At 40.8% G+C, this 72089-nt stretch overlaps 1 protein-coding gene across 1 annotated transcript; it reads left to right on the top strand.

Annotated features, from left to right (window-relative positions):
- Positions 1 to 16961: 16961 nt before the first annotated feature.
- On the top strand, positions 16962 to 61720 carry HAPLN1 (hyaluronan and proteoglycan link protein 1). Its single transcript, XM_075543068.1, has 4 exons — positions 16962 to 17061; positions 44737 to 45108; positions 58612 to 58914; positions 61431 to 61720. The coding sequence occupies exons 1-4, from the start codon at positions 16962 to 16964 to the stop codon at positions 61718 to 61720; spliced, it is 1065 nt and encodes a 354-aa protein (XP_075399183.1).
- The last annotated feature ends 10369 nt before the right edge of the window (positions 61721 to 72089 follow it).

The following is a 72089-nucleotide window of genomic DNA, read 5'->3' as shown; positions in this document are numbered from 1 at the left end:
TGATAGATTAGTTGTCATTTGTGCCGTTATTTTGACTAGACCAGGCGGTTGAATGTAAGGATTCACATGGGATTATTTCCTTCTCCTCTTTTCTAGACATTTACTTTCATGATACCTTGATATCAGCTCCTTGTTTTTACCCCCATACTCCCTCAACAGATCATAAATTATTATTATTTTCATATCTTATTCTGACTGCTCTCTCCCTTCCCCCATGCTTTCTGTTGTTCTTTCCCCTGGAGAGGGATACATGGTTATGTGTTGATCATTGCAATCTGTTCCTTCTTTCTCCCTTCCTCTCCCCCTGCTTCTCCCTACCCTTCAGGTAATGCTATTCCCACTCCCGTTCCTGGATTCCATGTGTTGGGAGCCCCCATCTCTTATCTATACCTGTGTACAAGCTCCAGTCTAGCCTGAATTGAGGAGCAGCACTGGGGTCAGGATAGTGGGGGGTGAGGGAGCCTCAAGGAGCCAGAGGGATATTGTGTGTTTCACTGGTGTTTTACTGCACCCTGGTTGACTCATCCCTTCCGTGTGGCCCCTCTGTGAAGGGATTATTACATTGTTGACGGGCTTTATGGGCTTTGGGTCTCTGCTCTGCAGCACCCCACCGTTCTCAACAATATGCTTTTGTTTGTTGGGTTGTTACGTGTCTTCTAATACCTATTACCCGGTCCTGAGCACACCAGCGGTGTGCTTCTTTCTCTGCTGAATGGCCACTTGTTTAAGTTCAAGCCTTTAAGACCCTAGAAGCTATATTTTGTATATCTGGGCACCATCCACCTTCTTCACAACATTTGCTTATGTGCCCATTTTGTCGTCAGCGATTGTGTTGGGAGGGTGAGCATCACAGAATGCCAATTTGTTAGAACAAAGTGTTCTCATATGGAGGGAGGGTATGCGCAGAGGCAACCCTTTTCAGTATGAATTTTGTTATACATGCTCCGTTGTTTTCAAATACTTTCCTTCTTTTGATTTGTACTCACAAACATTTATCATCTTAATTTTTAAACCAACAAACTTCACCTGTTAGCTTTTCTTTGTCTTGTTTTTTAGCAGTGGCATCTTTTTGTCCAGAACGAAACTCCTCTTTTCAAACTCAGGAAGGAAACCAAACCACACCCCCTTCCACATGTCGAGAAAACCAAGCTTCATCCTTCTCTTGAACTCCTCGAGATCGAAATCACCTTCTTTTGTTTTCTGCTACTTCGTACCCTATCTGTTTTTTACTCTGCTCCCACACCTTGGTCCAATCGTACGGATGGGAGAGTTTTCCTAAATTCACTTTCTGACTGCTTCCAAAATGGTTGAAAGCGCTCCTACTATAGGGGCGGGGATTAAAGACTTGTGTTTACTTGGATTGGATGCATTGCGTTTTCAATCAGCAAGAGCTGAATAAAGGGGTGACTGGTTACCTTTGAATTTGTTTTTTTGCTAGAAATCCCCATCCCAAACCCAACAGTGTTGGGCCTTCCTACTTTGCTGTTGTTATTACTATTTCAAACTCAGATAAGATGTAAAGTATAAATAAAAGAAGTAAAGTAGGTGAGTTTAATTATCTCTACCCCTCCACCCAGCTAAGGAAGGTTGCCACAAGGACAAGCCGACTTCAGTAAGCCTCATTAGAGGGGATTAGATTTGGCAGGTCGGTCTTGCTCCCTCTCCTACCTTTACACTATTAACAGCAGTGGCTTCTTTTTCAGATCTGTCATCCCTTCTCCTGTGTAAGACAGAAGCCAGGTCATAACACAAGAAGTGGGTCAGGGGGCATAATCATGAATCAAATGTTGCATTAGCAAGTGGAGGGGTAAAACACATGATTGACCCTCATGTCTTATCATATCTTCCTCCTTATTTGTTTCTTTATGACTATATGCTTCGCTTTCACTCTCTGATGGGTAGCTATTCCATTTCAAATAATTTTCAGCATGCCAGGGCAGAGAGACAAATAGCAAATGCTGAAGAAAAGTAATCCTCTGCACACCGAGTCCCCAATGGTTTATATGTTTTCTTTTCCCATCAGTGTAAAAATATTCCATCAGCCAAACAGACTGGGGATGGGCGGTGGAGCTAAAGGAGTAGATGGACGTTTGTTAGTGATCAGAGACTGTGGAACTATAAGATTTCTTTTGCTTTATTTTCTCCTAAGAATGAACTTCAAGGACTTATGTTTTGCTGAGAGGGTTATTTTGTAAAGATCTTTTTAAATTAGAAAATGCAAACTGTGGTCAAGAATTTGCTATTTGAGAGCAATATTGTTCTTTTCTATAAGCTTTAGACCATTCACTAACCTTGTAAGATTCGCTCATAGCAGGTTGAAGTCAAGGGCCTGACAGGCCAGATATACTTATCCCAAACCGAAATGCTCATCCCAGACGACAAAATAACAGCCTGAGTTACTCCGGTAACTACTCTATTTAAATCTCCCTAATGCTGCGACCCTTTCAGACAGTTCCTCAGGTTGTAGTGACCCCCCCCCAAACATAAAATTATTTTTGTTGCTACTTCATAACTGTAATTTTGCTAGTGTTATGAATCGGGCAACCCCTATGTAAGGGTTGTTCGACCCCTAAAGGGTCGCAACCCACAGGTTGAGAACCGCTGAAATACTCTCGTTAACTCCAGTTCACAGTCACATACTATTATGCTCAGAACTGCAGAAACACCAGTCTCTGTTCCCAAATGCTCACTGAAAACTCACTAGCCGCTGAACATAAAAAGACGAATAAAATACGTCCATGTCCTCAAGGGGGTTCCCCTTTTGTATTGTAAGTATAGAATCAAACCATTTTAGGCAGTTCATTAAACATTGAACCATTATCTGATGATGCTCCACATTCGCTTGCAAGGAGAACATTGATTAATAAGCTGTCGCGGGGGCGGGCAGGGCCGGGTGTATATCCAACACTGAGAAGGCCGCAGCAAACATACTGCGCCATAGTCAAGCGGGCGATGCTCCATGCTGGGCTCTGGGCTCTCCCGTAGTATGCAGTGTCCAATCAGCCCAGACACCGATGGCACGCTGAGCTGCTACTGTGTGCTGGAAGATATTGTGGGGCTCATGGTTTTTAAGCATATGTGTAAAGTAGAATTGCTCCATCAAAGTGTCAAGTCTGAACACCAGGCCTTCTGCCCAGAAGTGCTCTGCTGGAACTTAATGCAGCAACGCTAGGCTAACGCGCAAACCTTTGTGACCCCTGGTCTCTGTCCTCTGTCGATAGCAGCTCCTTCTGAAAGTGGTGTGCAATGCTAACATTGTCTTTTGTTAGGCCCCTTGCTTCCTGGGGCTGTTGTTAGCTGCCTACGTTGTGACTCCCAGTGACCCCACAGACCGTAGAATGCCTTGTCCGGCACCACCCTCACAATGCCTGTTAGTGGCTTTGAGTTCAATATTGGAGCCATGTGTCCTTCCATCTCATTAAGGGTCTCTCTCCCTTTCACTGACTCTCCACTTAACCCAGCATGATTCCACCTAATAACGTGTCCAAAGTACGGGGGATGAGGTCTCGCTGTCTCACCTTCTGGCTAATATAGTCTCCGGATTGTATTTCACCACCAAGAATTCTAGATTCAAATATATCCACATCATAATGTTAACAAGGCGTAAAGATTATTTAATGGACATTCTTCCCAATTCTCTTCAACTGCCATGTGCACAGCATTGATGAAAATGGAGGTGTTGTCTGTTCATAGAACAACCTTTTTTTTGCTATGACATTTTTTGGGATTATTCCTTCCTGCTTAACTTTATTAGTACACACCCGAAAACTCTGTCTTCTCAACACTGATCTCATTAGCATGGATTAGAAGTCTCCATCATATTTTGCAATAAACATCGTGGACAATTTTGAAATGCAAAAGGCAATGGGAAACTTTTGATGGGTGACTGTAATGGTAGGAATTTGGAACCAGGTGAAGAGGGCTTTGGGGAAGATTTCCTTGTTTTATTTAGGACACAGGAGCGTATTTAGGTATGCCTACCTTCTTTACTTCTTGGTATAATATTGTCTCTATTTTGTAAATCGCCCTTATCTATGATTACTTAGCTTTATATTGATATAAAGAATAATGCTTATCTAATATAAAAGTTTTAAATGTCATGGGACTAGCTTGTAAATAATTTGCATAGAATTTAAAGTAGTCAGATCTAAATGACTAAATTTCTTTCTATAAAGGATGTTGGTTAAATGAATCTACATAATTCTATTTTCAAAATGAAAAAATATCACAGCATATATGAGAATTATTTCATTTTAAAGATTTATCACACCTTTTACTTAGGAATTTTACTTAGTCTATTAAAATGACTTTTGAGGTTGTACCGTGCATCACAAGCCTATTTAGAAACTGATTTTAAAGAGCTTCGGTGTGCACATTTGCCAAATTCAGTGGGAGAGATTGTATTTTCCTGGTTGGTGTTCCGTGGGTATATCACAGGAAAGCCTGTTCCTGTGACTGGCACAGGCTTAGTTACTCAGAAACCAATGAACTGTATTCTGATGAGATCATATTTTGATGTAGAATGTGCACCAATAAAAAGTCTGCTTCAGAGTCTGGGAAGCTACCTTAAAAGGGACAGCCAAAATCAAGAGGAGAAGAAAAAGGAGAAATGTTTGCAGCTAAAATCATTATTTGGAGAGATGTGTTTTTATCATGACAGGACAATCGGATAACTCAGTGGATCATTAGTCAAAGCACTCTTAGTTGTAGTAGTCAAAACCCAGCGTTGACAGACATCTTCAATCTTTCTACACCTTCTCAGAATCCGATCGCCGTTTCAAATCCATGTGAGTTGCCTGGTTTGTGTTGTTTTTCAGCTAATTTAGAGTTGTATGTGGGAGACATTGGTGAGCGTAGACTTGTGGTGTGCATTAAGCTGGGAACTTGTTACTGGCGGATCTGTTATGTCACCAAAGCTGTCTTGTAGATGATTTGCAGTTATATTTTTAGATCCAACGTTAATGTGGTGTTCACCTGACAGTTGCTGAAATTTTGAACTTTTCCAGAGATGTCATTTCAAATGAAAGTCTTAAGATATTGTTAGGTTAGCTCAATTATAAATACTTTTAGAAAGCAATTTTGTTAAGAGTGGTATACGTCGAGTTAATGTTCTAACTATACAGATCCAACTTCTAATTCATTTTTGAAATTGTGTTTAGATTACTGAGCTTTTAACCCAAAGCCTTATATTCATTTAGTTGTGAGCACAGGGGGCAGATGCTGTGTTTGTTTGATATTACCTACATCTGAAAGCCGTCCTGGAACTCTCCAAGTACACTCATGCTTGCCATCAGAAATATGAAGAAGAGAGTTATTTTCCCTAGTTTTAAAATAATGCAAAAATTAATAAAGATGGAAGGGGTTTTATTTTATTTGCTTTTGTCTGCTTCTAATTTGGGATTTGACAAGCAGCAATGAGATAGCAATATAAGTTCTTAATTCTAGCACATCCATTTATACTGTTTCAGACAAATCTATTTATTAGGTAGCTAAATGAGACGTTCAGTGCAGTTAAGATGCCTCTCTTTAAGTTTTATTGAGATTGCAGGTGGCTAGGGAGACAGTCCCGTTCCCTATCATGGCATTTCTATTGGATTGCTAAATTCCTTGGCATTCAAAGTTTAGGAATCAGTTGTTATTACTGATAGTGCCAGCAAAGCATTTCATTTTGCACAATCAAGAAAATTCTTTTTAAAGTGTGATTTTGATTATTCAGCGTGGTTCTTCGCTTTTGGTGCTACTAATTTTTTTCTCAAATCAAAATTACCTCTAACGTATGGATTTAATATTTTCATTATTTGATCATTATTATAGTCTTCATATTCTATTGTATCATTTATAACATTAAAACTACCAAGAAAAGGAGTTTACCTTGAGAAATGTCAGCATTGCTCAGTTATATCCTGACATATTTAATTATACTCTAAAGAGCAATTAAATTGTAGATGATGTGATGATATTCTTTATGTATAATGTTGAAAATATGAATCTTCTTTCCTATGTTCTATGCAAGGTGCATTTTAATAACCTAGTAGTGTTGGTATTCAAATGGCTGATTAACTAGTGTTCAACATTCCGAGGTAAAATTAGGGTTTTTATTCGGGCAGGGTTCGTAAGGGAGTCTCCCCAAAGACAGAGAAGGAGGAGAGGGGTATTCTCTTTCAATGTCATCAACAAGAGCAGGCAATTCTTAAGTGTACTTATTTTAACATGTATTTATGACTTTCTTTACTAACAAATACCTGGTTGAGAAGTAGACTGTTTATTATAAAGACTGTTCCCCATGAAAATCTGGAAACTTCATATAATTGAAAGACTTGCCTGGGGAGAACCCCTCCCTGTGGCCAGAGCTCCTGGGAACACACTGACGCTCTTGTAGCCGTGTTCACTGCGCATGAAGGCTTTCAGACCCGAAGTCTCTTTGTGCGTGTCTGGGGCCATTTCAGGTTTTCCAAGGAGCTCTGTTGGCACAGTGGGCTACAAGATGGGCTGCTTCCGTAAGGATGACAGCCTCAAAACCCAAAGGGACAGTTCTGCTCTGTCCTGTCTGGTCGCTGTGTGTCAGGATTGCTTTATGGTAGTGAATTTTGTTTTGTTTTCCTGTTTTGTTTGTTTTTTTCCCCTCTAGAGTCAGAACTAGAATGTTGGAAGTGTCAAGAGCAGGTCTGGAATGCCCTATATGACCTGGGAAGAGTCTTGCTTACTGCCCTGTAAATGCACAGGGAAAAACTCAATGCCAACAAGTTCATTCCAACCCCTAGGGCCCCTTTCATACATAATGTCAGAAAGAAATGATGTTTCATTGTATACACACCACCCCATCCCTGTGATTCAAAGATACTTAGAAGGTAACAGTGACAGGAAATCCATCTTTTACTTATGGAACATGCTATCTTCTTTTCTGCCATATGATTGGGTGTTAACCATTGCATAGACACTGGTATTAGTGAGTCTGAAGGAATTCCTGGTGGAAGAGGACACTTTACACACTTAGCAAGTCATAGATGAGCTCTTCTACTCCCGTAAAGAGTTACAGTCTCGGAAACTCACAGGGGCAGTTCTACCCTGTCCTACAGGGTCACTGTGAGTCTGAAGACTTGATGGCAGTGAGTTTGTTTGGGGGTTTCTTTTCTCTGCCAGCGGTACATGTAACTGACCTTTGTCCTGGTCCTCTGTGCTTTTTACAGTGGAGAAATGAGTCAGAGAACACATGGGAAAATATACCCTATGACCATATATTTATGTCTGTAAATTCTATTCTCCCAATCTCAAGGTGAAGTGGGACAGAGAATAACATTTCAACTAAAGGTACTGCACACCCATATACTTTGAATAGCACGTTCCCAACTCTCAAGTGTCACTTTAGAGAAGGGCTAGGTCTCTATGTCAAATCCATGTTTCTGTGCCTTAGTCATTTATCCTTTCCTCGATGCCCCACTGCTACCTACTGAGAAGCAAGCACATGTTGCCCTTGCACTTACAAGTGTGTGTATGCATTGGATATACCCTGTGAAGGCATTCTAATTTTTCCATAGAAGTTTGTAGTGTTGAGCACTTTAAATACCAAATACAACTTGTGCTCTTACTCTGATAAGCATGGTTATAACTGTTTCAGACTATCAGCAAGCAACTTATTGCCAACCCTTTTCATAAAGCTGATTTTGGAGAAGTCTCACTCCTGTCACAAAGATTTAACTAAAGCAGGTTCAAATGCATCCTTATGCATTGTATACAAAAGCACTTTCAGTAAAAACAACAACAACATTTTTTAAAAATCATTTTAGGTAAGTGAAGGTTTGCTGAGTTTGTCCCAAATCCTGTCAATATTCTTTATGAGAGAGTTGCCTAAGAATGGCTAGCCAAAAACAGTAAGAAAATTGAACTGCTACTTCAACACGCATTATCATCCCTTAAAAAACCCTCTATGAATTTGATTGCTGAGGACAGTCTTAAAATGTGATGTAAGTAGACGGGGCCTGGTCCCTCCAGAATAGCAACTACCACAGAAGAGCTGCAGTCCTGGACAGGGAGTTGAGAGCATGTAGACTCAGTGCCATCAGATCTGCCATCAGATCCACTCTGACACTTAGCACCTCTCCTCGGGTTTCTGGGACTGCCAATCTTTATATGAGAAGTCTCTCCTCTTTCCCCACAGAATGCCTGGTGCGTTCGAACCACCAATCCTGGGGTTAGTCCTCCAACGCCTTAACCACAGAGCCACCAGGGCTCCTTTGACATTTAATTGTGATAATCACCAGGCGAAGTAGATACAAACTCTCCCAATTGATGGTTTCGAAAAGCCGAGTTCAATAAAATGGAATGGCTCTTCCCTGAGCCAAGCAGCTACATTGATTGTGCTAGAGCAGGAAACAGCACTCTCGCCGCTGCCTTCCTGCGGTTGTTCTCATACTTCGTCTCTGCTACAGGACAAACCCAGATTGCCTAGTAGTGTTGCGACTCATTGTTCCATTGACTTTCTGCTGGGGCTTGAATGACAAACCATGTGTCAAATATCAAATGATGCTGTTGATACAATAAAATATAGGGAAAAGAGAAATGAAAAAAGGTAAGGAAAGTGGATAGATAAGATTTGAATGTTGTGAATAAAGAATTAGAATCATAAAAGAAGAAATAAAAGAAAAGATAGCTACACAAGGGAAGATTTTTGAGTAGTTTGGCTGATATCCGAAAGGACAGCGGTTCGAGCCCACCAGCCATCCATGTGAGGAGGTGTGGCCACCAGCTTCCGAGAACATGACAGCCCTGAAACCCTGACGCAGATAGTTCGACTCTGCCCCATAGAGCTGCGTGGAGTCAGACAGGAGGGGCCTACATTCAGCTTCTTGTGTTTTGTTTAAATGGTATAAATCCACGACTCCTTGTGATTGCTGAGATCTTTAATTAGGGAACAAACCACAAGCAAATGATGGAAACATTCCCAATTAAGTGGTATTCAGTAAAGTGGTGACCATTTTAAAGTGATTTCTAAATCTAAGCCGTTTCTATGGAAGTGGGTAAGGTGTACTTACGTCTTCCGTTAGCAATAACAGTGGGGATAGACAAGCCTAGTAAACATGAACTTGTAATGTATGACTTTATAGAGCTTAAGTGCATCGCTCGAGTAAGAAACTGGGAAGGCAAGACCCTTCGCTCCCTTCTGTTTCCAGCAATGGCTTCCTTGCCTCCAAACCTTGCCTCACCTCACCAAGAAAGCCATGTTGTTAAGAAATGGACCAAGCCCTCCTCGTAGAGACGTTCTCGGACCTGGGAATGGTAGTGCAGTGTGCATCTGAGTCGTGACCATTCTCTCAAATTTAGAGGCAGTATACCAAATAGTCACACTGTATTATGGCCTGGCTATTTCTTTCTTGCTATTTCTTCCTCTTATTTGAGTGACCTTTGGTCTCTCTCTCTTTTTGTCCTTGTTAATAGCCAGCCACAGCACCTTCCTATCAGTAGTGGATTCCTCCCTGCTCTCCGCTCTTTCACAGGAACTGTGCCCAGGCAACAGGCCTCGCTTCAGAGGAGCCAGGAGCCCAGAGGGCTGGCTTTGAGGGAATTCATCCCTAAGTGATTGGAAGTACCTAGGACAGTCCCTTCTCGGAAATCACCAGAGACTTTTTCTGTAAAAGGCTATAAGACCCAAACTCACAGAAAATACATCATGGCAAAGCATCTTTTTTTCATTTCAAATCTTTTATGAAGATGTTAACATTTTGGAATAAGGCTTCCAAACTGATCACACATTAATCTGCTTTTAACTTTTTTAAAAAACAGAGCATGCTGAACCTGTAGAGACAGCAAGTCAAAATCTAAAGTTTCCTAGAGGGAGCCAGGGGGAAGGGGGGCAGGGGGAGCTGATATCCAGGGGTTCCAGAAGAAAGAGACTGTTTGGAAACTGAATGTGGGAGAAATTGCACACTGCTCTTTGAGGGGCTTGAACTATGGGATTTTCCATCCATATTACCTCCCAAGAAAATTGTTTTGGAGAGAAAAAAAACAGCAATATGACAGTAGGCCACCCATCTGCCTGGTATTTTAAGAAAATAATTAACATGTTTACATACATTCTTTTCTAGGGTTTTAAAGTAGTATTTTTATTTTCAAAAGCGCACGCACACACACACACAAATATATGTAGACCCTGGAGAAAATGCAAACAAGTAAAAGGGGAAAAGATGAGCATATCCTAGCACATTCCCCAGGGTGGGTGGACTTGAGCTCCAGTCTCTCCAGCACAGGCAGGCATCAGGAACACTTGATAGTCCTGAAAATGGAAGACTTGGGGTTCACAAGGTAGATTGCATCAGAATCAAGGGGTGCATAAGACATTGTTAATAATGTTAACCATTCCCAGCACCAGCCTTTTGAATTTAGTAGATTTATGATGGGGTCTGACGGCAGAGTGGGTTAGTCCTTGGGCTGCGAGTTCAGCCATTAAAATCCACCAGCCACTCCTTGAGAGAAAGATGAGGCTTTCAGCTTCCATAAAAATGGAGCCCCAAAGGGGGCAGTTCTCTTCCATCCTGTCAGGTCAATCTGAGTTGGAATACATTCTAGCACAGGGAGTTTGGGCTTTTTAGTTGTTTGTTTAATTTGGGGGGATGGTGGAACCTAAGAATTTTCATTTCTTACAAGTTCTCAGTAATGCCCATTCTGTTGTTCCCAAGATGACACTTAATACGGACTCCCAAAGTCATTTAGCTCGCGGACTGATCAGAGGGCTCACCTTCCCTGCAGATGGAGATATACTGGGTTTCCTGTCTTTTGTTTTGCTTTATTTCCCCATTTATTCATAAAATTGAACAGCGCCTTAGTTTGTGTCCTTCATGCGTTTCCATGAATACGCCCCACGCTGGGACCAGCTATCATGACTCTGATTGAGAAGGTGAAGTGCTTGAGACTTGCCATACTAGTTGTAAGGCCAGGGTTAAAATCGTCAGTTGATCAAGGTGCCAAAAGACATGCCAAGGGCAATGACGCTACAACTGAGTGACCAGAGCCAGATTGGAGAGTGGCTGTAAGATGTATGCCCATCCCAATTTAGTGCCTCCATAAAGCTCATTAGCTGCTTCAGTAGCTTCCAGGTTCTCAGAGCAATGCCAGAAGACAAGGAAAAGGCTAGGTTCACCTTGAAGTGTCTACAGACTCACCCCTGAGGGCAGCTATCTTCGCAGAATTGAGCAGGTTTTATCTGCTGGTTGTGGTTGTGTTGTTTCCTCCCCCCCATTGCCTCTCTTCTAATCATAGATTTCCTCAGAGCTTTGGATGTGCTCCAGGTGTTTGCCATTCTCTCCAGGTGTGCACAATGAATCCTGTGCCCTTACGTGATTAGCTTCATACTCACCCACTGCCACTGAGGCCATGCCGCAAGGTGTAGCGTTCCTGAACATGTAAAGTTTAGACCAGTGGTTCTCCACCTACCCAATGCCACGACCCTTTCGTACAGTTCCTCATGTGGTGGTGACCCCCCCAACCATAAAATTATCTTCATTGCTACTTCTTAATTATAATTTTGCTACTGTTATGAATCGGGTGACCCTGTGAAAGGTTCATTTGACCTCCAAAGGGGTCACAACTCCAAGGTTGAGAACCGCTGTTTTATAGAGTGCCTCATCTTTCTCCTGCAGAGGGACTGGGGGTTTTCAACCAGAGACCATGTGGCAGATAGTCCAGCGCTTACTTGGCAGCACTACCAGGCAGGAGTGAACAATTTAAGTACATCATTAATCTGACTCGTTTAGTCATCATCGATTTTAGCAGTCTGACTTCTGGGTTTCACATACCTGTAAAAGCAAAACAGACAATGCAGCCAATCAACAACAAAGACAAACCAGTTCAGGAGCCAGCATAACGGTGTGTTCTTTCTTTTCTTTTTTCTAAATTAACCTCAATAATTATAAAAGTCTGTAATTTATAATTCTACGAAGTAATGGCCATTTAACATTAAACAGGGTAAGATAATTTATTTTAGGAAGGAAAAAGAAGTTCTTTAATGAATTAAAGATAAAACATATGTTTATGGTCTCTGTGTATATTATTATTATTATCCATGCATCACCATAATTGACTCTCTCCTGCCTTTTATAGGATTACACTGATATGATCTCAGGGAGTAGAAGATCCCATCTATTTTTAAATGATTCTGTTAAACAAGGGTGTAGTTTCTTTGCTCATTTGATTTCTAATAACTTTTGTATCAATTCTCATCATTTTTAGACCAAATTACAAGTTCAATATTAAGCTTGATCCATGTAATTATGTCCTCAGTGGAAGAAAAAAGTAACTTTTCATCATCCTTCATATAATTACACATTTACACTTTAAAATCATGCTAACCCTCCCCCAGCCTGGGTTGCTACAGTGTGTTTACCTGTTTCTGCAAGGTGCAATTGTCCACCTGTTCATTCTTTCTGTCAGCACTCAAGTTCAGTGCTGGAAGATGGGCCTGCAGAGGGGAAGTCATCCGGGCTTGGGACTCATAGATCACATGTGTCAATGGCTGTGGGATAATGTCATGCCCATAACCCAGCATGGCGTGGGTCAGCGGAGACATTCCAGTTGGCAGAAACCTTAAAGAGTTGTGAGAGCTGGCAAGGAGAGAATGGTTGGCACGTCTCTGCGTACATAGGACCTAGATAATGGTGTTGAGAAATCAGACTCGGGCCATCCTGCCCAGACCCCTTCCTGGCTTTTCAAACTGTGTGCCCTTGGGAGACTAGTTCACCACGGGAAGATTTTGTTTTCCAAACCATAAAATTTCTAACTCAGAACAATTGAGTTGTTCTGAGAACTGGAAGACAGAAGCTGGCATCTGAGTCATTCGTGAAATGTGTATTCATTTTCAAGGTATTGAAAATAGCATATATGTCTTCCAATGAGTTTTATGCCTCATAGCCCAAACAATAATAAATGTTGAGGGAATAGTGATTAGCTAGCTTGGTATTAAAAATAGAAAAAGCAGTGACTGTGGAGTGGATTCCATCTCACGGCAATCTCATGTGCATCCAAGTGGAATTGTGTGCCTTCGGGTGTTCGGGGGAAGGTTTTAAAGAAGTAGATTTCCAGGCCTTTCCTCCAAAGTCTCTTTGAGTGAATTTGAACTACAACATTTAGCTGAGCTAATTTTTCCTACCACCCCAGACTCTTGCCGGGTACCAGACTGCTGGTATTGACACGTTTGTATTTTTATTACATGCTTGCATTAGCAAGTATGTTGCTTCCAAAGCGTGGTCCAAGGGAAAGTTGTAAATTGCATTCCTCCATATTTATTGGTGGCACAATGATGATGCATTCAGCTGCTAATTCAAGGTCTGTACTTTGAAAGCACCAGCCAACCCTCAGAAAAAATGGTTATACTCTTGTAAAGAGTTCGTCTGGAAAACCCACTGGGGCAGTTCTACCCTAACCTGCAGAGTCACGGTCAGGTGGAATCAGCTCAATGGAAATACATTGAGATAATAAGTACAAACTGACATTTCAATGTGGGCTTGTGTTGAAGATGGCTGAAGCGGTAGATTGTAGGGGGGCAGGCGGGACAACACCAATGTGTGAGATGTAAATGAGCTAAGAATACTCTTTTAGGACTGGCAAGAGCCTACTGAATAATACCGCCCACCCTCGCCCCCCCCCCACAAACCCAACAACAAACAAAGCACTGCTGTCCACTTGATTCAGTTCTCTGCAACTCTACAGAACAGGGTAGAACTGCCCCCTCTGGGTTCAACGGCTCTACATCTGTGTGGAAGCAGATTGCTAAATCTTTCTCTCTCAGAGTGACTGGGGGTCCAAACCACTGATTTCTGGGTTTGCAGATGGACACTTCACCAATGGGACTTTTGTATTAATTTTTTCCTGAAATAATATTCATATAAAAATTTACAAGTGTTTACTAACATACCTAGTTTTACACATAAAACTAACTAGGACTCAGATTTCCCATTCAGCACACATTGCTGAACCACTTACTACTTATCAGAGGCGTTCTCTGGTGATGACACTGCCTGGCGACCGCCCCCCTCCTGCCCCCAATGGTCCGGTCAGTCTGGTGTGCAGAATCTTACATGGTCCTCGAGGTTCACTCAAATGCCTGCAGATTGTGTTTTGAAAACATCACTTTTCTACCCTCTATCTGTTGGTGAGAAAGCTGTATGCCGCGAGGGCCGCCACTGTAACGCCCACTCACTCCTGCCTGAAGTGCAGCATGGGTGTGCTGTGCTCAGGTCTCCCTCCTAATCACAAATCCCTGAAGCTGTGGCTACCCCTGGCCTTTCTAACGTAAAGTTGACTTGTGTGTGTACACGCATACATGTTCCTTCACATGAGCATGGCCTGGGCAGTTCATGGCACTGCTTGCCTCAGCTTGCCACACACTACGGTGGCTTGTGTGTTATTGTGATGCTAAAAGCCATGCGAGGGGTGTTTCTCATGCCAGCAGGGTCAGCCACAGTGCGTTGGATTCCGCAGAGCTGCCAGACTAAGAACAGAATAAGGGATAGATGAAGAAGGAGTAGGCTGTCCACCTCAGAGGAATTAGACCCTAAAAACCCTAGGTGTAGCCTCAAAACTTTGAGCTACTAACCACAAGGTCAGCAGTTCGAAACTATCAGTCACTCGGATGCTCTCTACTCCCATGGAGATGTATATCTGGGAAACTCAAATTGGCAGTTCCTCCCTGCCCTGTAGTGTCTCTATGAGCCATCAGGGACTCCATGTCAATGAGTTTGATTTGGTTTTTGGTAGGCACAGTGGGAACCCTGGTGGAACTGTGGGTAGTCAGCACAAGGGTCAGCAGTCCGAAAGCATGGGCCTCTCTGGGAGAAAGATGAAGCTTTCTACTCCTCTAAAGATTTAATTTCGGAAACAATCAGGGGCATTTCAACTCTGTTCTATAGGGTCGCTGAGTCAGAATCAACTGGATGTCAGAGTTCCGAGTTAAGAGGTACATACGATCACGCTAAAGAGGAGAATGCAAACTGACCAATTTCTCCTAGGTAATCGTTGTATTCCTAAAACAAACAAAAACTGTGTGTTTATCTGTAGCATGAGAAAAGGCTTCACTTCAATGGAAGTTTAAATTAAAGATTGTCAGATGTGAAGTATGTAACAACGAATAGGCTAACTTTTTCATTCAGAAACATGAGTGCAACTGAAATGAGGTATTGTTTTTGCTTGGCTATCGAATCCTACGTTTATCGCCTACCAGCTGTGCGCCCTTCACCATGGAAAGAGCTTATTCAGTAAAACATAGACACGTGTGTTCTACTGGCCGTGGCTTGTGGAGTTTGCATGAGACTATAACTGAAAGGCCAATCGTTGGGCCTCCTCACCCCCAGAGAGATGTAGCGCCTCGCTGTGCCGCAGATGGTCCTGATGGCAGTGAGAACCAACGGAGACAAATCAGTTGCTAGTAAGAAATTAAAACCCCTCCTTTCTTTCCCACGCACCCCCAAATTCTCAGAGGAATATACAAGTGAGCTTCTGAAAAATAAGACTAAGTAAAGCAGTCAGAATTTTGCAGGTGGTTCCCTTGGTTTCTTGGGAAGGTAAAGCCCTCAATTTGCTAAGCAGCCCGTCATCTCTCTATGGCATCACTGGAAGCAAGCCTGAGAGGCCGGAGCATGGCAGCAATGCAGGGTTTTCCAGAGGAAAATGCAGAGCACGATTCTGCTCCCAGGAGACTTGCGGGACTTCTGGGAGGACCTGCATTAGGTTCTGGAGTGAGCAGAGGTTCCCTGGAAGGCCCTTCAAGAACAAATGGAGAGCTTTTTAATAAGTATTCCTGGGATTTAGGCGTTCCTGGAAAAAACCAATTAGTGCAAAGAGCCAGTACTGTGCAATTTCAGTTTTAAAAATAGCCACGTATTGTGTAGGCTGCTGTGTGCATGGGAGGAAGAGAAAGTCCTTGTTGTGCCTCCCTTCCACATCGAAACAGATGAGCCACATTGAAGCTATTGCCTGGCAAATACTGCAAAGGTCGTAAGGTTTGTACCACTTGCAATCATATGTTTTGATCCATACCTGGATCTTCCAGTGACAAACTTTGGGGGGATATGTTCCCAGATGCAGTGATGGCTTGGCTTCTTTCTATTATAACCAAGACTGCCTGTCTGCCTATCTCAGCTTTTTATTTCCTTAATTGACCTGCCAAGCTGTGGGGACATTCCCTGCAGCCTCGACTCTGCTGACTGCAGACCCTACCTGCCAGATTTTGGTGCATCAGCACTTCTAGTAGAAATGAATGAGAAATCAATCAGGACAACCGCAGTGGTAGCTAGCACGCACAACACTAATCTACTCTGTGCATCATTTTCACTTATCCATGCTTACCCAAGCAGTGTTTAAGATGGTAAGTGAGTTTACAACCAAGGTGAGACTTCTGCTTAATCAGGTTTGTTTGTTTTTTAATTTGCCCTCTTTCCTATTTAGAACAAGCAAATCTAAACTGCTTAGGAACTCACACATGAAATAAAAATTGATGTCAAGTTTCAGGCAATTAGTCTCCATTTGCTTTGGTTTGAGATTCAGTTTCTAATTAGACTGGGTGATGAATGTTCATCTATTGACATATCAAATGGTTGTTGCAGCCAGAAGATTGAACTTTATTTCTTTATTTCTTTAATGTCCACTTTATTTCATCCCACATCTCTTTGTAATATGCTCTAACTCTCTCCAAACCAGAGTGTTTCAAATTTCTACATTTACAATTCTGCAAAGAGAGAGTTAAACACTATTTGTCCTCTGGCTACTTCTACTACATCAAGGGAGCTGGAGTTATTCAAAGCTGCAGTCCGGCTCTGAAAGACAGCTTCAGTAACTTTCTGGGCAGATGGGGGTTAAACAGTTCCTTGAGGACAAGGCGACAATGAGCTGTGCGGTGCCACACTCCAAGGGTCCCAAGCCTCATCAGTCTCTCTTTCTGTGATGCCCTGGCAGTGAGGAAGAGTCTCTGGGTGAGAAAGATGAAGAGCCTCCTTCTTCTGGTGCTGGTCTCGCTGTGCTGGGCTGACCATCATTTGGACAACTACACTCAGCATCATGACAGAGTGATTCACATCCAAGGTAAGAAAACACACACTCTGATGAAAGCCACATTAATTTCAAGTTGAGATGCAGGGGGTGGGCTTCTTAATTTGAGTTTTGCTGCATTGACTTTTCCTGTCGCCCTCTAATAATCCACGAACTTGCTCTCTCCTTCTGGGCTTTCGAAGGCTATTACATTACAGTAAAGTCGAGGGTTGGGGACAATGAAAGTTGACTGACTTAAGAATGTCCCACTGCACTCAGTTGGTGCGATTGTTCCAGGCTTTTTAGAGCAGTTGCTACCTTCCAAGTGGAACGGAGTGCAGAAAGTTTATTTGAATGCATTTGGAAAAGAGGAGAAAAATGAAGCAAAACTTATGATGTGAGGTCATTCCATCAGAGGGAAGGTTTAATTATTTAAGAGAAACAATATAAATAAAATGAAAGTCAAACAAGGCATCATTCAGGAAAAAGTTGCTTACCCCCTGTACAGCCTCCTTCGGTCCAGCTGCTTTCCCCATAGTTCAGGATGCTGCCCCTGCATACTTCTGTCCTGCTCAGCCGAATCCAAGCCTGCAAACTGTAGCGAACCTGAAGGCTGCAGTACAATGCAGCTGTTCCTTCAGCCCCAGCTTCAGTTGGGGGACATTTTGCACTAAAACAGCAGAGAGACTTATGCAATAAGAAGCTGGCATTCTAAAGGGGCTGCGGTTTCCCTCCCAACCCTAGCATGCTGAATACTTAAAAGAGAAGAATTATATAATTTAATCATTTAAATGTGTGCTGCTGTTCAATTTGCATGAATTCTGTTGCGTATGGGGTGTGGGGTGGAGAGGTGATCAACGGCATTATGAGTTTTCTAAGAGACATAAAACACCAAGTTATATCCCCAAGGTCAAAAGCGCAGTCTGCGAAACCTGCATTCACTGTTGGAAAGTCGGACTTGTGAAGGTCAAGTGATTGTGGGTATTTGGCAGGAAATATTTGGCTGCATGGATTCTATCAAAACGGAGCTCCGGGGGGGTTGCCTGTGCCTCAGCTCTTTCAGACACACCTCTTTCTTCCAGTTCTGATTGTTTCCAAAAGCTTTATTTTTTTCCCCCACGGCTGACTCTGTAAAGGAATTATATAATCATAAATTTTATTCTGCAAGCTGCTGACTCAGCTGCTTCCTTTCATGACTAAAGTAAAATCGAAGCTGGTTTCCACACAAAGACTGTAAGGCATTTACACATAGAGGTTTCTAATGAGCAATAACATCTTTTTAACTTCTAGTCACAGAATTCAATTCCACCCAACTGGCCATACCTAGTCATGATTAACAGGAGCTGTTCTAAGGCAGCTGTTAAATGGACATTGGCTTTGGTTTTGAGTTACCAGTAGATATCCAAATTGTATCATAACAATGTCCAAATTATACCCAAAGAGGGAGCTCTGCATTAATTTTTTAAAAAACCATACGAACATTGTAAAAGTAACTTTTGGTGACAATATAACCCAGACTCCAGTCTTCTTCAGCAAGGAAATCTTCTGTGGCTTGTTTCAAATTTAATACCAAAAAATTCTACCCAAGGTAAAAGAATTAGCCAGACTATCGATGTACATGATCTATTTTTAATCTTAAATTCCTTGATCATGCACTTCATTTTAATTGTAAATTCATATTCTTAGAAAGTGCAAGCTGGCCTTGAAAAACAGCTCGGAGCTTTTAAGTCATACAAGTAGAACCATAAGGCCTATATTTGGTTTGTGAAAATTAATATTGAAGTATTATTTGGGTCATAGAATTAAAGAATGATGTCCATAAGGGAAATTTATTGTAAAATTGACCCAGATACACATCACCATTTCCTTTTTCCCACTGGATCTGTAAGGTATTTTTTCAGATTGAATGTACATATTCCTCATTAAAAAAAAAATCACTCCAAGTGATCTGCCATAATTCCACTTGTTTTCTACCCAAAAGAGGAAGAAAAAGGAAAACCAAATAGATAACCAGTAAAGTCTATAACCTTCCTTACCGGTTACTTTTCCTTGCATTCCTATGGTTGAAAAGCAAACTGCTGAACTGCACTGTTAGCACCCTGAGCTGCTTTCACTGACCGAGGCTTCAAACTCATGTTTCCCAAAAAGCAATTTTTCTCTCTTCCATTTTGCGTTAGATGTGTGATTTTGCAATATAAATTCCGCAGCCCTACTTAATACCAGGGAAATAGTACATGTTCTTCTCCAAATGTCCTTAGCTGCCTTGATACATATGGTCAGCATTCGAGAATCCCATCTTGAGTCTCATGCTTAAGTGTTACCCATTTGTTGTCCTTCTTCTTCTTCACAGTTTGGGTAGGGAAGTCCTGTGGAGACATAGACAATCAACAGTTAATCTGCCTAAGTAAAACAGAGAGAGGGAAAGAAGACGGCCAAGAAAGAAAAGGTTGTTGTTCCTAGGTGGCCTCGAGTCGGTCCTAATGACATAGCAACACCAACCAAGAGAGAGAGATATTACCCAGTCCTGCACCATCCTCCCCGTTATTCTCAGATCTGAGCCCATTGTTGCAGCCACTGCGTCGTCCCACCTGGTGGCGGGCCTTCCTCTTTGTTGCTGCCCCTCCATTTGCCCGAGAGTGCTGCCCGCCAGTCTCTCCAACAACATGGCCACGTGCCTGAGACCAGATCTTGCCATACTTGCCTCTCGAGAGTATTCTGGATCCAATTCTTTCGAGATAGATTTGTTTGTTCTTTTGGCAGTCCATGGTGCTTTCTATATACTTTCCAAGCACCATAACGCAAATACATCAATTCTTCTTCAGCGTTTAGTGTCCAGCTTCACATGAATAAGAGGTGATTGAAAATACCATGGCTTGGATAAGGCACACCTTAGTCCTCAAAGTTACCTCCTTGACTTTCAACGCTTTAAAGACAAACTCCTTGACAATTTTGATCGTTCCTCCATTTATCGTGATATTCTCTATTGGTCCAGTTGTGAGGATTTGGGTCTTCTCTAAGAAAACAGCAAGTGTAGAGCCCAGTTTACAGTGTTTCTAGTGAAGAACATTTTTCTCTGGGTGGCGGAAGAGAAATTCCACTAGCTTCCCACGAAGAAAGACATAACTTTAGATAAAACTAAAATTAATGATTTTGATTTTATTGCATTAATTTGGTAATATTAGAAAGGAATTTTCACTTTTCTATAGAGACTGCTAAAATGTACAGTCAAGATATTAGCTTGTACATCATATAGTGTCTACTCAGTGTAGGGGATAATAATTTACACTAATACTTCTGCAGGCAGAGAGATTGCTGTTAATATCTTCTTGGTAATACATTCAACTAATGGATTGTATTCCTCAGGCCATGAAATGCCTAGTTGAGTGGCTTCTAAATCATTTGAAATGAAGACCATTAGGAAGAACTTTATATGGAGTACCGAATGACACACGGGCACAATTTTTCAAATGTTTGAATCAGGTCCAAGCACTTTTGGAGTCTACTTTCAATTACTAGTGGAATTTCCAAGATGACAATTATACAACTTTTAAAAAGACGTTTACACAAATAGCAGAGAAAATACATCACCATTTTCCCAAGAGCCAACTTAAAGATGGAATTTGTCACACGGAGCGTGCAATTGCTGGACATTCGCTAGGTCGTTGAGCAATGCTGTCTTCATCTGGGGCTGAAGCATACATCTTCAAAGGACAGGTTCCAATGTCTTCCTTCCTAGTGCTACTTCCTAACTCCTGACTTAGGACACTGTAGTCCATCTCTTTACATCTGGGTGACTTTATCTGTAGAAGGGAACAATCACTATCCAAAGGACGTTGTGAGTGAAATTAAATGCGATATATGGGGGAAGTGCTTAGCACTTAGAGATGTCCCAGTAAATTGTAGCTGTCTTTGTTATACTTCGTATTTCCTCACAGCCAGGATAAACTGAATTGTATGTAGAAAACCAAACCAAAGTCACTGCCATCAGTCAATGTCGACTCACAGCGACCCCCAGGGGTGTTCTGAGACTGTAACTCTTTTCGAGAGTAGACAGCACAGTCTTTCTCGGCGTGGCTGGTGGTTTCCGACTGCTGGTCATGAGCATTATGACCCAGCGTGTAACCACCATGCCACCAGGACTCGTTTGTATGGAGAAAGGGGAGTACAAACACTGATGAAAACTCCCATCGGAGTCTAGTAGTCATGGCTGCCGTTTGTTGCTGTTGCTGTTTGGTGCCATCGAGTCCATTCTGACCCTTATGCAGAGCAGAAGAAACACTGTCCAAGCCTGCACGACCCAGGCAGGTTGTCCTGCGTCCCAGCCCATTGTTGCAGCCATGAGTGTCACGGCATCTCTTGGAGGCTGCCCTCTCTGTTGATGCCCTTCCACTTTACTAACCGTGCTGTCCTTCTCCGGGGACTGGTCTCTACAGACAACGTGCCTCAAGTAGGTAAGATGAAGGGTCGCCATCCTCACCTCTAGGGAGGACTCAGGCCCAACTTTTTCCAGGGCAGATTTTCGGAGTCTGTTCTGCCCTTACCCTAATTCTCATGACGTACGGGCGTACTCTTGAGATATTGAAGGTGGAGTTTCAAACATCCTCAATAGAGCAAATGTTGCAATAAAGTGAGTCACAAGACCTTTGTAGCTTCCCGGTGCATGTGCAAGTTATGTTTGCACATCCTGGGGTTTATTAAGTGTGCAAGCACATTATAAAAAGAGCTTAAAATCTTGTGAGAAAACGTAGTGGTTCGTACACGCTGTTGGTAAAATAACACAGATAGACTTGCTTGACACAGGGTTGTCTCAAGTATGTCATCCACAAAAGCTCATCGCTCCATTTCCACACAGCCCAAGAAGACAACATGCAGTAAGATGAAATATTTTATACATAGTCTTCTTTGATATCTTTAATTGCATAATTTAAAATCTCCCCAACAGATGAAACATGAGCATATCACTTCTTTTTTTGCTGTACAAAGTAATTTTTTTACAAGATTTAACATATTTCCTTGTATACTCACTATTTCCTTATATACATATTACGTGAGCACAGATCCAGATGACCACCTGCCATTGAGTCAAGGCTGACTCATAAAATATGCGTGTGTTACGCACTAGAACTGCACTCAATGGCATTTCCAGCACTGAGCCTTCATCAGTAAGCTTCCAGAGAGTTCTTCCAAAGTTCCTCAGGGTGGACTAACCCTCCAACTCCGAACTTTGCAGCCAAGTACACGAACTCCTTGTATTACTTTGAGACTATGTGACACAGCCCCAAACTAAACCCACTGCCAGCAAGTTGAGTAGATTCTGTACGGCCCCATTAGATTTCCAAAGTTGGTAATCTTTATAAAACAAAAGAACTGCTACATCTTTCTCTTGAGGAATGATCTGACAGATAAACGAAACCCACTGCCATCAAGTAAATTCCAATTCACTGTCATCAAGCAAATTCCAATTCACAGCACCCTATTTAAGGTTTCTTAGACTTTAAATCTTTATGAAACATCTTTCCACTGGGGGCAGAGGAAAGGCTCCACTGCAAGACGCAGGGGAGGAGCTTACTATGGTTCGTTGAATAAATGAATGTACAAGTAAATGAGTGTGATGTGGCTCTTCCAAATTATCACAAACACAATGCACATTTCTTTGATCCATGTGACACCCAAGGCACTTAACCGCACACAACCCCCTCTGTGGACTGAAATCACCATCATCTGCAAGGCGACTTTTGTTTTGCCTTGTTGGCATCAGTTAAACCATAGTTCATCAGATTTAAAACTTAAAAGGACTCGAGTGGACATTATCAAATCAATTTCCCATTGAATAAATGAGAAAATTGAGACCCAGAGGTTTTTAAATTGCTTGACCCACTTGACTCAACTAACAAGCAGCAGTTTGGCTCATTCTCTTGCCTTTTTCAAATATGGACTCCTTCCTCGCATTCTTAATGAAACTTCTGCCTCCTCGCATGCCTCTCTCCTTAGTTTTATGTAAAATATTTTTATCTGTCTATTACAAGCACATACATCAATTCAACAAGTCACCAGACCAGTAATGGATGTGGACAGAATAGATGTCAACAGAGTAACACTGAGATGTCTCAGTTACCCAAACCAGTGATCAATAGATACATAGTAGGCACCAAGCAGGTGATCGGAACACGTTTGTTGAATAATCCAGGATCTAAATTCAATATTTTTCCTAATCAAGTCTCAGAGAAGTCTTCCAAAATATCCAAGAAATCTTATTTCAATTCTTGAAATAAGAGGTGCCAAGGAAGGAAGAGGATCATGAGTTTGAATCACACATTTTGTCTGTTCAGATGTATGGCTTCTACACGGTGCGCAGCATCCTGTACTCCATGAGAGTTTACCAGAGGCAGGCTTCAAAAATCATGGAATACGTGCATGCGCCTCTGAAGAGTATTGGATTTATATTTTGTCCCTGAAATACTCTCCTGCACCTTATCGAATATCTGCAGAGTCTGAGTTTGGTTATATAGAATGGATCAAATCAAATATTGGAGTGTTTAATAATGTACGATCAACTATCTACAGAGCCAAAGGTTAATATGAGAATTACAGACGTGTCGATCTTTCTTAAGTCACTTTTTAAGAAACTTTATGTGGAACTCATTTGAAATCTCAGCGTTGATTATGAAACATTCAATTAATTTGCTTCTGTGTTTTTGAGGCAGAGTATGTTAATTGCATCCAAAGGGATAAATACAAAGGAGGGTAATTTACAAATGACAGGAAGTGAGTATGTAATCTGTCAATAATTCCACCTAGAAGGGTATGTTATTTTTGTTGATATACCTTGTCAATTCAGTTCTGACTCTTACAAACCCATGCACAAAGGAAGAAAAGACTGCCCGTTTCCATGCCATCCTCACAATCGTTGCTGCATTGGACTCCATTGTTGTAGCCGCCACGCCAATCCATCATTGAGCGTCTTTCTCTTTTTCCCTGACCCTCTGGTTCACAAAGAATGATATCCTTCTCCAGAGACCTAGAGAGTAGTAATGATAAAATATTACAGATTTTCATCATGGGACTATATAAATTGACATAACCAGAATTAGATGACTAATATAGTAAACTAAAAATTTACTCTAGGGTATGAAGCCACATATAATAATAAGTACCTATTGAATTGTATAATGAGTCGTGGTGCCATAGTGGTTAGACATCGGACTATGAACTGCAAGGCCAGCAGTTCCAAACCACCAGCCTTTACTTGGGGAAAAAAACAAGACAAGGCTTTCTACTTCTGTAAGAGTGACAGTCCTGGAAACTCACAAGGGTGGCTCTACCCTCTCCTATTGAGTCTCTATAGTCATTGTGGACTCGCAATGACAGTGAGCGAGTGATAACATCATATACAAGCCTGCCATTTAATAAAATGAAGAATATCACCATATAAATGTTATAAATGAATCCCAAGGAAAAATTTATGTATAAATATATATGCATACACATGAGAAAATACACATTGCACACATGTCAATATACATTTACGTATAATGCACTTATTTAACAGAAATGTGGCACACTCATTGTGTAGTAGGGCAACAATTGTGCATAAAACACACAGCCTTGGGCTTCACGGAGCGTGTAGTCTCATGAGAGAGACGGGGCTGGCTATGACTATGGAAGTATGGACGAGGATAATTATTCTGAAAGATTGGAATCGTAGTGTCCTGATTGGTGGACAGAAAAGATAATCCTATCGCAGACTGCACTGGACTTCAAAATTGATCTTGAAATGTCCTTTTTGACTAGGAACACAATGCCTTTCCTTTTGATTGTGTCATCCCCAGCCTAGTAAATCACATGATTTTGTGATTCAAAATGGCCAATACCGGTCCATTTCAGTTCAGTGCTGTGCTATCAATCTTTGTGTTACATTTCATTGTTGACGACTTCCAATATTCCTGGATTCATACTTTGTGCAATCCAGTTCCAATTATTAGATTACTGAAGCTGGTTCTTTTCACCTTGACTTGTCAGCAGACGGGGATCCGAAGGCTCCACTTGTATGGGCTCTAGCACATTCATTTCAGCAGGCTAGATTCCCCTTTGAGAGAGCAGCTTCTCTGCAGTCCCACGTCCATTGCCTCTGACTCCAGGGGCCCATCCTCTGGCAATGTTTCCAAAGATGTTCTGCTTGCATTCGTCAGCTCTTCAGTATCCGACAGTATTTCAAAGCTGTGCATCAAGTTCTGAGCAGCTCCTTCCTCCGAAGTGGGCAGCCAATGCTTTCTTTGCACTCTGTTTTCAGTCGAAAACTCTGCTGAAACATGCTCACTTTGGCTAACCCTGCTGGCATTTGAAAAACCAATGACGTAGCTTCCAGCATCACAGTGACACACAAACCACTACCGTAAGACTAACTGGCAGACAAGGCTTCGATAGAGTGTGGAAAAGCGAAGTTGTTACTTTGAAGATTAAGGTGCACCTGACCCCAAACATGGTATTTTCAATGGCCTTGTATGCATCTGAAAGTTGTGCAATGAATATGGAAGAGCGAAGAAAAATCGATGTGTTTGAATTGTGTTGCTGGAGAAGAAAACTGGAAACACTAGTCTGTCTGGGAAAAAGTACAGCCAGACCGCTCCTTAGAGGCAAGATGGTGAGGCTTCATCTTGTGTACTTTGGACATTTTGTTAGGAGAGACCAGCCCCTGGGAAAAGACTGCGTGCTTGGTAAAGTAGGAGGGCTGTTAAAGAAGATAGTCCTCAGAGCGATGGATTGACACGGTGGCTGCAGCAAAGGGCTCACACATAGCAACAGTTGTGTGGATGGCACAGGACTATGTGGTGTTTCATTGCCTTGTACATCGGGTCGCTATGAGTTGGAACCAATGGTGGCAATCAACAGCAACTAACACTAGAGCGAAGATGACTCTGTCTTCTTCATTTGACGTAAGTCTAAGCATTGGAAAAATTTAAAGTACTGTAACTTAAACAGCGAGCTATCTGTCTTCGAATGTAGAGATGTACCAGATGCACAGAAACTCCCAAGTACAGAAAATAGTTAGGAATAGGGAACACAAGTTAAGGGATCATATTAAAATATATGACTCCCTTTATCTGTATTAAAATACACATATATACTTTTAACAACTATGCTTTTGGCAAAATGTATCATTCTTATCCCGTGTCTTCATGGTCTTTGCATTGGTGTGCTCTTTTGAGAAACGCTCCTAAGTCAGACATGATATTAGGTTATTCTCGGTGGAAAAACAAATCCTGTACTCGGGAATTTTACCAATATTATTAACTGAGAAATAAGAATGACAAGAACACACCAGATATGCTCTAAATAATGGTGGGAGTATTGAGAAAAAGTAATTATCCAGCAACTAAATCATTATTGAGAACTTTGTAGCACACCAAAGGGTTTTGTTTGTTTGTTTGTGTGTTTCTGATCACAGAGTAGGTTTAACCCCATAAAGTATATCTTAAATTCCTAATTTAATTCTTAATATGTCTAAATTCTCAAGTTACAATCCTGGTGTTGGATGTTCTAGACTGCTGAAAGCTAGGATGTGCTATAAACACAGCTTTAGAACATTTCCCGATATGAAAACTGACATTTCAGGATCATTTTAGATAGCAACCCATTCACACTGGACGGTTTTCTCTGTTCTACCATGCTGCAGAAACCACCAAACAATGTGAGCAGTCAATGGCAATTTGGAAATGTTCCTAAAAACCCAGGAAAACTTGATTAAAAATGAAGTAATTGGTTGCAACTCTGAAAGAACCAATGTTGACTCAGCTAAGGCGCCCACCTACAGTTTAATGACTTAATGTTAGAGTAGTTTCAACAAGCTGGGTTTCTCTGATTATAGCAAATATCAAGCAAGAATAGATTTAGATGTCATTACTGACTCAGTTCTTTAGTTTATGGTAAACATAGAGTAGAAAACTTATCCACTTAGAGTCTTTTGGCCTGCAGATGTATACCAAATATACTAAGATTTTAAAAAAATTTTAAGAGGAGTTGTCTAATAATATTTAAAGAAAAAGTTCTATTTTTCTTTAAAAATCTCTTTTGTTTCCAAGTGAAACCATTGAAAACAGATGAAATTTTAAAGTTTGTTTTAGTTGATTCAGAAATAGTTGCTGCTTTATATTACCTAAATGAAGAAGCATCAGTGATTATTAACACTCAAGTAGTCCTTCCATATGCTCCCATGTTTATTCTGAGTTTTAATAAACATGTTAGTTATGTGACTTCTTTTTTGAGGCAGTGAGCAATCACCACGTGTATATGTGCTGAATAATATGCTTCCAGGTGCTCCAGGCTTATGATGTTAAATAAATGTTAAACAATAATTCTCTATACCTCTTCCAAATACTGTTCACCCAAAAGCACATTATGCAGAATGAGCATAAAGTATCAGGTATGAAGTTAAGACCAGCTGGCCGTTAAACTAAAGAGCCTTTACTGTAGGAAAGAGTGTAGGTGAGGTGAAGAACGTAGCAAAATAGAGGATTCCATTTGATTTCCAATAGTGATTGAATGTTTAAAATCAAACCATCACTAAAAATATGCGCCTGCAAGTGAGACTTCTACTTCTAGATTATTCTATGTATAATGGCGCTTGGTATGCTTCCTTGCTTAGGCTTATTTCAGGAAAGCAATTAAAATGATGGTTATTTATTTAACTAAAGTTACCAAACCAAACAAACTCTCTCCCATCAAGGTGATACTGACTCGTAGTGGCCCCTGTGGCTTTCTGAGACTGTGACTGTTTACAGGAGCAGGCAGGCCAGGCTTTCTCCCGAGAGGCAGGATCAACCAGGAGAATAGAATGCACCACGAGTAAAGGGGAGGAAAACCACTAGGAAACCTAACAGGAGTTTGGAATGTAGAGATTAAGAGAATAAATCAAAGCACAGCTCTTGGATTTTGGCCTGAGCAAGTAGATAGATGATGAGACAAAAACTAACCTGAAGGATAATGAGGGAAGAAGTGGGAGAGGGGACTCAAGTTATCTGTCTGACATCTAACATGCCCCTAGTAGGCAGCTGGTTTTCGTTATTTGGAACCAGAGAGAAGGGTGGGTGCTGAGTCCTTTTCTCATTGTTAGGCCAGAGTGGGATTTATAGCCCTGGGGCTGTAAGAGACCACCTGGGCAGTGGAGGTATGCAGATAAAGCTAAGAAGATGCCCCTCCGTCTGAACTTTGGAGAGCTTCATCCATATAAAGATCACATGCTTGCTTCCCAGAGACGAACTTACTCCTCATCTCTGGTGTGAGAGGTTTTGTTTTGTGTGTTTTGTTTATGACTGTTTAAAGATCTAAATTAGTTGCACGTGTTTAAAGGTAGAAGGTTTTAGCATCTATCTGTAGCCCCTGTCACAGGACAGTATCCGTGGGAAACAGGATTTGTGGACCCTTTATTTGGGGAGGGTATTTATTTATGTATTTTAATAATCATTTCATTGGGCCCTTACAGCTCTTATCCATACATCACTTACATCAAGTGCATTTGTACATATGATACCATTATCATTTCCAAAATATTTTCTTTCTACTTAAGCCCTTGGTATCAGTTCCTTTATCCCCTCCTTCCCCCACCCTCCTGCCCTCTTGAACCCTTGATAATTCATCAATTATTTTTATTTTCACATTTTTGCACCATTCCCGGTCTCTCTTCAGCCACGTTTCTGTGGTTACTCCCCAGCGGGGAGGATGGTGTACATCAATCATTGGGATTGGTTTTCCCCTTTAGCCCGCTTCTCCCTCTACCTTCCCCCTACCCTCATGGTATCACTACTCTCATTACTGGTCCTAAGGGTGTTATCGCTCCTGGATTCTGTGTGTTGAGAGCTCTTATCTGTACTAGTGGGCATGCTGTGGTCTAGCCAGACGCAGGAGAGATAACCAGAGTATATTTTATATGATAGGGGATAGGGAGGCATTAAAGAACTAGAGGAATGCTGTGTGTTTCATTGGTGCTATACTGCATCTTGCCTCATATTGTCCCTTATGACCCTTATTTTATGGGGATGTGCAATTGTCTATAGATGGGCTTTGGGTCTCCATTCTGATCCCTCTCATTTGCATCAAAATGGTTGTTTTTTTTGGGGGGGTCTTCTGATGTGTGCTACCTGATCCCAGAGACATCTCATGATCCCATAATTGTTGTGCTTTATCCATGTGGACTTTGTTGCTACCCTCTTGATGGCCGCTTGTTTACCTTCATGCCTTTAAGAGCCCAGATGCTATATAGCCATGCACCTTTCTTCACCACATTAGCTTATGCGCCCATTTTGTGTTCAGTGATCGTGTTGCAAAGGTGAGCATCACAGAATGCCAGGATATTAGAATAAAGTGTTCTTTCCTTGAGGGAGGACTTGAGTAGAGACCCAATGCACACCGCTTATACTAGCACATATGTTCCCCAGCAACAGACACAGCCCTTTCTAGTCTCTGCTGCTCCCGTGTGCATGGAGCTCCGTTGCTTCGTTCATTTATGATGAAATAAGGACTCTAACGGTGTCCTAAATCTTTTTTCCCTTTAATGATTAACATTGTGTGGTATTATTCTGATGCTTTCTAAATTAAGTAAAGCCATTGTCCGTATCCACGTTTAAAACCAGTGAGGTCGCCTCAATAAACCTTTCTGCAAATTACTTGAGTTTAACCTTGACCACAAAGTGGAAGTGGTCTGAGCAGAGACGATTAGACTTGAGTTCCACTTCTTTACCACAGTAAGGCGCATTTCCAATAACTCAGGAGCGTGTGGTTAATTATAGCCTAGTGAACACTGCTTCCTGCTGTAGCTGCACGTCTTTTTCTTTTTGAAATAAACCTCTAGTGCAGTTGACATGCTAATATCTATAAAATGTCACTTCCATATTAATAAAACGTTCATTTTCTATGTTATTTCCCTATAATATGCCTCTGACTCAATGTATGACTGTTGTTATTAGGTGCCGTTGAGTTGGTTCTGATTCATTGTGACCCAACCCAATGTACAACTGAAAGAAACACTCCCCCGTCTTGCGCCAAGATCTCAATTGTTATGTATGAGCCCAGTTTTTGGTCACTGCATCAATCCACTTGATTGAGGGGCTTCCTCTTTTTCTCTGACCCTTTAATTTCTCAAGAATGATGTCTTTGTCCAGGGGCTGCTGGCTTCTGATAACATGTCCAAACTACATGAGACAGAGTCTCATTCTCCATTCTAATTCTCATTTCTCCTTCTAAGGAATATTCTCACGGAACTATATCCTAGACAGATTTATTTGCTCTTCTGACGGTCCACAGGACAATCAATATTCTTGCCAACCCTGTAATGGAAATGCATCCATAATTCTGCTGTTTTCCCTATTCATTGTCCAACTTTCACATTATTATGAGGTCTTTGAAAAGACCATGGTTCCAATCAGACACCCCTTGTTCTTCAGAGACAATTGCTATTCAGCACTTTAAAGAGGTCTTCTGCAGCAGATTTCCTCCAATTTAATATGTCACTTGATTCCTTGGCTGCTGGTCTCATGAGCATTAATTGTGGATGCAAGAAAAGTGAAATCCTTGACAATTTCAATATTTCTCTCTTGATCAGGATGTTGTGATTGGTCTGGTTGTGAGGACATTGGTTTTCTTCCATACTGAAGGCTGCCTTCTCTGATCCTCATCAGTAGGTGTCCCATGTCCTCCTTACTTTCACCAAGCCAGGTCAAGTCATCTGGATATTGCAGGTTGTTCATGAGCTTTCCTCCAATCCTGATGCTGCATTCTTCCCCTTATAGTCCAGCTTCTTGAATGATTTGCTTATGAAACAGATAGCAAAAGTGAGGTGAAAGCCTACAACCCCACTGCCCATCTTTAGTGATCTAAAATCTTGCAGTATTTTTGTGTTCTGTTTGCATGACACCCTCTAGGCCCATGCACATGACTGGTATGAGCACAAGGAAGTGTTCTGGGATTCCCTTTCTTCTCAATGTGATCCATGGTTTGCTATGATCCACAGAATCAAATGCCTTTGCATAATCCACTTTAAGAAGTAGGCGTTTTTCTGATTTGTCTCAGCTTTCAACCAAGATTCATGTGATAGCAGTAATGAGGCGGCACATGCTCTTCTGAATCCAGCTTGGGTTCCTGGAAGCTCATTGTCAATGTACTGCTACAACTTCCTTAATATTAACTTTATCAAAATTTCACTTGCATGCAATTTTCATGATATTGTTCAATAATTTCTGCATTATTAGGTCACCTGTCCTTGGAATGGGTGTAAATATGGATCTTTTCCAGCCAGATAGCTTGGCCAGATAACTGTCTTCCAAATTCATTGGCATAGAAGAGTGGGGGCTTGCACCGCTTCATCACCGTGTTGTAACACTGCATTTGGTAGTCAGTCAGTTCCTAGACACCATTTTTTCACTCATGCCTTCAGAACAGCTGGGATTTCCTCCTTCACACCATTGGTTCTGGATCATATGCACATCCTGAAATGGTTGAATGTTGCTCGTTTATTTTTCGTTTAGTGACTCTGTGTTTTGCTTTCATCTTCTTTTGATGCTTCCTGTATCATTCAATATAGGAGCCCTGACCCTTCTCAAATTGTCCTACTAACAGAAAGATAAGAAGTTCGAAACCACTAGCCATTCCACAGGAGAAAGATGAGGCTTTCCACTCCTAGAAGGAGGGAAGTCTCAGAAACCCACAAAGACAGTGCTGTCCTGTTTTGTAGGGTCACAATGAGTTGGCGCAGAAAGAGAGAATCATTCAATAATTTGCCCATCAAATCCCTCGGCTTTGCAACAACTTGTGGCTTGAAGTTTTTCTTCAATTCTTTTAGCTTGAGTTACACTGTGTGTGTTCTTGAATTTTGACTTGCTACCCCAAGTCTTTGAATATTTCATATTAGTGCTCTACTTTGTCTTTTTTTAAACCATTTTATTGGGAGCTAATACAGATATCATATCATTCCATAGTTCCACCAAATGAAGAAGTATTGCACAATTGCTACCACAATCAGTGTTAAAATATTATCTTCCTTCTTGAACTCCTTGACATCAGCTCCCTCTTACCCCTCCACGCCCCCACCACTGCACCCCCCACCCCACCCCGAAACCCTTATTCTACTTGCTGTCCCTATAGGTTCATCAATCCTGGGTCTAATGTACTGAAAAACAGAAAAAATGTGTTTAAAAAAATCAAGATGGTGACCCCCAATGTCACACCACAACACATCGGAGATAAACTCCACAATGAACAATCAACAAACCAAAAATTACAGAAAATATGGAAATCAGGTCTCACATGCATCATAGGGGAAATCCACTAACTGGCAGGGTTTCAACTGTTCCCGTCAGATCTATCATTCGGATCTTCTGCAGTCATCTCTCCAGTGCTCTCTGTCTGGTGACCACGTTATTCCCGTCCTTTTGGGAAACCACCAGAGCCTTATTCCCTATGTAGATTCCACAAATGTGTCTTGGGATCCCACTGTCATTGATAGCATTCTGCACATTTTCTGCTCGGCCCTTTGCTTCATCATTTCTTCCATCAGCTTTAGCTACTCTACATTCAAGCAACTTTCAGAATATCTTCTAATGTTCATTTTGGCCTTTTAAATTTTTCTTTCCTCTCTTTTTAAGACCCTTTTTATTTGTGATGTTCTTGATTTCATCCCAGAATTTTTCAAGTCTTCTGTCTTTAGTGTTCAGGTTGTCAAGCCTATTCCTAAAATGTTCTCTACATTTGGGTTTTATATATTCAAAGTTATATTTTGACTCCGGTGCATTTGTTTTAATTTTTTTCACCTTCAATCTGAACTTGCATGCAAATAATTGATAGTCATATCCACAGTTTGCCCCTCACATTGTTTGGGCTGATGATATTGAGCTTCTCTATTACCTCTTTCCACAAATATAGTCAATTGGATTCTCGTTTATTCCATCTGTTGAGCTCCACGTGCGTAGTCACAGGTTACATTGTTGAAAAGGAGGCCTTCACAAAGAAGAGGTAACTAGACTTACAAAATTCTGTCTGTTATCTCTGGTATTATTTCTAGCACGAAGGCATTTTCAAACCACATTTCCTTCCTATCAATGATAATGAGTTTGGATTTGTTCCTTTCTCTTTGTTTTTTATGTTCTCATTTTAATCGTCAATAATTATCAACTCATCTTGAGTACATGTCTGATCAATTTCAGACTAAGAAAGTTATTCGGTTTTTTCGTTAGGTTCCTAAAGAGCTTGGTGCATAAATTTGAATAATAGGTGTATGCAGTGGACTTCCTTGTGGGGGCATACGTATTATTCTATCACAGACATCATTGTACCTCAAGATCTTGAAATGTTCTTTCAGATACCAATGGCGTCATTCCCCTTGAATAGATATTCCTAACATAAGCCATATGATTCTCTAACTGAAAATAGTCCACATTAGTACATTTCAGCCCATCTATACCTAGGATATCAGTATTCATGTGTTCAGTTTCATGTTTGATGATTTCCAATTTTCCTACATTCCTCTTCATGCATTGCACTTTCCAATTACTGTTAGATATTTTCAAATGTTTCTTCTTTGGTGAACCATGCCCCCTCAGCAAGTGAAGGTGCTAGAAACTTGACCCCATGCACACATCCTGAAGACACACTGAAGACACAGCTCCTCCCCAGTGACGTATTGTAAATGTTCCACTGCTATTCACAGAGTTCTCAGCAATGGACAGTCTATTCTTTCTTTCTAGCTTTGTTTTCATAGGGAAGTTCTGCCGGGGCATATTTATCTTGGGTGAACCTTCTGGAATTTGAAACACCCACGGCACCTTGTCGCAGCAACAGGGAAGCCACCACCGTGCAGCAAACTGACTCGTGTGTCGCTGATTCTACAGTGATCATCTAGTTATTCTTCCTTATAAAACCTAAAATAACAGGTTTAATACTTCCATAACAATTTCAAAAATATTCATTTAACTTTGAATATAATTGATCAGGAAAGAAAACTCTAATTGAAAAATATATGAAGATTGTCCCTAGTTTTGGAAGTGGTTATACCTGACAACATTATCTGGCAATAATACTAATATACTGATATTTGCATTTCAAAATGACTCACTATGAGCATTATTTGTATTATATTATTTAGTCCTCATCATAACACTGGGCAAAAGTAGTTGTCCTCACTGAAGTTGACAAAGGCTATGTGGCTTGCTTTCTTACAGTTATTAAGGGCAAAATCAAGGCAGCCTGGTTCTTATGACCCAAACTCACTTATAACCTTTATAGATAAACCCACATAACTTTTACCTAAGCCTTTTCTTACCACTCTTAAGTGAAGCCGTGGATACAAGTGGCTCCTATCTTATTCCATGTAAATGGTATACTGTGCTACAGAAGAAATCATGACACTGAGAATAGATTCAATCTGGACTTGGACCTCAGACATTTTCTCATAGGTGAACGCAGTGATTTGTTCACAGCAATTAGAGGAGCATCTACCCCACATCTACCCCAAATAAAAATTGGCTGGAAACTCCCAGGTAGATGGAAGGAGGAAAAGGTGAGAAGAAAGTGGTTTTCTTTTCTCTCTTTTGCTCTCATTTTCAGGGTAGAGGAGGTGGGCATGGCTCGTGATAGTTACAAAAAACCTCCTGTCTGGTTAGAAACACTGCCCTTGTTCTGTTGACACCACCGCCTCTTGATCCCTGTACCAGTTCCACATGAGCTCATAGAAGTGTCCAGAACCCCCACGCTTCTCCCGGCCGTCCAGGGTTCTCTATGGCCCACGCAGCTAAAACACAGGGAGACATCATTCTCTGCTCTCAGCCAAGATCCATGTGACTTCGTCAGTGATATTCCTTGGTCCCTGTCCTTTCCTGAATCCACTGCAGAAACTTCTGGCATATCTCTATCAATGTACAGCTGTGATCCTTGTTGGATGATCTTAAGCAAAACTTTACTTGCATGTGATATCAATGATATTGTTCTATAATTTAAGCATTCTGTTGAATCGCCTTTCTTTGGAATGGGTGCACATAAAGATTTCTTCCAGTCAGTTGGCCAACTGGTTTTTGTCTAAATTTCCTGGTGTAGATGAGTGAGTGCTTCCAGTGCTGGATAGCTTGTTGAAACATTTCCATTGTTATTTCATCAATTCCTGCAGGCTTGGTTTTGGCTAATGATTTGAGTGTAGTTTGAACTTTTTCATCAACACCTTTGGTTCTTGATCATATGCTACCTCCAGAAAGGGTAAAATGTCAACTGGTTCTTTTCGGTACAGCGACTCTGTGTACTCTTTCTATCTTCTCTTTATGCTTCCTGCATCCTCCAAGATGGCAATTCAAGGTTTGAATTTTTTTCTTAAGTTCTTTCCATTTAAGATATGCTGAATGTGTTCTTCCTTTATGATTTTCTAACTCTGGGTATTTGCACATTTCATTATACTATTTGACTTTTTACTGTGGAGTTGGTCTATGAAATTTCCTCTTTGTCTCTTTGACTTCATCATTTCTGCCATTTGCCTCCGCTGCTCTGTGATTAAAAGCACATTTCAGAGTCTCCTCTGACATCCACGCTGATGTCTTTTCTTTTGTTGCTGTTGTTTTTAATGACCCTTGCTTCCTTCAGGAATGATGATGTTCTTGATGGCCTCCCACGGTTTGAATTTGCAGTGACATTGCTTCCAGCATCACAACAGCACAACAGCACATAAGCCACTATAGTACGACAAACCGATGGACAAGTAGTGTACTCTGACACTCGGTGTCTAATAAGATATAACTGCCAAGAAAATGAAAAGTAATGTAGATAGTCAGAAGGCCACAAAATATTTATCAGTAGAATCAAGATGTACTTTCTGTTTGAAAAATAAAATGAACATAGGGGAATAAAAAAGAGACCATATGTTTCAGGATATTAACAGAGTTTCAGGTCTACAGCTCAGTAGACTAAATGTAAACCTTTGCTCAGTTCACCCTGTAGTGTTCCTTGGGGGTGCTTGATTCACAACCAAGCGGAAGAACTCATGATTGACCTGCTTCATGTGACAAGGGTGTGAGGGCAGAGGAAAGCCTGCTGTCTAGGGCAATGGGATTATACTGTCATAGATTAGATGACATCCCTAAGAAATGAATCAGATTTATTCTTGCTTGGATACGACAAAAGGAAACACTTTGAAAACGCTTCCCTGTAGCAGATTCTGCCTCATTGTCCCTAAGATTAGAGTAGAATTGCCCGTGTTGGCTGCAGAGACAACACGTCAGAGGTGGAGAGTATCTGCCCCAGGAAACCTTCAATGACACCTAACACTATGAGCTTCACCAGAGATAAGCAACTCCAGCCATCACATTAGGGGTGAGTTCATGAAATGTTTGACCAAATATGGCAAGCTAATTTTTATTTGACGTTTTTGTATGGCCTATGAATGATGTTAATAAATACCCAAATGGCCCTTGAAAGAAAAAAGCTTCCCCACCTTGGCTGTACATCCTTACAGGAGCAGAACAGCGAGTCTGTCTCGCTTTGAGGGGCTGGTGTTTTCAAACTGCTGGCCTCAGTGTTCACATCTCCATTTGAAGTCCACTACCCCACCAGCACTGCTGGCCATGGCAGTAGCATGATGTATATACTTTCATGACCAGCATCCCCCACAGCAGTGCTGTGTCTGATGGGTGATGGCAGTTTCTCGCTGTAGAATCAATTTAGCACTGAAGAAAAGAGAGGGAAAGGACAGGCTTAATACCAGGACACATGCCATTTGAGGAAATTGTGAAAACACAATTCTAGGCAATTTGATTGTGCTGTAGATTTGTAGGAAAGAACATAGGCACAAAGGTTACACAGGGATTACAAAGAAGTAACCCCTAGCAAAGATGGAAGAGTACGTCCCATAGCCTTTGAGGTAAGAGTCAAGGTCAGAGCTAGTAGACAAGAGCAGGGATTGCTTGCAGTCAAAGGGTGATCTTCACATATCCTGTTTTTGCCACAGACCTTTTGTTTTTGGCTTCAACACTAGACAATTGTTACCTCGGGCAACAATATCATTAAGGCACGGGGAACATGAGGTCAAGCTCCACGCTTTAAAGACATGTGGAGATAACATTTGGAACAAAGCAATTTGGGTCTTCTGCTTCTGCGTAAAGATAACTCAAGTACAGTAACTTTGCAGCATGGCTACCAGCTTCTTATGTAACTTTCCTGACAGGTTCTAGACAAGCTTTGCTGTTAGTTGAATCTCTTCATCAATTTATTTTATTTTCCTATGTTTTCAATTTAGTTTCAATTATTTTTTAAAATAGATGAAAGTCTACACAGTGAAAACAGCCCAAGACTTCCTTTACTTAGAGACCCACCTCATCATTCCACAACCTAGCAAAGCGATTCGTTTTTTCAATTCTTTCAGATCTATTATATGCAAAATATGCATATTTCTTTCGAATTTACAGAAATAATTAGAAATGCATGCCATCTTCTTCATTTGCAGGTCAAAATTTCTACTCCAAATGAAAGCAAGATTATCTAGAAACAAAATGCAGGTTTTCAAGCCATAACAAATAGAGGAGGTCAGAGGGTTCGAGGAGGCTCCTTAGAGTCTTTCTGCTGTTCCCTTCAGGTCAGCCTCCCCAGAGGTTTTGAGTCATAGAGACCTAAGTCAATGCAAACTCACGCCATCAAGTTGATCCCAACTGGAAGCAGCCCAACAGGAGAGGGGAGAACTGCCCCCTGTGGCTTCCTGAGATTGACTCTTTACAGTAGTAGAAAAGCTCATCCTTCTCTGCCAAACCGCTGGTGGTTTAAGAACTACTGAACTTATGGGTTTGCAGCCCGACGTGCGTCCCACTATGATGCAATAAGGGCTCAGAAGTCTTTGATTTGGGGAAGAGAAGGAAAGCCAACCAATTTGTGTCTGGAGAGTGGAAAGCAGAGTCCTCAGGAAGGACAGCGAAGGCCACTGGGATGGGGCAGGGGAAGAAGACACCTACAGAGGTTTATAATGTGACCCTGACCAGATATCGAGTTTATGACCGAACAATGGAAATTTCTGATCTCAGATGCACAGTTGCATGAAAAGTTGATTCATTCACAGCAGTGTAAAGGAAAGAAACTATAAATAGCTAAAGGTTAATGAGCAAACTACTCATTAAATCAAGTATCCTAATCAAATATGATGAGTAAGGTACAGACATTTAAATGATGTATTCTACTTAAATATTTGGTTTAATGTGTATGCGTAAATATTTTTTAACTATAACCTGTTATAAGGTAGGCATTGGAACAGTGAAGAACAGGCTTAATGATCCATTAGTATTCAGTTGAAGTCTGAGTTTGGTGCACAATTAAGACACTTGGCTGCTAATTCAAATATTAGCATTTCTAGCAAAACCAGAGGTAGCTAGAAAGAAGGGTCTAATCATCTGCTTCTGAAATTCAGTCATTGGAAACCCTGTGGGTCCGTCTGAATCTGACCCTTATGAGGTATTCAAGAGGTGGAATTGACTTTAAGACAACTGGCTTTTTTTTTTTTAAGTATCATTTAGTCAATAGTTACTCACGGCACGCCAGGCAGTATGTTGATGCTAACGAAACATAAAGAAGGCAGTGTATAAGAAGATCAGTTGGCTTTGGTCAATGACCTATGCAAGCATTTTAATCGGGGTAAAAATCCATCCTGGTTGCTCATCTTGCTGCAGGCTTTGCCTCCTCCCCCCCCCCCCCAAACACACACACATGCCCTCCCCGGAAAGAACAAGTTTCAGACGTGATAGTCTTGCACATCCAACCCTGCCAGAGTGATCACAAATGTCACAAAATAAGAAAGTATTTTTAAAGCTTTTTCCAGTTTTTTTCCAAATGACTCATCTTAGAGCTGACAATAAGGGCTGTGCCCAGCAGGTTGGCAAGTCGAAAAGAAGTTTTAAATAAGCATGTGATTCACACACAAAATCTGTGATGCCTTTTCACCAGTCCTCACAGACTAAGAAACATGGGGAAGATGTGTGCTGTTAGTAAAGTTAAATGGACTTTTGTTATCCTGAAATATTCTCTCTCTTTTTTGCTTTTAAAATACTCATAAAATCTCAAATGATGGTGACACAGGCTTATAGTTTTGTTTGTTTTAAAGAGGAATGGGTTATTTTTAGAATCCTTATTTAGCATCTCATTTAGCCATCTAAAAATAGATTCCCTAGTTTAAAAAATATTCTTTGTGTAAGAAATCTAAAAATTTGGATTCTACTCTTCCACAATTCATTTTAAAAGGCAAATTTGGAGCAATAACATCTTCTCCCCACCCCACCCCCATCAATTTATTTCTTTATCTAAGGACCATCAGGAATTAATTGTCTTTCATTAGAACAAAAACCCAATAAGTAAACAGCCCCATACATATTTTAAAATAGCCCCTCCCCAATTCTAGGCAATCTCTACCCTATTGTTTTAAAAACTTCACCTAAATTCCACATCAAGTACAGAGACGATAAGTTGGTCAGACCTTTTCATTTGTTACTTGGTGACATTGAATTACGTGTCCTCGTTCACAGCATTTCGCATCACAGGATCGCACCGCAGAATTCCTAGGATGGTCAATCAAGGGGTTCACCTATTTCTCATCAAGGTTCTCACTCTGCCCTGCTGTTTCCCTGGAAACAACTGTGGTTTTAGAAGGGCACCAGATGGTTCAAGATGCTCCCATTGACCCTCACTATTAGGAATAGGAATTTTTATACAAAAAAAAATGTAATCCCTCCCTGGCCGTGTTTAATTTCCCCCAAACGCCAGGGTCTCTGGCAGCAATCTGAAGTGTCTACATGCTCCATTGCACCTTGAAAGGAAAAGAAAAAATGAGGACAGATATACTGCCAGGTTTTATTTATGCATTCATATGTGAGGGAGCTTCAAAAGATTTGTGGGAAACATCCATAATTCTTTAATTCCATTTTGTTTTTCATAAGCTTTTTGACACCTCCTCCTAGTTGCCTAGATAGGGGGGAAAGTAAGCAATGCTCATACAGACTCCAGGTTTACTATTATTGTCTTTCATTTTATTTGTTCCTAAATGCTCCGTTGATCAGTATTTTTAAATTTTAAGCATTCCTATCAAGTCATTATAGATGTTTCAATCCAATGATAAGATCAAAACTTATTCTGGGCAAGGACTTTGCAGTGTTTGTCATCAGCACCACCAGATCTCCTTTCTATGACCCTCATCCTGTCCTCTCTTGGTTCCGTTGAATGTATTTCCTAGTGAATCCCTATGATGACTATCTGTGAAGAGAAGCCTAGCAGGACGCAAACTCAGTGTTCTCATCAGGTGGATTTGCCAGAGTCAAGGAGCTGAGCCATGGTAGAGCCTGCAATGGAACTGAGCACCTAACGTATTGGCCAATGCTAATTCCTCCACATCTTACCTGGGCCGCAATAGACCACTCCCACTGTCAATGCTCGCGGCTGTATAATTGAGGGCTAGTCTTCCAAGGCAACAAGAAAACATTGCACTCAGGATCACCTGGTGGTTTAGGCTCATGAACATTAAGGGCCCACAGTTACTGTTAAAGAGTTCCCATATAATCTACCCACAAAAATAATGCATATACTCATATAATATGCATGGTACACATGAACAAATAATTTCTGCTAAAAGACAGTAAATGTTATACATATCTCTTATGGTTCTTTGAATTTCAACCAACCAGTGACTTTGGGATTTTATTGCCATCCCCTCTACATACACACACACACAGAGACACACACAAAGTCTGAGTTTTAGGCATTCTACAATCTTGTGAGAAAAAATATTTTCTGGTAGCTCAGTAGATTTTTGGAGACTGCTCCATTCTCAGTAAGTCACCATGTAAATTATCTTATACCTCTACTATTGGAGGTAAGTAGTACATACAAAAATCAGAGCACTACACTTAAAAATACTGAAATATGAGATATTTTACAGTAAACCACAGGAGGAAAAATTAGTAGTCTCAACTCCTTAGACAAGTTTTTTTTATCTTTAGTCCCCATGCTTATGTAAATGGTCCTGCTTGCCTTTTCCTCAATTATGGCATCCTTGAATAAAGAATAGGTTTAAAAAGTATTTCTACTATAGGGGAATGAGCGGTTACATACTGGCTCCCTTTTAACAAGCCTCAACTAACCAAATCCCAAACTAAGTTGCATTTCTAGTTTTTGACTAAGAGGGTTAACTCTTTCACCCCCTCTAATAACATGACTCACAACTTTGCATTAGTGAAACTATGGAAGGCCAATGTGTGCTCAAATTACACACAATGTAGGCAGTGTCATATGTGAGAAAACAATGGACAACTCCTGCCATAGGGAGAGTTAGCAATTGGTGCACCTTTACTTTGGGTCAGCCATTCATTTAAGCACTTCCTATGCATTGTTGTTGTGGTTGGCTACCATTGAGTGAACAAGTCCATTCCAATGCATAGTGATGGCAAACATACAAAGCAGAACTGTCCCACAGAGGGTATTTGGTTTTCCCTGTGGAGAAGCATAATTATCATTAGCCAAAACAACACAAAAGACCGACTGTGGGACACACCATCAATTGTTCATTTAGCAAGTGGAGGCTGAGGTCGAAGAACTTTCAAATAAGTCCACAAGAGCCAAAACGCAACCTTGAGAATATTCTACTTGAATTTAGAGACTAATTCTGAACAGACTTGAGACATAGAACAGTAGTTACCAAAGTCCAAGCAAGTTCTGGGATAACATCAGGAACATCATTCCCGAAGAAACCAAAAAAGTCAAGGCAGATAGGGAAAAAGGGAAAAGCCAAAGTGAATATAAGAAGGGACTCCAAAGCTGCTCTTAAACAAATTTGCTAAAGCAAAAGAAGAATCAACGATAAAGTAAAAGAGCTGAATAGAGAAATCCAGCAGGCAGCTCAAGAAGACAAAGCAAAGTTGTATAATGAAATGTACAAAGATCTGGGCTTAGAAAACCAAAAAGAAAAAAACTGCTGAGTCTATCTCAAGCTGAAAAAAATTTTCCAAAACATTCAAGGCCTGAGTTGTAATATTGCACGAGATGGCTAAAATATTGAATGATACAGGAAGTACCAAAAGAAGATCCGAGGAAGACACTGAGTTCTCGCGTTAAAGAGAAGTGGTCGGCAGTTAGCGAGTCTAAGAAGGAGCACATGGATCAAGACCCACTAGCATCAGAGAAAGAACTGGAGGCACTAGTGAAAACAAGGCTGCGAGACCTGATGGAAGACCAATGGAAGTAGTTCAACAATCTCCTGGAGTGCTGGACACACTGACTAGTCTATGCTGAGAAATTTGAACGACGACTACCTGAAGAGCCAACTGGAAAAGATCTACATCTGTGCCTATTTCAAAGGAAGGCGATCCCAAAGAATGCAGAAACTATTGAGCAATATCTTCATATCACACGTAAAAAAATGTGCTGAAGGTGATTCCGGGTGCTCGTACATTGATAAGGAGCTGCAGAAATAACAAATCTGTCTCGGCGGAAGTACAACCAAAATGTTCTTTAGAAAAAACCATACTGAGACTTCATCTTGAATATTTTGATCGTGTTGTCAGGAAAAATGCATCATGCATGGGAAGGCAGAGGGCCGGTGAAACAGAGGAAGCCCCTGCACTGTGTGCTGCATCAATGGAGTGACTGCAATGGTAGGCTCGAATGGAAGGACAATTTTGAGGATGGGATAGAGGCAAACCCTATCAAAGTGCACAGGGTTGCTTCCAGCATCACAGTAACACATAGCCACCACGGTAAGACAAACTGACAGACAAGGGGTGAAGGCTTCCTATGGGAGGGAACCAACTCATTGAAACCCCAAACAGCACAGAGCTAATAAATCGAGGATTTATTAGACCCCCTGGATAAAGTCCTTATTTATAACCACTATAACAGCGCTTCCTGATGTCAAACTACCTGACTTAAAGGAGTCAGAACACTGAGTTGTCCTGGGCTCTTTATCATATCTGAACTCATCTTCAAACACAAGAAGGCCCAGAACCTCGGTGTCTTCCCAAGGCTCTAGAATACAAGGTCTGTCTCCTGCCTGTTAGACACCACTGAGAAAATTTAGGTCTCTCACAAAGAGGGCACCAGACATTGCTGTCTAGAACCTTGACACGGGCATTGGTGATGTTACAGGTAAGAATTTATAAGTAGGGTAGAGTTGGAAAGCTATACCTTTCATCTCTTGACAGCGATGGTTCTAAATGAGGAAATGAAGAACAGGCTATAAAGGAAATGCCTAGCAAGCAGAATGTGTGATCTATTTTATTTGAATGCTAAAGGCGGTTATTACCCTCTCTCGTTATCCTTTCAAAGAGAGAACAGATGGCTTTGTTAAACCCCTTGGGTTCTTAGAATTGGGGGCTGATTTATAAATGAAATGTTATGTTTATTTTTAAATGTTATTTCTGATTACTACTTGATAAAAATAGAACTGTATTTTTTTGAACATTAAAAAACCTCTGAATCATTGTCTGGCATTGCATCATGAATTATTGAGTTCCGTCCAGTGACTGGTTATTCTTCCTGATGATTTGTGAATCTTAAATGATTCATGGCCAAGCATTACTTGGTGCTCAGTGCTCAGCAGCGTAAAGCAGGAAGAACGGCAGTGTTATCCAAGATACTTAGTTGGCAGAGTGCGAAAGGTGTGTATTGGCAATAAACTTTATGTATCGTATATCCGCTTCTCATTTTTTAATATCTTACATACTCCAGAGTCTTTGTCAAGGTCAAAGCCCGACATGTTAACCAGGGGAAACCCCAGAGAATGCCAAGATCTGAAAATAATACCTGGCTCTCTAGAAATCAGTAGAACAGCTGCCTTGGCAGCCCTGAAATATTGTGGTGCTCTCTGGGAGGTAACAAGGTCCTTGGATGATGAGGCAGGGAACCAAAGGGGCAAGAAAACTAGGGGTAGATGTGGTAAGTGTACAAGACAGAGCAAAAGAGAGAGAGAGAGAGAGAGAGAGAGAGAGAGAGAGAGAGAGAGAGAGAGAGAGAAGGAGATTTAAATAAATGAGCACATATTTCTTTGGTTAATTGGGTATATGTTTCAAAACCTTCTGGAGTTTGTTGAAAATATTCATTGGAAATACCTTGAGTGTTTAGCCTCCGGGTAAAAATAAAACAGATGCGCGTTATTAAAATGATTCAGAAGGACACCTCATAGGCTTATATTTGAACCTAAGTCATACATACATGTGAGAACAATATGAGTTCTCTGGCCAAAAAAATACAATGAAAGTGAAGCATAGAGCTTGATATTTTCCCTATGAATATAATACATTTTTACTATAAGTGAAAGTTCATCAAGGAAGAGATTAATTTACCTATCAATTTATCTTTTGTTTATTTTTATAATATGATCATATAACTTGCTCACTTTTCTTAACCGATTTCTTTATTTTCTATATTTCAATGTAGAACAAGATAGAACCAGAAAAATAAGGAGAATGTATTATGTCAGCAGACTTCAGATGACTATGAAATCTTGTATCTTATATATCATAATGTTTATAGTGTACATCTTTCCTTTATTCATAGGTTTAAAAGATGCAACTACTTTATGAATGTCTTGTGTAGTAGATATATCTTTCTATATAGTTAAAAGTAGAATAACTAATTATCCAAAGTAATTCTTTGTCAAACATTCTGAATAGTTAGCATATTGTATTTTCCAAAAACAATTCCAAAAATCACATGAATTAATCTTTTATTTTTTATTTTTAATTATAGCAGAAAATGGCCCTCGTCTACGTGTGGAAGCAGAACAAGCCAAAGTGTTCTCACACAGAGGTGGCAACGTTACACTGCCATGTACATTTTATCGAGACCCCAGAGCATTTGGCTCAGGAACACACAGAATCCGCATTAAGTGGACCAAGCTAACTTCAGATTACCTCCAGGAAGAAGACGTGCTTGTTTCCATGGGGTACCACAGGAGAACCTATGGACACTATCAGGGTAGAGTGTTTTTGAAGCAAAGCAGTGACAGTGATGCTTCCCTGGTGATCACAGGCCTGACCCTGGAGGATTACGGGAGATATAAGTGTGAGGTGATTGAAGGGTTAGAAGATAATACTGCTGTGGTAGCATTGGAGCTACAAGGTAAGTGCGTGGAAATCATGTGAAACTTAGAAATGCTAATGAACTATTATTACACACGTGTTTTCATGAGAAGTATTGCCTAGTGGTTACCATAGGAATACTGTGAGAAATCACAAGCCCGTGCATAGCACGTTCCTTCTATTGTTTCGTACTTTGCAGTCGGCCCACGATTCCTGCTTTCACCCTTGAAATGCACACACAGTAGTGATGTGCAAAACCGAAGCTATTTGCAGCGAGCGGGGACGTGCTGGCGAATGGGCTTGACCATGTTCTGAAACTGCTTTATATGATTCAAAACTTAAATCCTGGTGCAGGGTTGTTGAGAAATTCAGATTAGATGCATTCTTATCATGCTTCTAAAATTATCGTCGTTTCAAAATAATGGCCAGCTTCTTAAAAGGACATCTGCTAGCGAAATACATGGAATTTTATTCAGCAAAGTGATTGTGAAATCGTAATTTAAATAGACTCGTGTAAAGTTGGATTTAGTTAAATGTTAGTTCTTTTTTTTTATAAAGAAGCAATTTTTTAAAATGGTGAAGAATCCCTCGGATATTGAATATTACATGACCAAGGAATTCTGGAGGTATTTTTACTTCTTAAATACATAATATTCACTAGGTCCCAAACCTAAAATGTGTAGTAGAGCAATTATGGAAGGCGCGCCTTTGCCTCCCCTCTGCCCAGTGCCCACCTCCTCATCGCTGTAGCTGCTCATGTTATTTTCATGAATGCCGAGTTTACTTGCGACTGATACATGAATTTCCACTGCATTAATAGAAAGGCTTCCCTTCCTTAGGTACTTAAAGCTTGGGGTGTGGATTTGTTAGAAGCCCAATGTCTGTGAGATAGTATGGTGTTTTGAGAATTATCTGTGACAGTGAGTTGCGTATCACTAGTAATCTGCCCTCCTAATCCCGTGGAATCACGTCACACGTACGAGATTTGCTTTTTGTATCTAATGAGTTTCATGATATCGTAAACTGCATTGTGGTGGCCATGCCTTGATTCTCCTAGTTATCATTCTTGGCATGTGGCCACACCAGCCTCCTGTTTATTGGTTCACATTAACAATTAATTAACATTGGTTCACAAGAACATTAGCATTATACAAGGTGGAAAAAGGAATTGGCTTAGACAGAAAAAAAATCATCAAATCTAAATTGGGAGATCTTTCCTTTACTTCAGGGGTATGCGGCTGACTTCTGAGCCCTTGGTATAGGAGTCTTAGGTTAATCCCAACACTGCGAATATACATATTGGTAGATTTCTTATCCTTGGTGTACCTTAATATCACCGATTATTCAATAACTAGTTTTTTTCCTAAAATGATATTTCCATATCACAGTATTGCATAAACTCAAATAATCTTCATGCCGTAATTACTGTTTCCACATATTTATTTTTAATGAAACTTTAAATAAATTGAAACTAGCATAAATTGCCAGAAATAGAAGGAGGCTACTTAAAAACTATACAGAATAGGGGGAAAGAATATTTTTAAAAAGAAAATGGAAGAAATGATGAAGTGAAGAAGCTGAACAGCAAATTTCAGACAGTTCAAGGAAACAAAGTATTTATAATGAAAACGTGCAAAGACCTGGAGATAGAAAGAAAGATGGCAGAATATACTCAGTGCATCTCAAGCTAAAAGAAATGAAGAAAATAGTCCAGCCTGACTTGAAATGTGAAGGCAACTATGGGAAAGACATTGAATAAATACAGGAAGTATCAAGAGAGGAGCAGGAGGAAAATGCCCATCGCATCCAAAGGATTAGTTGTCGTTCAACCTGTTCAGGGGTGACATATAATCAAGCAGAGATGGAGTCGAAGCAAGAATTCTAAGCTGCACAAAAGGCAACTTGCAAAAAAGCCTCCAGGCATTGTCAGAATACCGAGGAAATGTTTCAACAAACTGTTGAAGCTCTGGAAGCATGCATGCTCGTCTGTGCCATGGCATTTGGAAGACGGTTTCCTGTCGAACCAAATGGAAGAGAGCCATGTTTGTGCTAATTCCTGAGAAAGGTGACCCAAGAGAATGTGAAAATTCTCTAATAAGATCACATACAAGGAAAATGTTGCTGAAAAGAGTTGTAAATGCCTACAACAGTGCTGTCACGGCGGCTTCCAGAAATCCACGTTGGATTTAGAGGAGGATGTGGCACAAAAGAAGTCACTGCTGGCGTCAGATGGCTTAAAGCATAGAACACCACAAAGATGTTTGCTGGTGCTTTACGGACCATACAAAGGCCTTCGACTATGCAGAGCATAGCAAACTATAAAGACCACTGAGAAGAATACGAATTCCAAAGCACTTCACTGCACTCACACGAAACCTTTCCATGAGTCAAGAGGCAGCCGTTCAACAGAATTAAAGAGCAGTGCATGATTTAATAATCATGGTTTGGGGGCGGGGGGCGGTGGTTGGAAGTCAGTCTTACAAAGATAAACATTAAATGTCATCACTGTTATCATGAAAACAAGCAGAAGTGTGATTTACACACCAGCAGGCCAGACTTGGGTGAACATGAAGAGCCCAAGGACTAGGATGAAAACAGGGAGAGGGGAGGATGGGGACCAAGAAGTAATGAAGGGTTGAACATGAAAAACACAAACGCAATAAATATCGCATCACGGGGAAATAAACCACCTCCAGATTCCTGGCCCCTCAGATCCAAATACTGGGCTGAGTGGCTAAAAAGGAGGAAAATTAAAAGATAATTTGACTTGGAGTCTTTAATGATATACAAGTTCATTTTAAAAATTAAAAACAAAAATGCATGATTTAAAAATCAGAAAACGTGTGCACAAGGGTTGTATCACTTTACCCTATTTACCCATCTGTATGCTGAGCCAAGTCATCAGAGAAGGTGACTTAGATGAAGAAGAATGTGGCATCAAGATTGGAGGAAGGCTTATTAACAGCCTGTGATATGCAGATTCTACAACCGTGGTGGCCGAAAGTGAGGAAGGCCTGAGCACTTGCTGATGAAGATCAAAGACGGCAGCCTTCAGTGTAAATTGCAATTCAACGTTAACAAAAGTGCAATCTTCAAAAATGAGCCACTAATCAACAAACATTGTGACAAATGGATAAAATGTAGAAGTCATCAAGGATTTCTTGAGTGGAGCCACAATTAATGCTCTGGAAGCAGCAGTCAGGAACTTAAATGATGTGCTGCATCGGGATCATGTGCTACACAGACCTCGTTAAAGTGTGGAAGAGCCAAGGTGAGAGACTGGAGACTAAAATGCGCCCGCTTCATCTTCGTGCGGAAGGTGGACAATGACGACAGAAGACGGCCATTTGAACTGTGGTGCTGGTGAAGAATGCTGAAACTGAAGCTCGCTGACAGAAGAGCTACAACTCTGCTTTGGAAGATGTATATTCAGAGTTCTACTTGGAAGGGAGGGGGGAAACTTATTCTCATGTATTTCAGATACGCTATCGAGAGAGAACCATCCGTGGAAAGAGACATCATGATTGGTAAAGTCGAGGGTCGGGGAAAAAGCGGAAGCTCCTCAGTAGGATGGACTGATGGACACGATGACTGTAGTAACGGGCTCAAACCTAATAAAGATCGTGCTGGTGGCGCAAGACCGACAATGTTTAGCTCTGTGTGCATGGAGTCCCTGTGAAGTGGAACAAACTTGATGACCCCCAACAATAATAGAAAACCCAAAGCCATGGCCATCAAGCCGGTGCTCGCTCATGGTGACCTTATAGAACAGGGGAGAACTGCCGCTGTGAGTTCTGCAACTCTTTACAGGAATAATAGTAACATAAAATAACTACTATGAAAACAAGATATTTCTCACCCAGCTGGATACTAATGGCTTGGAGTAAGCAACCTGCTTTCCCTTTTCCTGAAAGTGAAATGTGAATGTGTGAGAGAAGGTAATGCGATCCCAGGTCAGATCTTCCGCAGGATCTGAGACAGCAAATCTTTATGGAAGCAGAGAGTCTTCATGGGTTAGTGCAGTTCAGTGCTTACCTACTGGTGCTATTAATTTACCTTTTCTTGCCTCCACAATCCACAATTCAAATCACCACGTCCCCATGCTTTGAAGAAACCTGGAGGGGAAGTGGATGACTCAAGCTCAGCAGTTTGAAACCATCAACTTCTCCGCAGGAGAAAGAGGAGGCTCTCTACTCCCATAAAGGTTTACGGTCTTAGCACTGGAGAGCACTGTAGCACTGATGGAACATACAACATTCCTCTAGTTCTTTAATGCTCCCCTCTCCCCCCTGCCCCACTATCATGATCCCAGTTCTACCTTATAAACCCAGCTAGGCTAGAGCATGTGCACTGGTACAGATAAGAGCTCTTGACATAAGAAATCCAGGAGACATAAACCCTCCAGGAACAGCAATGGGAGTAGCAATAACATGAGGGCATAAAGGAAATTGTGGGGAGAAGGGTAAACCGATCACAAAGATCAATCAATAGCACCCTCCTACTCCCGCCAAGGTGACAAACAACAGAAACATGGGTGGAGGGAGACAGCGGATGGTGTATGAAAATAATAATAACTTATTATTTATCAAGGGTTTATGAGGGTGGGAGAGTAGGGAAGATAGGAAAACAAAAGAGAGCTGATACCAAAGGCTCAAGTAGAAAGAAAATGTTTTGAAAATGATGATGGCCACCTATGTACAAACATGCTTGACACAATGGATGTATGGTTTATTAGACGAGCTGTAAGAGCCCCTATTAAAATGTTTTATTAAAATAAAAATGATTTACAGTCTTGGAAACCCGCATGGGCAGTTCTACTCTGACCCAGAGATAGGGTCACTATGAGCTGGAATTGACTTGATGGCTGTGAGTTTGGTTTTTCAGTTTTGAAAGCACTTTCCTACCATGTAATATATTTGCACATGAGCCCAGGGAATGTGGTCAACAAGATTGACTCAGTTGATAAATATTTTCCAAGTGCAGTATTAAGTGTCATGAGAAACAGCAATAACAACAACATCCCTCTTGAGTCTTGTACTTTCATTCAACAATCTTTTTGTTTGCTTTATCAGTTTTATTGGGAAACAATCCATATATCACATAACTCAATAGTTCAATAACGCCAAGAAGAGCTGTACAGTAATTACTACAATACATTTTAGAATATTTTCTTCTTCTTATACTTGTTATTAACTCACCATCCCCCCCAATCTCCCATGCTGTAACCCACCTCCCAAACCATTGTTCCAGTTAGTCTCTATAGATCGACACGTGCTGGATTTAGTACACTTAAAAATATACAAAAAAACATTTAAAGCTAACAACAATAACAAAATAAAATAGAGAAAGACTTCAAACAAAAAGAAAGGAGAAAATATTAAAAACTAGAACAATTTTTAAATGGGTCAAAGGCAAGATCAAACGATAAGATGCTCAATTTTAACCTACCTATATCTGCTCTAATCCACTCTCCAAAGTACGCTACATGATAACAAGGCTATTCACGGCCCTGGTTTTAACCAAGAAGCAGTTGTGGTTGAGTGAATTCCAGCTTATGGCAACCTTCTATGTGTCCAGTAGCAACGTCTTGCCAGTGTCTTTCGTGGGTGAGCTCTTGGAATGATATGGCAAGGTTGTTCTTTTGAGGACCCGCTGGATGGACTTCTATCTCCGACCTTTCAGTTGGCCTGTTAGCACATGAAACCCTTGTCCCACGCAGGGGCTCCTCAACACCCTCATAGTCCAGTAGATTCTAAAACACTTTCCAAAAATAAGACAAATTTTAGTAAAATATATGGTTATGAAAATTGCCACAATGATGTGCACTACTTGTTTTGCAAATTTTCAGTAATCTGATTAGCAGATACTGGGAAGAGAAAACACTCTTTCTCAGGTAGCCTCTCTAATAAGAGGTGGAGCTGGAATGTGGAACCAAGGGGATCGGTTGAGGACCGTGCACGCACCCACTGTGATCTGTGGGCTCGCAGGTAGGAGAAATGCTGTTTGGGAGAAGGCAGACTTCAGTAAGACAGCAGCGTAGGGCAGTAATGGAGAGTGGAGGGTTCTTCAAGCTTTCAAAGTTTTTTTCTGGAAATGACCTAGGAATGGCCCTTTAGTTTTATTGCCTGAATCAGAATTCCCATGAGGACAAATTCTGCTCCCCACAGTTGGTCTTTTTTGCCATCTGTCTTGTGTGCTATGGAGGATAGACACGGTCATTAGCCAGAGGACCTATTTTAAAATAACTGACATTTGAACTGAGAGATTTACACACAGGAAGCCATTGCCGAACAACCAAAGAACATGCATACCTTCAAGAATAAGAGTAAACATCAATGTTAACCCGTTCCCTCTGCAGCTAGAATGTTCCCATTTCCACCATATGCCGACTTTAGTCACATTGTTTTATAAATGTTTGCTAATTTATCTGTCTCCATCTGCTAAATATAATTTACTTAAAAGCAGTCAACTGCCAGGAACAAAGTCAGAGTTTAATAAATATTGTAAACACGAATTAAAATATTATTTCTAGCAACATGTGCTTTAGAGTGTTATCAAAACTCACTTTAATTTTGTTTATGTACTCCAGAAGATCAAGCTCACTGCCATCAGGCAATTGTGACTCAGGGTAGAACTCTGCCTGGGGTTTCTGAGTCTGCAGCTGGTTATGAGAGTAGACAGCATCTTCTTTCTCCCACAGAGAGGCTGGTAGTTTTGAACAGCTGACCTTGCACTTAGCAGCCCAGAGTGCAACCACTACACCACCAGAACTCCTTGCACGCACTAGGCATTGATAACTCCTTACATGTCTATGAAGCTGGTATTGCCTCACAACAAGAATGAAATGGGCTGTGCCTTCATAAATCTTAAAAAAATGTCTTAAAAACAGATTACAATGGACTGTCCTCACAAGTCTGATATAATTCTTTTCCATGATACGCGTCATCCTTATTAATCCCTTCATAGCTATGTATACTAGCCCTTATGAGAAACACAAAGAGCTTTTGCTTATTTTTTGACATTTAGTTATAATGGTGAAGTGAGTCAGATGTTACTTGTGGAACAGCAATACACCCTGCTTTTCCACTCATAAAAGTTTGGCTTTTCTCGTTTCTGTAATGTTGGATGAAAATACCCAATTTGCTCCTGAAGTCAGCTGTGGCGACTGCAAGTCCCCCCCCCCCCACACACACACACACACACAACGTGGAGAGTTTCTGCAATTACAGTTTTAGATGTTGAAATCTAAACTCGCTGCAAGTAAAATAAATAAGTAACATACTGACAAACAAGCAGTTCCAGGAATGTCCCTGTTTGCACGACACGTTTGTTCACTGAAATGTAGAACACACTGGAACTTTTGAAACTGCGAAAGTAAGGATAGATGTTGACTTTGAGTTACATGGCATGTGTTCGTTCCAACAGCATCAAACATTCATTACAGTGTGTCAAGTAAATTTTTTAATTTACATTTTTAAATTTTGAATTTCTAAAGTACAAAAAAACGATTGTATGAAATTATACTAAACTTGAAAGGGACAACAATAAAAAGGCCTACTACAGAATGATTTGCATCTGGATCAGTCAATTGCTCAGTAACATTCAAAGACAAATTACTGATGAAAATAATTTTCCTAATTGCAATGAAAGTCCTTAAAATGTACAAAAATCTCAGATGAATTTAAATTAGACCTGTAAGATTTTCCACTCGGTGTAATGGTTACATCTTGGGTTGCGATCAGAACGGTCAGCTGTTCAGAACCACCAGCGGCTCCTTGGGAAAAGGACTGGGCTTTCTACCTCCCTAAACAGGCAGTCTGGGAAACTCAGGGGCAGTCTACCCCACCCTATACAGTCGCTATGGGTTGGCATCGACTCAAGAGCAGTGAGTTTGGTTTTTTGGGTATTGCTTTGTTTTTTAATATTGTAAGTTGCAACACCTTCTCTGCCCACTGTGACCATTCTTACGCCCTTTGGGAAATGGAAGTCGAACCCAAAGGTGTCTGCCTTTCTTCTTCTCCAGGTTAAGTTCTTTTGAGAGGAGGTTTTTTTCTGCTCTCATTTTTGGTCTAGTTTTCAATGAAATCTTAACTGGATCAATCAAGTATTTTCTTTTTTTTAACCAGCATCCCATGGTTTGCTGAGAAATGAAGGGGCCCGAGGGGACAGAGAGGACTAGAGTAGGCTCATCCCACTGCAAGTTGGAGTCTGAGCTGGGTGCCTGGGCATACAGCACTTCGCACCTGGAACCAGTTCCAGGTTTCCCTCTCCTTCACCATGGCAGGCATCAGTGGCAACCAAGAGAGTCTTTTCCTTCCTCCTCTTCTTGTTTTTTTCTCTTGGCTCTGATTCGGCTGTTAGATCCCTCAGCCAAGGACCTGAGAAGGCAGGGTGAGAGCAGGGAGCCTTCCTGGCACGGCCCACATGCCGGATGCCAGCTGGCCTGCGCTGGGAAGACAAACGTGCACCGCAGAGGCCTTGGGTGGACGAGACTTGATTTCAAGCTATTGAACTTTCTACATGTAGAGTCGTCCAATATGCATTCTGGAAGAAAACATTTCTCTGTGCACCGATTATCCTATGAGTGAATGGTCAATTCACCTCGATCGGGAGCTGCAGTGTCATCAAATAGTACATTTGATATGTTCTACCAAATTACTGTACCGGTGGGACAATTGTTATCAACCTACATGCTACCAAATGCTAATTATTTCTAATTCTATTCAAGAAATTCAAGGCAAAGTCTTGAATAATCATTCTCAAATAATGCATTTTAGCAACTATGAGGGAGGCAATCGGCAACTGATCCAACTGGGCTTGTTTATGAAATTAGTTAAAGGAATTATGAAGAATGCTGTGAGACAGGACTCATGACAATTTGGCCAAAGGAATCAAATGCTGATGCAATTGTAGATTTGAAAAACAGCTACATAGAATAAATGTTGTTCTATTCCTAGAAAGCGATGAGTTATATTTCAAAGTGACTGTCATGCCACAAGACACAGAGTCGTTAAATCACAAATGAAAATACAGCGTCTCAGAGAAATTGTGATTAGTAAAAATCAGAAACAAAAACATTATAAGTGCTTTTGGAATACCACTGCATCTTCCCAAAGTCAAGCACAGTGTCACTCTGTTTACCTTCAGAAACAGAAATAAAGCATAACTAAAATCTTCCACAATTAATCCAATCAATGAAGAAATGTTATTTGTAAAAAAAATTTTCTCATGTAATTTCAGTTAGTAATACAAGCACATGGAAGCTGAGGATAAAATTTCTGACTCATTTACTTTTTTCTTAGGGGGGTCTATTCTAGAGCACAGGGACAAAATAAAGGAAGACACTGGAAGTTGAAGTAGGTACAAGAACCAGAAAGAGAATCATAAGAGAATGCAGTTGTATTAACAGGGAAAAAAACTGCTTAATTAGGTTTGTAGTAGATATGCAAAATAGCTCATTTTAAAGTTTCTGCAAATGTGAAGCTCCCAAAATTACAATTACTTATCTGCAAATTGTTAGGAAAACCAGTAAAGGGAAGTAAAAGGTATTGTTACTACAATCGAGTTCATGTAAGCCTGGGATTATTCCGAAGTGTTCAAAGACATCTGTGTGATCAGTGGATAGCTGCCCAGTCTATACAATTCTGTCAGTAACATACTTATCTTCGTCTCGTGTTGTCCTTGAGCATCCCATCCACATGGTGGTTTCTGGGAGGAACCACTAGGCAGAGAGGTCAGCTCAGAAGTTTAGGATGACTGTTTTGGGCGGGGGGTGGGGGCGGATTCCAAAGAGGCAAATTTGATAAATTCACAAAGCTTATTTGAAAATGGTTTTAAGAAAATTGAAAACTGTCTTGATGAAAAAAATGCCAAGAAAGCTGTGCCAAGGATTTTATTTTTCCATCACAACAATGAATCTGCTCCTTCTTAGAGGGCAACAAGGCCTCTAAGAATCTCTTTGGGAAACTGCGCTCTCTACCCCACATCTCTGATCTTGCCCCTTCAGATGTTTACTTGTTCCCCCAAGTCAAAGAACCTTTCCCAGGAACATGATTTGAGCCCATTGAGGACACCCAAACTGATGAAGTGTAAGTAAAAAACCTCAGGAGTCCTCAGGAAAGGATAGAGCGAGGAAAACACTGCCTGCAGAAAGGCATAGGCCTAGATGAAAAATATATCAGGAAATAATACCTCATATTTTGATATTCTGTTGAATAAAAATATACATCAATCTATAATGTATATATTTTAATAACTAGAGAATTTAATATATATAATAAATAATGATACCTAGCCAACTGACTGGGATAGACCCATATTTGTACCAAATCCAAAGACAGGCGACCCAACAGAATATGACACCAATCGAAAAAGTATCATCAATATCGTGTGCACATAGAGATTTACTGATGAAACTTCAACAGTGGTTGCAGCAGTGCATTGGCAGGGAGCTGCTAGAAATTCAAGCCAAATTCAGAAGAGGTTATGGCACCAAGGATATTGTTGCTAAGGAGAGATGGATTTGGGCTGAAAGCAGAGAACACCAAAAGATATTTACTTGTGTTTTATTGACAGTGAAAATGTATTCAACTGTGTTGATCATAAAAAATACCCACGGCATTGAGAACAATGGGAATTTCCCAATACTACACTGGGCTCATGTGGAGTCTATGTATGGAGCCAAGAGGTGGTGATTAGAATAGAACAAGGATATAGTGAGTGGTTTAAAACCAGAAAAGATGCACGCGCATCAGTCTCATCTTATGTCACCAAACCTAGTCAATCTGTACGAACAGATAATATGAGAAGTTGGGTTATATGAAAAAGAAAGTGGCATCAGGATTGAAGGAAGGCTCATTACCAACTGAGATGGGCAGATGACACACCCTTGCTCGCTGAAAGACAGGAGGCCGTGAAGCACTTGCTGATGAAGATCAAAGACGGCAGCAGCCTTCAGTCTGGAATGCAACTTAATGGATAGAAAACAAAACTCCTCACAACGGAACTAGAAGGTGACATCGGGATAAATGGAGAAAAGAGGGAAGTGGTCAAGGATTTCAGCTTGCTCGGATCTATAATCCAAGCAATGCAAACAGCAACCAGAGCTCACAAACACAGCAATCAAAAAACCAAATGGCAAATTGCACTGGGCAACCCTGCTGCACGAGTGCTGCGCCCTCAGTTTTAAAGTGTGGAAGAGCAAGAAACCAAAAGGGACCTACAAAAACGGATACGCGTACCAGGCTGGGCTTAGTGGTCACATGTTGGGCTGCTAACCACGAGTCAGCAGTTTGAAACCACCAACCACTCCTCAGGAGAATGATAAGGCTTTCTCCCCCCCGCAGAGTCGCAGTCTCAAAAAGCCACAAGGCAGGTCTGCCCCGCTCTACAGAGTTGCCATGTGTCAAAATTGACTCGATGGCAGTAAAGTTTATTTTTTTGTTTGGTTTTCTTATATCTAGGAAGACAACATTATGAAAATGCCAATACTATCCAAAGCCATGCATAGATATAATGCAATTGTAATTCAAATTCCAACAACATTCTTTAACAAGATGGAAAAGCCAATAACCAAATTTATATGGAAAGGAACAGACTCCAGATAAGTAAAACACGATTGTAAAAGGTTCAAGTAGGAGGCCTCACACTCCCTGATCTCAGTACTTACTCTGCAGCCACAAGCAGCCAGAACAGTGTTGTATTGGTCCAGTGAGAGCCGCATAGCAATGGAACAAAGTTGACAACCCAGAAGTAAACCCGTGCACCTATGAACAGTTTATCTTCCTTTTATTAAATGGGGGAGAGTCTTTTTAAAACACCATGCTGGCAGAATTGGATATTGATTTAGGGAAAAATACACAAAATGCACCATATACAAAAACTAACTCAAAATGGATCAAAGACAAATATAAAGCCTAAAAGTACTATGCTCGTGGAAGAAAGGGGACCAACATAGGAACCCTAATTTGTGGCCTAAAGCAGTAGAATATAAAGAAGATAAATGGAAACTCCAAATAGTCATCAAAATTAAATGCTCATCAAAGGTCTTCACAAATAGGCTAAGAAGAGAACTTACAGACTAAGGGACATGACAATTATAAAATTGACAAAGGACATGAGCAAACCACCAAATAAGATAGTCCGATGGCTGACAAAAATGGAAAGACGTTTGAGATGATTAGCCTGAAACTGAAAACTCCATACTCACTGCCATCAAATCGGTTCCTACCCAGAGACCCCACAGGACAGGGTAGAACTGCCCCTGTGGGGTTCCAGCATGTAACTCTTTATGGGAGTAGAAAACCTTGTCTTTCTCTTATAGCGTGGCTAGTGGTTTCTAATTGCTGACCTTGGGGCTAGCAGCCAAATGCATAACCCACTATGCCACCAGGGTTCCCCCTTAGCCATCAGACATGCAAATCAGAACTCCAATGGGAGTTGGTCTCTTCTCATATGTAGCAGCGTAGAATGAAGAAAGCGGAAGACTCCAGAATGCCATCAGTCCAGTGGACTAGTGGTCCACGTGAACCATAGTGTCCCCTAATCTGAGACCAAAGAGCTAGCTGGTGTCCAGCTACCTCTATGGACAAATTAGAGAGAATAAAAAAATACATAAGGCAAAATTATAACTTAAAAAGATAGAAAGGAAGACCAGAATTACTGATCTGAAAGGGACTGGAGGAAGCCCTCCAGAAATTGTCTATGATAACATTTTGCTTGAAACGAGAGGTCGGTCACCTTTCAGCCAAATAACAGACAAGCATATGAAAGAATAACACTTGGGAAGGGAAGGTTGCACCTTAGAACAATCCATGATTTGAGACCAAAAGGGTAACATTTGGCCCAAATCAAACATGCAAACGGTGGTGGGGGGCGGGGGGTGAGGACACAAAATGAAAATGGAGCAAGAAAATGAGGAGAGCGGGGACACACTGTGGGCACTGTAACAAACATCGCAGAACAATGTGTGCATGACTGTGATTGGAAGGCTAATGTGCTATCTAACTTTTCCCATAAAAGACAATATGATGCCCCTCCAAAAGATGAATCAATAATTGTGGAAGAACCACAACAAAGACATGGTGAATTTTGACACATGCCTCTGGCCTATCATTATTTCTATGGCCCACACCCATCCTAGTGTTCAACACTGACTTTTTCCTAAAGTGGATGTGCTCTCACTTGGTCAGTAACCAAGCAGGAAAAGCCCCTGGGAGAGCTAGACGGAAACTATACTCAGCTGACTAGTCACTATCAGAAAGGAAAACGTTAAGGCTGGAGGTGAATGGTCCATAAAGAGGTCAACCACTGAGGTTATAAAACCAGAGACACTTGGAGCTGCGTGAAAATGAAGGTCGCCATTGCAAGTTAACTGTAGACTGCACCGTAATAGGTGGATAGTCTAGTGCACACACACACACACACACACACACATCCATAATTTGTTTGTTTGTTTTTCTTTCATTAGCCAAGTGGGATTTGCTCATGGTTATTAATTACTTCTGGGGCTTCTCATAACCTCCGACCTCCTTTCTTTGGACAGGTGTGGTGTTCCCTTACTTTCCTCGCTTGGGGCGCTATAATCTCAATTTCCATGAGGCACAGCAAGCTTGTCTGGACCAGGATGCTGTGATTGCTTCCTTCGATCAGCTGTACAGCGCCTGGAGGGACGGCCTGGACTGGTGCAATGCTGGCTGGCTCAGCGACGGGTCTGTGCAGTACCCCATCACCAAGCCCCGAGAGCCCTGCGGAGGCCAGAACACGGTGCCTGGCGTCCGGAACTACGGGTTTTGGGATAAAGATAAAAGCAGATACGATGTTTTCTGTTTTACCTCCAACTTCTACGGTAAGGAGTTTGTTGCCTTCTTTCCTCTCTCAGTGAAGACCATGTACTGGGGCCCGAAAGTTGGCTTTAACCTTGCTTGCTTAAAAGAACTTGACGGCTTTGAAGTATTCTTCCAGATGGATAAAAACTGAAGCATGCTTTAGCTTCATAAGGATATCAAAGAACCATATAATACAAGCAAAACTGTATCGTTTTTCACTCTGCCACTGTTTGACCACATACCCCCTCACTTTTTTCTTTTCTTTTTTTCTTTTTAACGAAATAGCTTAGATTATCTCTTTGGATGGGATCTGGGTTGGGTGGTTTGTTGTTTGCCAAACTGATAGTGCTCTGTGGACCCTTCATGAGGACGATGGATTTCTCATTTGAAGTGCGGCAGTCTCCAGACCATCCACGTTCCCCCCTTCTGAATGACAGTGTCAACATGCTTCACTGACCCTTGGCAAAGCTCGTGATAAGAAAGGAAGCTGGCAATACAAATAAAGTGGAAATAACTTTGAGGGGATTGTGCTTAAGAAAAAAGGGTGGTCTGTAATTTACTAAGAAGAGAAACCCAAAGTCATCGCAGTCGACACAACTCCCCAATCTTCTCTTACCTCATGCAAAACCAACGGCAGGATTTGAGGGTTTCAGAGTAAAATGAAAAAGTGGATCCTTGTTTAAAAAGTAATTAAAAATTCTAAAGTGGCAACAGCCGAACCAAGAACCCAAACCAAGCCACGTCCACCCTTATCCAAATGATCCCAACGCCAACAAAATAGAATTGTTCCTCAGGATTCTGATGCTGTCAGTATTGGGGGACGTTGGGGGGGGGTGCTTATCTTTCTCCTGCAGAGGAGCCACCTGCTTTGGTCTTCCAACCTTGTGGTAGCATCCTTCTTTACCCCAGGGCTCTTTCAACCAAGCCCAGCAGCCTTTTAAACACGCAACCCTGTACAACTGTGTTGGCCGTTTATCCATGTGGCCGGAAGTTTTTATGTCTGAGATGGAGACACCCTTGGAGATACATCAGCCCTGCTGCCACTTAGTTGATACCAGCCACCCTGTAGGACAGGGCCGTAGCCACCCTGTAGGACAGGGCGGAACTGCCTCGTGAGCTTTCCAAGGCGGCACTCTTTACAGACCACCCTGCCGCATCTTTCTCCCGAGGAGTGGCTGATGGATAGGAATCCTTATCCCTTTGGGAATGGAGCCCTCAGTTCCCTTTTTGGAAAATAGCATGATTGAAAAGCATGGCCAGGTTGTAGTATATGTGTTGGACAATACATACCATATGGTCTCTGTCCTAGCTCTTCATGTCTGCTGTTATAGGATAAACAATGCCCATAAACAATAGGAAAAGGAATGAGCGTGAGTGTGCTTCAATTCCATTGCGTTTATGAAAGCAAGTAGCAGACTGGGTTTGACGTGTGTAGCATGGTTTGCTGATCTCTGATATGAATGACTGAACCCAGCTTTGAGTTACTTTTCCAGTGGTCTCTACCCGTCCTTCCAATCTTGTGATCTCGATCTCAATGGAACTGGCAAGTGTCAATTGACCCAACAATCATCAACCTTTCACCTGCGGCCTGGGAAGATCATGTCACAATGTGGAGTCCGATATAATCTACCCGAAACTACAATGCTGGAGAAAAATCTTCATTCTGTGACCCTTCCCTTCACTCATGTCATCATATTTTATACTTGTTAAGTCCCTCAGTCGGGGCGGGGAGGGGGGATATTAAAAAAAAGTCCTTCAGTCATTAACACTATTCTATATGGGATTAAAACAAACTCGCTCGCTCTTTCTTTGAAAGTCGAGAAATGGCTAGGTTTCCAGGGTTCAAAACAAATGGCGATTGAGAATAACAAGCCATCCTCCTTGCTAGGGAGTGCTCGGAGAGCAAGAGCAACTTCATATTCTGGGGGTGTTTTATTTATGGGAAGTGACTTCCTGTGCTTTTGCGTTTGGCTTCTTTTTGTTGGGTTTTTTTTTTTTTTTTGCATTTTTGTACAGACGGTAGCCTTTGAAGGAAAATAATGTCTTATTGATACCTGTAATGAAAAGGACATTTGATCTATTTTTGGACTTTCATGTCAGGAATCTTTTTGATCCTTTCACATTCAAATTTAGCCTCTCCAGAAGCTTGTGCTGGGGTTCAGTTTTGCTACAGCTAGAATTTAAATAGCTCTTGCTTTTTACATGGTCTTCTCTCTTCTCCGCTGCCACAGAACGGCCTTTAGTCACTAATTAGCTAACAGAGGCGGCATCTGTCGTTTCCCTTTTCCCTCTAAAGCTATAAAAGGCACGTCTGAACCCATATTAAGGGTCCAGGGAGGAGGGCAGCAACTAATTTAATGTCGAGTAGCCTAGGGGTTCTACGCTTAATTGACACCCGTGTGCTCTCCAAACTTCACGGACATGAGTCTCGCTGGCCCCTTCCGCGGGGAACCGCTTCCCTTGGGAGCCTGCTTCGGCCTGTGTGGCTCCATCGCAGGCCAGCACATTCATCCTCTCTCCCCGCTTCTCTCCACAGGCCGTTTTTACTACCTGATCCACCCCACCAAGCTGACCTATGACGAAGCGGTGCAAGCTTGCCTCAACGACGGTGCTCAGATTGCGAAAGTGGGCCAGATCTTTGCTGCCTGGAAGCTCCTGGGCTATGATCGCTGCGACGCGGGCTGGCTGGCGGACGGCAGCGTCCGCTACCCCATCTCCAGGCCCAGGCGGCGCTGCAGTCCCACCGAGGCCGCGGTGCGCTTCGTGGGCTTCCCAGATAAAAAGCATAAGTTGTATGGTGTTTACTGCTTTAGAGCCTACAACTGAGTGTGCTTCTAAAAGCAAGTCCATTTCGAAGTCAGTTACACATGTGAAAGGTGTTTTTTTGTGTGTTGTTGGGTTTTTTTTCCCCGGGGGTGGGGGGCGGGCTCCGTGTTTTGTTTTGTTTTTCAAGATGAACTCATGCAAGTTACCAAAACTGTGATAATCCTTTTTTTACTTACTGTAAAGAGTCCTTTTCATAAAGAGCAATTCATTCATTTGTTTTTGTAAAGATATCATTCAGTATCTATTATAAATTAATATAATGTTAAGGGAGGTCCGACCCAGGAGGCTTTGGAGGCAAACGGTTTGAACTACATCGGCCCACCAGTCTTCCTTTGCGATGGGGGCACGCAGTCGAGAGCTTGTGGGAATGCTAGAGTTACACACGGGAAGAAGAGCCGGTCCGAGCAGCAGCTTCCGCGAGCACAGATTTTACACCTTTGTACAATTTTGAAATGCACACAAATTATAAAAACCGATTTGCCTTTGTGACCAAAACCATAAAACAAACTTTCACACGGCTGCTGTCGTGTTGAAATAAGCACAGTTAAAACTCTCTAACAATCCCATTTACATGAAGCTCTGAACCAAGAAAGCAGATGATAGTTCACCAACGCGAGACTCCTCCTTTTCTTCTAATTAAAATGACGCCTGTCCAAGGAAGAATTGTATTATCGTTTTGAGTAGCTTTTGTGCATTATAATAATCCTAAGGGCCGTTTGCTAAGCAACATTGAGCATCTACTCAGGGCAGTTCTATAGATAAACTGCTGGACAGAAAAATGTAGCAGCTTGGTCTTACGTTAGCTTATGAAATGTTATTGTCCTATAAAATAACTTTACACTATTTAATATTTGTTATTTACATTACATTTAAAAATCATCAGAGGGATGGATAATTATATAGCTATATACATGCATAACCAAGAAATAAAGACCCATGGTTGAAATTCTTATCTCTATTTGTCTACACGCTTGAAAACTCAACCGGTGCCTGGGAGAAGAGAAAAGAAGCGTTGGCTGTGTACTTCTAAACCTTTGCCCGGTTAGGAAAGGTGCTCTGCGCTGACAGGCTCTCTGTGGGGCGCCCTTCGGCTTCCATGAAAAATGCTGAAGCTGCCACCAAGGAGTCGATGCTAAAAACGTCAGGGCTTTCAAGGAAAGGGTACGTCCAGCTTCAGAGAAATAAAATTCCATATTGGCAGCTCGGATCTTAAACAAAGCTTTCATTTCTTTTATTTTTGTTTTTATTTTTGCGTTTTGGCTGCTGCACCCCACAGGGACCAATCTTTGCTTTCAAATTACATCTCATGGTTTCCAAATGAGTTCAAATCAATGAGGTTTAGCATAACATAGCCAGTATGGTTTCCTGAATGTTTTTATGCAGATTTCCTCCCATGAACATGAGTAAATAAATATTTTTCCTGAATCTATTGTGATTGCATTCAAAGCTCTGTAATAATTCTAATAAATTCACTCTGTAAATGTAGTTATATATGTGAAAGGTATAGAGCAAGTGGAAGTCCCTGAAACTATAGTTATGTTCATATATAATCTAGATAAAATATTATAAATAAAAGTAGATCATTTCTTTCATCAAAAGGGTATCTGGAAATTTTCAGATGTTTCACTATGAAAATATGACAATGTATGCATGCACATTTTAAAATTAGGATGTATATGCAAATTGTACAAAAATATAAATCCAAAGAGATTGTGAGGTTTAACTCAAACACTGCTGGTGTAAATAGAATTTCCACTTGGAAGGTAAAGAGCCCTAAATGGGCCAAACTTAAACATTTTGTTTAAAGAGAAGAATATCTCTAAAATAGTGAGTCTAACACCTCAAACACAGGGGTTAGCTTCTTGAAAGAAGCCTATATTTGAAGAATTATTGCATATGTTACAAAAAATTTTATTGGAAATGCTAATAATAATTAATTTCTAATGCGGCAGATGTATAATTTTTAGTTATTGCTTCAAAACTCTACCTTTATAATATTAAGGATAGTAATATTTCTTAACTTTTGAATACTTACTAGCATAGCATTTGGTGCTGATCAAAATTTCTGCAATGACTGTTAGCTGATTCAAATCTATACCAATTGCACATCATTATTTTTCATTCTGTAAAAATAAAATCTTACCAGAATGACTACTGCTGGGCAGAATTTTAACCTCTTGTTTATCCTAAGGGATCAGGATCCCCATATCTTTTGGACTCATAATTGAATAAGGGGCCTTGTTAATGCTCTCATTTTACCGTTTCCTACAGATATCTATTTCCTATTTCATTCTTTGAGGTATCTCACTGAGAATGTCTGAAAGCAAAGTGTCGCCTAGTATAAAGCTTACTGGACAGTCAGGACAGCACTGACGGATTCAGAAACACTCCCCAGTATGGTTCCGAGAGTGCCAGAATGACGGGACGGGACGCTATGCTGGGAAACTTTGTTATGAGCCCTTCCCCCATAATGAACAATTGTGGTCCACATAAGGCACAAAATATGTTTGTATATCTTACTGAGATGCCTACATTTGAAAAGCCAGACAAAAAGAAACAATTCACGTAAAAAGACACTATAAAATGAAAACAATTAACACTGGAAAACATATCTAATGACTGCTGCCGTATTTTGTCACAGTAAATTTTAGTCATCTATGGTATTTGTAAATTCAAACTTTCACTCATTGAAAAGGGCCGGTACCTGCTAAAAGTTGTAGTTTCTACAATTATTTAGTCACTTATTACTTTGGCCATTAGGAGTAGGCTCGATGGAGATTCCAGTTTGGTTGCTGGCAGCCATCCTGGGTTTCTGGCCTTCAGTGCTCCCTAGAACATGGTGGTCTCTTGGCGTGACTGGCCACTAAGGAAGGGAGGGTGACCAGGGAATTATTTATGGCTTTCCAGTGTAGAATGCATGAAGAAAGACCAAGGAGTAGCTGCCATTTTTGCTTAGAAGTTAACGGTATCATAGCTCACTACTGCCAGAGAAGCAATAGTGTACAACAAAAGAAATGAAAAAATACAAACGTCATGAAGCCACCTGATGAGTCTTGATCAGTATTTAAAGACCTTGAATACATATTGAGTATGAATATGAGGAGAACCGATCTGTATTTGAAAACTTACCAAACAATGTTTGCATTTTCTGTAAGATACAACTGACTGGTAAATATTAAACATCAATTTTATGTTACTGCAGTTATCTTTTGATTCTTCTTAGTTGCAGATTATTAACTCACTCCATGTAAATATTTGTAAATGTATTATCTCAAGACAGGATATTGAACCCAGCTTGGTTCTGCTACATCTGAATTCATGTTGCAAACACACACAATTTTAACTCCCTATTACATCTGCTAAGGTTTGTTGGGGTTTTTTTCCCTTTAAGCATCTCCATGGTGTTGCTAAATCAGCATTCATAACAGCACTATCCAGAATAGGACTGACGATCCTCCAAACTATTGACAATATTCTTTTTATTCAAGTGAGTCAAATCATCATTTGTTTTTTTTCACCCAGTTAGCAATCTCCCAAATCTATATGGTCCTTGGTTAGACTAGTGAGGCTGAGATGTGTGATGATCTCAATTATGAGTACTGAATTTAAAAGGAAGACATTTCTGTTCATAGTTAAGTCCTCCACGCTAGAACTGTATGCCCTACATGGCAAGAGACATCTTTTAATATTTTATATTTTAATATTTCCATTGCTGCACTGAAATTTTAACCTGGAAAATGATTTCTGTAGTTGTCTGGAAGATAGAAATGGATTCTTAGGTGCAAGAGTCTATTTATGGTGCAGTGACTTGAATGGAAACCCGCTGAAATTAGTTTAAGTCATTGACATTCAAAATAGAAAGTATGTTTTTAAGTACTCTCCATACATATTTAGAGCATATTGAGCAGTCTTGCATAATACAAAAGTCCAAATGTGAAACAAAACTATCCTTAATGCTAAAATTCTCACACAGATGAAGAATATTATCTTCAGGTTACCTGCAGCTTTCATGAATTATTATAACCTGGTCCCACATAAACTCACCATGGTAATAATATCAAAATGGCTTGTGGAAGTTTATAATAAAGACAAACAGTTCAGCTGTAATGCCCGTAGTTCACTGCCAAGAGACAAAGCTGAATACTGACTGTTCTTCAGAAGAACAAGGTTACATACGGAGGAGAGAGCATGGTATTTTTACACAAATAACTTGCACCTTCTGTTTTTATTTGCCAACTGTTCCTTTGATCTTGTCCCTCAAGAGTTATTTTATTAATACACTATGCTAATTTTTATAGGAACATGTAAGAAAATAATTGCCTTTGCATTCCTTATGCAAATATCTCAGGTGAGAGCAGTTGACAAATTTAGAAGGCACATGCTATTTTTAATATATATGTATATATGCATATATATACAAGTAAGTGTAAAAATAGAAGAATTATTGGGGAGAACTAAATAAGCATGGATGAACTAATAAGAGACTGACACCAAAAGTAAGAAAAATGTGGGTTTTTAAAATAAATTTCCTTCCTTGATTTCTTCCAAAATCACTGCCAACAAGTTGATTCTGACTTCGGGTGGTCCTGTAGGACGGAGCTAAACAAGCCTGTGGATTTCTGATAGTATAAGGCTTGATGGGAGTAGCAGCCCCATCTTTCTCCCAAGGAGCGGCTGACCTTGAGGTTAGCAGCCCAGTGTGTAACCCAACTACGCCACCATGGCTCCCTCCTTGACTTTTTTTATGTCTTGCAATTACAGTACTAGTGTTCCATCTTACATGGCTCTGCAGGCTTTGTCTTTCAGTAGGTAGTATTTCAGGGAACAGACAAGCGACTGAGCTCCTGATCGTTAGCCACTAGAGAGATGCAAATCAAAACAACAGTGAGGTATCACTTCACTCCAGCAAGAAGAGCACAGTTAAAACAACAAATGCTAGTGAGGCATAGAGAGATTAGAATGCTACTACACATCTCCTGAAAGTATAAAATGGTACAACTATGGTGGACAAAGGTATCCCACTTCCTAAATGATCAAGTAGTCCCACTACTAGATACACATCCTAGAGAAGGCAGAGTCATAACATGAATAGATACGTGCATAACCATGTTCAGAATAGTATTATTCAGAGCGCAAAAAACATGGAAACAGCCCATGTGCCCCCATTCTTGGATTAATGGGTAAGAAGCAAGCTATGGTACATAGACACAATGGAATACTACACATTCGAAAACAATAATGAGTCCATGGAGCAAATCATAACATGGATAATCCTAGAGGACATTGAACTGAGTTTAAAAAGCCAATCACAATAAAGAAAATGTTGTTTAGGTTTATTCACAGAAAGATGGATCCTTTCAGGTCCTAGGAAGAGGAACTGAAGGTAAATTACTAACTAGAGAATTAACATGAGTGGAGAAAACAGTAATGGGCAGGAAGTGGGAGGACCAGCACAGCATGAGCAGTGGCAAAGGAGCTCATGGGAGATGCCAACGAATCAGAGACAACAAAGGTAAATAACATACATATACAACCCTGCAACATGAATAGTAACAAACAGTATCTACAGGTAGATACAGTGCATACACCCAAGCTGAACAGAGGTGAAAAGTGAATGGTACGACATCCATGAATATAGAAAGAATTGCAAAAGCATATTTCTACATATGTATAAGATATAAATAAATACATATGTAGGTATCTCTATAGCTTGGATATTTATCTATCCAAGAATATTGTAGAGCACAGAGGAAAAGTTCTGAAACAACTTAGTCATAGTCAAAGACTTTGAGGGATGAGATCACTGGGCTTGACGATGTAAGATCACATTTTCATGGGGCATCTAGATCAGTTCACATAAACAATGTTCTGCATCCTACTTTGGTGAGTAGCATCTGGGACCTTTCAAGCTTTCTATGAGCACCCAATACAACCATTGGACCTTTCCAATCAGGAGGAAAGAAGAGTGAAGGAAGCAATTAGCCCAAAGGACTCATGGAGCAAATGAGCCACAGGCTCCACTCGCCTGAGAACATAAGAACTAGATGTAGGTGGTCCCTCTCTGATCAGTGTAGATGGTCCAGGACAGAGAGGGAGAAAGTAAACAAACAACAAGAAAAAAATTCAAAATCATAATAGAGACTGTGGCCTTTGGCCTGGAACTGAATCCACCTCCCACTTTCATTCAAACAACACACCAACCACAAGGCCAAAAGGATAGCCTTTGCCAAAAACAAAACCCAAAACAAGAAAGCGAAAGAAGGAACTGCACGTGGGAACAAGGATCCCAGGGAGGGAATGGGGAGAGGGCTTTGACACTGGGGAAATGACAGCCAATATAATGCATTCCAATTGTTCACTGGAAAATGAATTTACTCTAGAAACTGTCACCCAAATTACAATGAAAAAAAAAATATATATATATATATTTAAAGGAAGCAAATTAAGCTTAATCATTTTCTGGTCCCAAAGTTCTGTCACCAGCATAGGCATTCATGAGTGGGAACAACTTGGGTCAGCCTGGAAGAGTTCCATGCCTTGCATGAAATCAACCAATTCCCTTCTCAATGAACTTCACTGTTCTCCTGTCCAGTGGATTTGTTCTGTCTTGTCACTCAGTCATGACAACCTGGACTTTCCTTTAGTTGATGCTGGACTGTAGCCTGAGTGGTGTGAATTGTCAACAGTAGAGTGTCAATGAAGCATTCGACTACTAACCAAAAAGATTAACATTTTGAATCCACCCAGGAGTGCTTGTGAAGAAAGGCCAGGTAATCTACTTCCAATGATTTACAAGGAAAGCTTTTCCAAAGAAAGGTTTATGGATTGAAGTTTGAGACACCAGCAACTGGTTGGTTTGATAGCCCCCAAATAGAGAAAAGGCTCAGATTCCCCCTTACTTCATAATGAAACTACTATCTTTATGATTAACTGTAACATTCTTGGATGGCAAGGAAGTCCTTAAAATCTAATATCACTATATTTCTTTATGGGCCATATGGTCAGCTCCCCGTCTAGATGAAACATCTGTTTAAAACAACAATGACAACAAATCAAGTTTTTCTCTTGGAGTGACATCAATGACAATCCTGCCTGCTGATATTCATGTAGGTAGAAGGCAGAGAAAGATTAAAAAAAAAAAAAAACAACTAATGAGTTTGAGGGTTTAGGCTTGGAACAGCCCTATTTGAAGCTATTGAGAATCTTGCATATGAATCGAGAGACCCAGAGACACAGAACCACTCATTTATTATTCTGATAAATAAACATATTCACATGCAATAATTGTTGCACACCCAGCGAAAAGATAAATAAAGCCCTTATGGTTCTTCCTGTGAAACTTCTGCCAAATGGAACAGCCTTGCTCCTTGGGAAGAATGCTTGCTCTTTGAAGAGGGTTGCTAAGAAGGAGCTGTTTGTTCTTTAAGTCTATGCTTATAGCAGTAATATTTTATAAATGCTAGCCTATCACCTCCTAAAAACTCAGTAATCTGTTAAAGGGGTCCTACTCAGCTTTATATTCCTACTGGAATTACTTAGAGAACTTAAAAAAAATACTGAAACTTGAGTTCCTCTCCCAAAGATGATGTCAAGGGTATAACCTGGGCATCAGGATCATTTTTTTAACATCATTTTATTGGGGATCTTACAACTTTTATCACAGTCCATACGTACATAACTTGTGTCGAGCACACTTGTACATTTGTTGCCATCATCATTCTCAAAACATTTTCTTTCCACTTGAGTCCTTGGTATCAGCTCCTCATTTTTCCCCTCCCTCCCTCAAGAACCCTTGATAATTTATAAATTATTATTATCTTCTCATGTTTTACACTGTCCGATGTCTCCCTTCACCCACTTTTTTGTTCTCTGCCCCCCATTGTGATCGCTTTCCCCTTGCTCCCCCTCCTAGTATTGCTATCCTCATTATTGGTCATGAGGGGTTTATTTGTCCTGGATTCCCTGTGTTTCCAGTTCTTATCTGTACCAGTGTATGTCCTCTGGTCTAGCCAGATTTGTGGGTGGGAGGAAACATTAAAGAACTAGAGCAAAGTTGTATGTTTCATCAGTCTATACTGCACCTTGACTGGCTAGTCTCCTCCCTGTGACCCTTCTGTAAGGGGATGTCCAGTTGCCTACAGATGGGCTTTGGGCCTCCACTCTGCACCCTCTGTCATTCACGATGATATGATTTTTTTGTTCTTTGATGCCTGATACATGATCCTATTGACACCCCATGATCACATAGGCGGGTGTGCTTCTTCCATGTGGGCTTTGTTGCTTTTTAGTTAGATGGCCACTTGTTTATCTTCAAGCTTTTAAGAAACACACCCCCCACCCAGACACTACATATTTTGATAGACGGGCACCATCAGCTTTCTTCACCACATTTGCTTATGCACCCATTTTGTCTTCAGCGATTGTGTCTCAGGGAGGTATGCATCATAGAATGCCAGTTTAATAGAACAAAGTGTTCTTGCATTGAGGGAGTACTTGAATTTAGGCCAAATGTCCATCTGCTACTTTAACACTAAATCTATAAATATATGTACCTAGATCTTTTTCCACACCACCATATATAAATATATTTATATGCATACATGCCTGTATTTTGACCTCTATCAATGCCCTTTGCATCCTACTTCTTTCCTCTATTTCCTTTTTCATTCCTCTTGTCCCACTATCATGTTCAGCCTTCATTTGGGTTTCAGTAATTCATATTGGATACATTGCCCTTGATCAAGCCCCACCAGGCCTCCTACACCCTCCTGCCATCGATTTTGGATCACTTGTTGTTCCCTTTTCCCTGCGCCACCCCCTCTCTCATGTCCCCATGGAACCGCCAGTTCCGTTATTTACTCCTGAAGATTATTTAACCTACCTATATTATCTAAATAGACCTGCAGAGATAATAATATGCACAAAAAAGATCAAAACAAAGCAACAAAAGAAAAGAAAACAACAACAATAACAAAAAACCACCACCAACAACAACAAAAAAGCCTGCAAATAGTTCAAGGTCTGTTTGTTGACCTTTAGGAGTGTTTTCCTGCCAAGTCAACTGGCCGTGGGTTTGACTTGGTGTTCTGGTTCTTAACAAAATATCTTGGACATGTAGGGGAATGACTTTGAGTTGTTGCAATGATTATTATTTGTGATTTCCTTTGCAGATGCGGCACATAGATGCAATTTTGATTATGTACACAACCCTGGAAGTTTATAATGGTCACCCTTTATTGAGTGTGTGTTATATACCATACTATAAATAAGCAAGATTTTCCTTCAGCAATATGGGATGAAAATGTTAAATACTAAAGTAGTTTTGACCAATAGTTGTAGTTTGATCCATTACAAACTTAACTTATAATTCTACTAGACAAAATATTTTTGTTGTTAATTTACTGTTCAGAAAATTACCAAATTTCTTCATAAATATGTCATTACTGTAAAGTACAGATACACATACAAAAATGAACATTTCTTACAATCCCAATGTCAAGGAAAATTTTATTTTACAGAACAATGCTTTCTATTATGTATATGAACAGGTTATAACTTTCAAATAAAAATTAGATCACCATTATAGATTTTAATAATTTTCCAACTGAATCAACAACAACAAAAACCTACCATGGATGCTGGCTCGTAGCCACCTTGTAGGGCTGCCCCTGGCAGGTTCTGCTGCTGCCACTGTTCACAGGGGTCTTTCCCCCACACAGCAGCCGGAGGTTTCAGACTGCTGACCTGACAGTTAGCAGCCCAACTCATAACCACTGTGTCACCAGGGCTCCTAATGAACCTACAAACAATAGGTTAATTTTTTAAAATATGAAACGTACAAACTATGGCATTAAAATAACCACACATTTTCAAACCTCCATCTGCTTCTTCAATTCCTAAACTCCACAAGGAAACACAGTGGCACAAAGGGTCTGTTCGTTTTCCAAGGCTGGCACCTTCCTTGCCCCTGGCTGTAGGCTCTACAGAGAAAAAGGCAGGTGGCTACGGACCACAGAGGCTTCTGACTGGGATGCTTCCCATGCAAAAGAAAGCATAAAGTTTGATTTTGTGTCCATTCCAGTGAGAAGGATAATCCTAAAAGGATAATAACCTATTAGTTCAGAAGCATAAATTTCCATTAGAAAAGTGCTCTAATATGACACGAGTTGCTGATATTAAATGTTAGTTGCTGGCAAGTCTGTTCAGATTAATAGTGGTGCTATTTATGCAGAGTGGCACTATTTGAAGGTGTTTTCAAAGGTAACCTTTTGGACGTCTATGGGTGAGTTAAAACCAGACAGGTAGGTGTCCTCAAATGTTATAGAAAACTGTTGGTGTGTGAGGAACTCGTTCAGAACTAAGCCACGGT

The sequence above is a fragment of the Tenrec ecaudatus genome, chromosome 2, assembly GCF_050624435.1.
Source record: "Tenrec ecaudatus isolate mTenEca1 chromosome 2, mTenEca1.hap1, whole genome shotgun sequence".
Taxonomy (NCBI): domain Eukaryota; kingdom Metazoa; phylum Chordata; class Mammalia; order Afrosoricida; family Tenrecidae; genus Tenrec; species Tenrec ecaudatus.
The sequence above is the reverse complement of the archived record's forward strand: the minus strand, read 5'-3'. Positions and strand labels throughout refer to the sequence as shown.

Bases quoted from the DNA above. Each gene is read 5' to 3' on its own strand.
- HAPLN1 (XM_075543068.1), top strand. From the start codon at position 16,962: ATGAAGAGCCTCCTTCTTCTGGTGCTGGTCTCGCTGTGCTGGGCTGAC. The intron at 45,109-58,611 runs GTAAGTGCGTGG...TTCTTTGGACAG, and splicing joins GGTAGCATTGGAGCTACAAG to GTGTGGTGTTCCCTTACTTT. The intron at 58,915-61,430 runs GTAAGGAGTTTG...TTCTCTCCACAG, and splicing joins TTTTACCTCCAACTTCTACG to GCCGTTTTTACTACCTGATC.